Source organism: Nothobranchius furzeri, chromosome 1 (assembly GCF_043380555.1).
Source record: "Nothobranchius furzeri strain GRZ-AD chromosome 1, NfurGRZ-RIMD1, whole genome shotgun sequence".
NCBI classification, from domain to species: domain Eukaryota; kingdom Metazoa; phylum Chordata; class Actinopteri; order Cyprinodontiformes; family Nothobranchiidae; genus Nothobranchius; species Nothobranchius furzeri.
This window is the reverse complement of record NC_091741.1, coordinates 12,593,440-12,665,528: the sequence shown is the minus strand read 5'-3', so window position 1 is coordinate 12,665,528 and position 72,089 is coordinate 12,593,440.

The following is a 72,089-nucleotide window of genomic DNA, read 5'->3' as shown; positions in this document are numbered from 1 at the left end:
AACGTTCATCGGAACGATCCCCAGATGCACCGTCTCGTGGAGATGAACACGTACACAGTGGACGCGCGGACAGCGCTCGCGTCCGATCGCGCTCCACTTGTAGTTCTCGCACGAGCCTGTTCATTTCTCGCTTTAGTTGTTCTACGGCAGACGCCGTTGAAGACTGGCGGCGAGTCTTGCGACCGACCTCGTTCTGCATAACTTGCGCGATCTCATGGCAGACATTGTGCCGTGGGTCCACTCACAGAATATGACCTCAAGTATAATTGACGACAGCATATGGACGGGACGGTCTAGTTTGGTTAACACAGAAACATTACAGACACTCAAGTTGTTTTCATGGCGGGTATCTTTATTTGCACACAAACCAAAACACCAGTAAAGAGACAAACATTTGACAGGGTCCTTGTGAATTCTGCGACCGCATGCAAAGTGGCCAGCTTGCATTCGATGTTACACGACTATTTGACCTCGTGTGTTCATTCAAACCCGTCTGCGACATTCAGTCCTTAACCGCCCACAAAGCACTTTACAATAACCTCATGTCTCTTGCGACACAAAGGGCGTGTTTCACATCCAAGTGGACAACCACGTGCGCATCAGAGGCTGAAAGGTGACCGTAGCCCATCACCCAGAAGATACCCAGGGACACTTAGTAAACGCTGTGATGTCTCCTCGATGTACTTTTGTTCACGCGTGCTGCATATGTATCTGTGGATACTCAATATTGGATGGGCACGTTGGATCGACGTAAGTTGCCGTCAGTGCCAATATTGCATTTGTGAGATGTGATGACTCAAATGCAAACGCATGGGATTTTGCGGGCTCATTTCACTTAACGTCACCGCCACTCCCTTATCAGTCGATGTAATAACAACATGTTTAAGAGACTGTTTTTCATGATCGGTGAAAGTTCTGTCCATCACATGGATTGCATCGTAAGACGCCGAAGACATACTGTACAGGAAGATCAAGGGGTTTAAATTACGTACACACTCCCCCTCCCCCACCCCCCCACAAAAAATGTGTAGGGCGCATTATCCACTGTAGACATATAAACTGGGATTCATTAATAAGTGGCTCGAGGGTAATGCTTTTAATGTCTACTGTTGATACGGGGACACATTCAGGTCACTCAAACATGCTTTGTATATATATAGCCTTTTGACACCAGGGATTGTAGGTTCACCGCAGACATTCTGTTGCGATTCATCATCGTTGCGCACGTCTACTAAAACCCACCAAACCTCGAGACTTGAATCTACTGATTGTCTATTAGTAGTATACCGCTTTACACGCAAAGCCATGGTCTCGTGACGAAACTCGTGGTCATGGCGAGTCAGGTGAAAACGTTAGGCGACCCAGCCGTTGAATTCACTAAGAGCACGGGTTGGTTGTGCACCAAATCAGTACGTGATCATAGGTGGTATAGGGTGCAGGGCATCACTAGGGCTTTGGATTCGATGAGGAGGGTGAAATTGCGCGGTCATCACAACATGATTGTCATGGACTTGTTTATCAAAATTGTGACTGACTTGCACGGTAACTCCGGCAGTAAGTTTGACTGGGTGGTCGATTACATGAAACTCTTCAACGTGCCCTACACAAAAGCCAACCGGTTTCACGGCGAGCTTCTAGCGTTACGCGAATGCAATAAAGTTCATAGTACCATTTTGAAGGAACCACTCGATACAGAGTGCCCGTCTGTGTGCCCTTCACGTGGAATTCGTTGTATCCTTGACTGGCTCTACCGACCCAGTCTAAATGCGTTGGGTCCTTAGCTGCGGTTTCTGGCTCATCCGTTACAGTGACACGGCCACTTTTAAGTGTAGCCAGTTGCACTCTGAGAGTCTTGTGTTCTACGCGCGCTTCCTCTAACGCGAGCCTCGTTGCTTCTAGTTCTGTCTAATAAAAGTCGAGATCGGCTAGCGATCGTTTATTCCCGCGTAAACGTTCATCGGAACGATCCCCAGATGCACCGTCTCGTGGAGACGAACACGTACACAGTGGACGCGCGGACAGCGCTCGCGTCCGATCGCGCTCCACTTGTAGTTCTCGTACGAGCCTGTTCATTTCTCGCTTTAGTTGTTCTACGGCAAACGCCGTTGAAGACTGGCGGCGAGTCTTGCGACCGACCTCGTTCTGCATAACTTGCGCGATCTCACGGCAGACATTGTGCCGTGGGTCCACTCACAGAATATGACCTCAAGTATAATTGACGACAGCATATGGACGGGACGGTCTAGTTTGGTTAACACAGAAACATTACAGACACACAAGTTGTTTTCATGGCGGGTATCTTTATTTGCACACAAACCAAAACACCAGTAAAGAGACAAACATCTGACAGGGTCCTTGTGAATTCTGCGACCGCATGCAAAGTGGCCAGCTTGCATTCGATGTTACATGACTATTTGACCTTGTGTGTTCATTCAAACCCGTCTGCGACATTCAGACCTTAACCGCCCACAAAGCACTTTACAATAACCTCACGTCTCCTGCGACACAAAGGGCGTGTTTCACATCCAAGTGGACAATCACGTGCGCATCAGAGGCTGAAAGGTGACCATAGCCCATCACCCAGAAGATACCCAGGGACACTTAGTAAACGCTGTGATGTCTCCCCGATGTACTTTTGTTCACGCGTGCTGCATATGTATCTGTGGATACTCGATGTTGGATGGGCACGTTGAATCGACATAAGTTGCCATCAGTGCCAATATTGCATTTGTGTGATTGTGATGACTCAAATGCAAAAGCATGGGATTTTGCGGGCTCATTTCACTTAACGTCAGCGCCACCCCCTTATCAGGCGATGTAATAACGTGTCTAAGAGACTGTTTTTCATGATCGGTGAAAGTTCTGTCCATCACATGGATTGCATCGTAAGACGCCGAAGACATACTGTACAGGAAGATCAAGGGGTTTATATTACGTACACCCCCCCCCCACACACACACACACACACACACACACAAAAATTGTAGGGCGCATTATCCATTGTAGACATATAAACTGGGATTCATTAATAAGTGGTTCGAGGGTAATGCTTTTAATGTCTACTGTTGATACGGGGACACGTTCAGGTCACCCAAACGTGCTTTGTATTTATATAGCCTTTTGACACCAGGGATTGTATGTTCACCGCAGACATTCTGTTGCGATTCATCATCGTTGCGCACGTCTACCAAACCTCGAGACTTGAATCTACTGATTGTCTATTAGTAGTATACCGCTTTGCACGCAAAGCCATGGTCTCGTGACGAAACTCATGGTCATGGCGAGTCAGGTGAAAACGTTAGGCGACCCAGCCGTTGAATTCACTAAGAGCACGGGTTGTTTGTGCACCAAATCAGTACGTGATCATAGGTGGTATAGGGTGCAGGGCATCACTATGGCGTTGGATTCGATGAGGAGGGTGAAATCGCGCGGTTATCACAACATGATTTTCATGGACTTTTTTATCAAAATTGTGACCGACTTGCACGGTAACTCCGGCAGTAAGTTGGACTGGGTGGTCGATTACATGAAACTGAGTGTGCCCTACAAAAAAGCCAACCGGTTTCAAGGCGAGCTTCTAGCGTTACGCGAATGCAATAAAGTTCGTAGTACCATTTTGAAGGAACCACTCGATACAGAGCGCCCGTCTACGTGCCCTTCACGTGGAATTCATTGTATCCTTGACTGGCTCTACCGACCCAGTCTAAATGCGTTGGGTCCTTAGCTGCGGTTTCTGGCTCATCCGTTACTGTGACACGGCCACTTTTAACTGTAGCCAGTTCCACTCTGAGAGTCTCGCGTTCTACGCGCGCTTCCTCTAACGCGAGCCTCGTTGCTTCTAGTTCTGTCTAATAAAAGTCGAGATTGGCTAGCGATCGTTTATTCTCGCGTAAACGTTCATCGGAACGATCCCCAGACGCACCGTCTCGTGGAGACGAACACGTACACAGTGGACGCGCGGACAGCGCTAATGTCCGATCGCGCTCCACTTGTAGTTCTCGTACGAGCCTGTTCATTTCTCGCTTTAGTTGTTCTACGGCAGACTCCGTTGAAGACTGGCGGCGAGTCTTGCGACCGACCTCGTTCTGCATAACTTGCGCGATCTCACGGCAGACATTGTGCCGTGGGTCCACTCACAGAATATGACCTCAAGTATAATTGACAACAGCATATGGATGGGACGGTCTAGTTTATTTAACACAGAAACATTACAGACACACAAGTTGTTGTCATGGTGAGTATCTTTATTTGCACACAAACCAAAACACCAGTAAAGAGACAAACATTTGACAGGGTCCTTGTGAATTCTGCGACCGCATGCAAAGTGGCCAGCTTGCGTTCGATGTTACATGACTATTTGACCTCGTGTGTTCATTCAAACCCGTCTGCGACATTCAGACCATAGCCGCCCACAAAGAACTTTACAATAACCTCACGTCTCCTGCGACACAAAGGGCGTGTTTCACATCCAAGTGGACAACCACGTGCGCATAAGAGGCTAAAAGGTGACCGTAGCCCATCACCCAGAAGATACCCAGGGACACTTAGTAAACGCTGTGATGTCTCCCCGATGTACTTTTGTTCACGCTTGCTGCATATGTATCTGTGGATACACGATGTTGGATGGGCACGTTGGATGGACATAAGTTGCCATCAGTGCCAATATTGCATTTGTGTGATGGTGCAAACGCATGGGATTTTGTGGGCTTATTTCACTTAACGTCAGCGCCACCCCCTTATTAGTCGATGTAATAACAACGTGTTTAAGAGACTGTTTTTCATGATCGGTGAAAGTTCTGTCTATCACATGGATTGCATCGTAAGACGCCGAAGACATACTGTACAGGAAGATCAAGGGGTTTAAATTACGTACACACTCCCCCCCCCACACACACACAAACACACAAAAATTTGTAGGGCGCATTATCCACTGTAGACATATAAACTGGGATTCATTAATAAGTGGCTCGAGGGTAATGCTTTTAATGTCTACTGTTGATACGGGAACACGTTCAGGTCACCCAAACGTGCTTTGTATTTATATAGCCTTTTGACACCAGGGATTGTATGTTCACCACAGACATTCTGTTGCGATTCATCATCGTTGGCACGTCTACTAAAACCCACCAAACCTCGAGACTTGAATCTACTAATTGTCTATTAGTAGTATACCGCTTTCCACGCAAAGCCATGGTCTCGTGACGAAACTCGTGGTCATGGCGAGTCAGGTGAAAATGTTGGGCGACCCAGCCGTTGAATTCACTAAGAGCACGGGTTGTTTGTGCACCAAACCAGTACGTGATCATAGGTGGTATAGGGTGCAGGGCATCACTAGGGCGTTGGATTCGATGAGGAGGGTGAAATCACGCGGTCATCACAACATGATTGTCATGGACTTGTTTATCAAAATTGTGACCGACTTGCACGGTAACTCCGGCAGTAAGTTGGACTGGGTGGTCGATTACATGAAACTCTTGAACGTGCCCTACACAAAAGCCAACCGGTTTCACGGCGAGCTTCTAGCGTTATAAGAATGCAATAAAGTTCGTAGTACCATTTTGAAGGAACCACTCGATACAGAGTGCCCGTCTGAGTGCCCTTCACGTGGAATTCATTGTATCCTTGACTGGCTCTACCGACCCAGTCTAAATGCGTTGGGTCCTTAGCTGAGGTTTCTGGCTCATCCGTTACAGTGACACGGCCACTTTTAACTGTAGCCAGTTCCACTCTGAGAGTCTCGCGTTCTACGCGCGCTTCCTCTAACGCGAGCCTCGTTGCTTCTAGTTCTGTCTAATAAAAGTCGAGATTGGCAAGCGATCGTTTATTCTCGCGTAAACGTTCATCGGAACGATCCCCAGACGCACCGTCTCGTGGAGACGAACACGTACACAGTGGACGCGCGGACAGCCCTCGCGTCCGATCGCGCTCCACTTGTAGTTCTTGTACGAGCCTGTTCATTTCTCGCTTTAGTTGTTCTACGAAAGACGCCGTTGAAGACTGGCGGCGAGTCTTGCGACCGACCTCGTTCTGCATAACTTGCGCGATCTCACGGCAGACATTGTGCCGTGGGTCCACTCACAGAATATGACCTCAAGTATAATTGACAACAGCATATGGACGGGACGGTCTAGTTTATTTAACACAGAAACATTACAGACACACAAGTTGTTTTCATGGTGAGTATCTTTATTTGCAAACAAACCAAAACACCAGTGAAGAGACAAACATTTGACAGGGTCCTTGTGAATTCTGCGACCGCATGCAAAGTGGCCAGCTTGCATTCGATGTGACATGTCTATTTGACCTTGTGTGTTCATTCAAACCCGTCTGCGACATTCAGACCGTAGCCGCCCACAAAGCACTTTACAATAACCTCACGTCTCCTGCGACACAAAGGGCGTGTTTCACATCCAAGTGGACAACCACATGCGCATCAGAGGCTGAAAGGTGACCGTAGCCCATCACCCAGAAGATACCCAGGGAAACTTAGTGAACGCTGTGATGTCTCCCCGATGTACTTTTGTTCATGCGTGCTGCATATGTATCTGTGGATACTAAATGTTGGATGGGCACGTTGGATCGACGTAAGTTGCCATCAGTGCCAATATTGCATTTGTGTGATGGTGATGACTCAATTGCAAACGCATGGGATTTTGCGGGCTCATTTCACTTAACGTCAGCGCCACCCCCTTATCAGTCGATGTAATAAAAACGTGTTTAAGAGACTGTTTTTCATGATCGGTGGAAGATCTGTCCATCACATGGATTGCATCGTAAGACGCCGAAGACATACTGTACAGGAAGATCAAGGGGTTTAAATTACGTACACCCCCCCAAAAATGTGTAGGGCGCATTATCCACTGTAGACATATAAACTGGGATTCATTAATAAGTGGCTCGAGGGTAATGCTTTTAATGTCTACTGTTGATACGGGGACACGTTCAGGTCACCCAAACGTGATTTGTATTTATATAGCCTTTTGACACCAGGGATTGTATGTTCACCGCAGACATTCTGTTGCGATTCATCATCGTTGCGCACGTCTACTAAAACCCACCAAACCTCGAGACTTGAATCTACTGATTGTCTATTAGTAGTATACCGCTTTCCACGCAAAGCCATGGTCTCGTGACGAAACTCGTGGTCATGGCGAGTCAGGTGAAAACGTTAGGCGACCCAGCCGTTAAATTCACTAAGAGCACGGGTTGTTTGTGCACCAAATCAGTATGTGGTCATAGGTGGTATAAGGTGCAGGGCATCACTAGGGTGTTGGATTCGATGAGGAGGGTGAAATCGAGCGGTCATCACAACATGATTGTCATGGACTTGTTTATCAAAATTGTGACCGACTTGCACGGTAACTCCTGCAGTAAGTTGGATTGGGTGGTCGATTACATGAAACTGAGTGTGCCCTACAAAAAAGCCAACCGGTTTAACGGCAAACTTCTAGCGTTACGTGAATGCAATAAAGTTCGTAGTACCATTTTGAAGGAACCACTCGATACAGAGCGCCCGTCTGCGTGCCCTTCACGTGGAATTTGTTGTATCCTTGACTGGCTCTACCGACCCAGTCTAAATGCATTGGGTCCTTAGCTGCGGTTTCTGGCTCATCCGTTACAGTGACATGGCCGCTTTTAAATGTAGCCAGTTCCACTCTGAGAAACTCGCGTTCTACGCGCGCTTCCTCTAACGCGAGCCTCGTTGCTTCTAGTTCTGTCTAATAAAAGTCGAGATCGGCTAGCGATCGTTTATTCTCGCAGAAACGTTCATCGGAACGATCCCCAGATGCACCGTCTCGTGGAGACGAACACGTACACAGTGGACGCGTGGACAGCGCTCGCGTCCGATCGCGCTCCACTTGTAGTTCTCGTACGAGCCTGTTCATTTCTCGCTTTAGTTGTTCTACGGCAGACGCCGTTGAAGACTGGCGGCGAGTCTTGCGACCGACCTCGTTCTGCATAACTTGCGCAATCTCACGGCAGACATTGTGCCGTGGGTCCACTCACAGAATATGACCTCAAGTATAAGTGACGACAGCATATGGACGGAACGGTCTAGTTTGGTTAACACAGAAACATTACAGACACTCAAGTTTTTTTCATGGCGAGTATCTTTATTTGCACACAAACCAAAACACCAGTAAAGAGACAAACATTTGACAGGGTCCTTGTGAATTCTGCGACCGCATGCAAAGTGGCCAGCTTGCATTCGATGTTACATGACTATTTGACCTCGTGTGTTCATTCAAACCCGTCTGCGACATTCAGACCTTAACCGCCCACAAAGCACTTTACAATAACCTCACGTCTCTTTCGACACAAAGGGCGTGTTTCACATCCAAGTGGACAACCACGTGCGCATCAGAGGCTGAAAGGTGACCGTAGCCCATCACCCAGAAGATACCCAGGGACACTTAGTAAACGCTGTGATGTCTCCTCGATGTACTTTTGTTCACGCGTGCTGCATATGTATCTGTGGATACTCAATATTGGATGGGCACGTTGGATCGACGTAAGTTGCCGTCAGTGCCAATATTGCATTTGTGAGATGTGATGACTCAAATGCAAACGCATGGGATTTTGCGGGCTCATTTCACTTAACGTCAGCGCCACTCCCTTATCAGTCGATGTAATAACAACATGTTTAAGAGACTGTTTTTCATGATCGGTGAAAGTTCTGTCCATCACATGGATTGCATCGTAAGACGCCGAAGACATACTGTACAGGAAGATCAAGGGGTTTAAATTACGTACACACTCCCCCTCCCCCACCCCCCCACAAAAAATGTGTAGGGCGCATTATCCACTGTAGACATATAAACTGGGATTTATTAATAAGTGGCTCGAGGGTAATGCTTTTAATGTCTACTGGTGATACGGGGACACGTTCAGGTCACTCAAACGTGCTTTGTATATATATAGCCTTTTGACACCAGGGATTGTAGGTTCACCGCAGACATTCTGTTGCGATTCATCATCGTTGCGCACGTCTACTAAAACCCACAGAACCTCGAGACTTGAATCTACTGATTGTCAATTAGTAGTATACCGCTTTACACGCAAAGCCATGGTCTCGTGACGAAACTCGTGGTCATGGCGAGTCAGGTGAAAACGTTAGGCGACCCAGCCGTTGAATTCACTAAGAGCACGGGTTGGTTGTGCACCAAATCAGTACGTGATCATAGGTGGTATAGGGTGCAGGGCATCACTAGGGCTTTGGATTCGATGAGGAGGGTGAAATTGCGCGGTCATCACAACATGATTGTCATGGACTTGTTTATCAAAATTGTGACTGACTTGCACGGTAACTCCGGCAGTAAGTTTGACTGGGTGGTCGATTACATGAAACTCTTCAACGTGCCCTACACAAAAGCCAACCGGTTTCACGGCGAGCTTCTAGCATTACGCGAATGCAATAAAGTTCATAGTACCATTTTGAAGGAACCACTCGATACAGAGTGCCCGTCTGCGTGCCCTTCACGTGGAATTCGTTGTATCCTTGACTGGCTCTACCGACCCAGTCTAAATGCGTTGGGTCCTTAGCTGCGGTTTCTGGCTCATCCGTTACAGTGACACGGCCACTTTTAAGTGTAGCCAGTTCCACTCTGAGAGTCTTGCGTTCTACGCGTGCTTCCTCTAACGCGAGCCTCGTTGCTTCTAGTTCTGTCTAATAAAAGTCGAGATCGGCTAGCGATCGTTTATTCCCGCGTAAACGTTCATCGGAACGATCCCCAGATGCACCGTCTCGTGGAGACGAACACGTACACAGTGGACGCGCGGACAGCACTCGCGTCCGATCGCGCTCCACTTGTAGTTCTCGTACGAGCCTGTTCATTTCTCGCTTTAGTTGTTCTACGGCAAACGCCGTTGAAGACTGGCGGCGAGTCTTGCGACCGACCTCGTTCTGCATAACTTGCGCGATCTCACGGCAGACATTGTGCCGTGTGTCCACTCACAGAATATGACCTCAGGTATAATTGACGACAGCATATGGACAGGACGGTCTAGTTTGGTTAACACAGAAACATTACAGACACACAAGTTGTTTTCATGGAGAGTATCTTTATTTGCACACAAACCAAAACACCAGTAAAGAGACAAACATTTGACAGGGTCCTTGTGAATTCTGCGACCGCATGCAAAGTGGCCAGCTTGCATTCGATGTTACATGACTATTTGACCTTGTGTGTTCATTCAATCCCGTCTGCGACATTCAGACCATAGCCGCCCACAAAGCACTTTACAATAACCTCACGTCTCCTGCGACACAAAGGGCGTGTTTCAGATCCAAGTGGACAACCACGTGCGCATCAGAGGCTGAAAGGTGACCGTAGCCCATCACCCAGAAGATACCCAGGGACACTTAGTAAACGCTGTGATGTCTCCCCGATGTACTTTTGTTCACGCGTGCTGCATATGTATCTGTGGATACTTGATGTTGGATGGGCACGTTGGATCGACATAAGTTGCCATCAGTGCCAATATTGCATTTGTGTGATGGTGCAAACGCATGGGATTTTGTGGGCTCATTTCATTTAACGTCAGCGCCACCCCCTTATCAGTCGATGTAATAACAACGTGTTTAAGAGACTGTTTTTCATGATCGGTGAAAGTTCTGTCCATCACATGGATTGCATCGTAAGACGCCGAAGACATACTGTACAGGAAGATCAAGGGGTTTAAATTACGTACACACTCCCCCCCCCAAATTTGTAGGGCGCATTATCCACTGTAGACATATAAACTGGGATTCATTCATAAGTGGCTCGAGGGTAATGCTTTTAATGTCTACTGTTGATACGGGAACACGTTCAGGTCACCCAAACGTGCTTTGTATTTATATAGCCTTTTGACACCAGGGATTGTATGTTCACCACAGACATTCTGTTGCGATTCATCATCGTTGCGCACGTCTACTAAAACCCACCAAACCTCGCGACTTGAATCTACTGATTGTCTATTAGTAGTATACCGCTTTCCACGCAAAGCCATGGTCTCGTGACGAAACTCGTGGTCATGGCGAGTCAGGTGAAAACGTTAGGCGACCCAGCCGTTGAATTCACTAAGAGCACGGGTTGTTTGTGCACCAAATCAGTACGTGGTCATAGGTGGTATAAGGTGCAGGGCATCACTAGGGCGTTGGATTCGATGAGGAGGGTGAAATTGCGCGGTCATCACAACATGATTGTCATGGACTTGTTTATCAAAATTGTGACCGACTTGCACGGTAACTCCGGCAGTAAGTTGGACTGGGTGGTCGATTACATGAAACTGAGTGTGCCCTACAAAAAAGCCAACCGGTTTCACGGCGAGCTTCTAGCGTTATGCGAATGCAATAAAGTTCGTAGTAGCATTTTGAAGGAACCACTCGATACAGAGCGCCCGTCTGCGTGCCCTTCACGTGGAATTCATTGTATCCTTGACTGGCTCTACCGACCCAGTCTAAATGGGTTGGGTCCTTAGCTGCGGTTTCTGGCTCATCCGTTACAGTGACACGGCCACTTTTAAGTGTAGCCAGTTCCACTCTGAGAGTCTCGCGTTCTACGCGTGCTTCCTCTAACGCGAGCCTCGTTGCTTCTAGTTCTGTCTAATAAAAGTCGAGATCGGCTAGCGATCATTTATTCTCGCGTAAACATTCATCGGAACGATCCCCAGACGCACAGTCTCGTGGAGACGAACACGTACACAGTGGACGCGCGGACAGCGCTCGCGTCCGATCGCGCTCCACTTGTAGTTCTCGTACGAGCCTGTTCATTTCTCGCTTTAGTTGTTCTACGGCAGACGCCGTTGAAGACTGTCGGCGAGTCTTGCGACCGACCTCGTTCTGCATAACTTGCGCGATCTCACGGCAGATATGGACGGGACGGTCTAGTTTGGTTAACACAGAAACATTACAGACACACAAGTTGTTTTCATGGCGAGAATCTTTATTTGCACACAAACCAAAACACCAGTAAAGAGACAAACATTTGACAGGGTCCTTGTGAATTCTGCAACCGCATGCAAAGTGGCCAGCTTGCATTCGATGTTACATAACTATTTGACCTCGTGTGTTCATTCAAACCCTTCTGCGACATTCAGACCTTAACCGCCCACATAGAACTTTCAATAACCTCACGTCTCCTGCGACACAAAGGGCGTGTTTCACATCCAAGTGGACAATCACGTGCGCATCAGAGGCTGAAAGGTGACCATAGCCCATCACCCAGAAGATACCCAGGGACACTTAGTAAACGCTGTGATGTCTCCCTGATGTACTTTTGTTCACGCGTGCTGCATATGTATCTGTGGATACTCGATGTTGGATGGGCACAATGGATCGACATAAGTTGCCATCAGTGCCAATATTGCATTTGTGTGATGGTGCAAACGCATGGGATTTTGCGGGCTCATTTCACTTAACGTCAGCGCCACCTCCTTATCAGTCGATGTAATAACAACGTGTTTAAGAGACTGTTTTTCATGATTGGTGAAAGTTCTGTCCATCACATGGATTGCATTGTAAGACGCCGATGACATACTGTACAGGAAGATCAAGGGGTTTAAATTACGTACCCCCCCCCCCCCACACACACACACACACACACACAAATTTGTAGGGTGCATTATCCACTGTAGACATATAAACTGGGATTCATTAATAAGTGGCTCGAGGGTAATGCTTTTAATGTCTACTGTTGATACGGGGACACGTTCAGGTCTTCGTGCAACATAATTCTGGGTGCCATTTAAAAACCATGAGTGCTAATGATTCCATTCCTTTTTGAGGTTGTAGGGGCTGTTGATTGGAGTACATTAAAACAAACCCTATCTCTCTAGGACATTCAGAAGCCAAGTTATAAGCCCTCAAAGGTGTAATTGGACTACTTCTTTAAAGTGACACCAGGCCCGGTGACCTTTGGGACATGGTTTGACCCCCTATAGGAATGTGCGATCATCATGAAATGTTCAGATCACTTACAACTCAATAGATTCTACCTTCTTGTAACGTTTCAGCCTGATTGGACCTTGTTTTCACACAAATGGACCCAGAATGATGTGAAATTGTGCTTCGTGCAACATAATTCTGGGTGCCATTTACAAACCATAAGTGCTAATGACTCCATTCCTTTTTGTGGTTGTAGGACCTGTTGATTGGAGTACACTAAAACAAACCTGATCTCTCTAGGACATTCAGAAGCCAAGTTATAAGCCCACAAATGTGTAACTGGACTACTTCTTTAAAGTGACACCAGGCCCGGTGACCTTTGGGACATGGTTTGACCCCCTATAGGAATGTGCGATCATCATGAAACGTTCAGATCACTTACAACTCAATAGATTCTACCTTCTTGTAACGTTTCAGCCTGATTGGACCTTGTTTTCACACAAATGGACCCAGAATGATGTGAAATTGTGCTTCGTGCAACATAATTCTGGGTGCCGTTTACAAACCATAAGTGCTAATGACTCCATTCCTTTTTGTGGTTGTAGGACCTGTTGATTGGAGTACACTAAAACAAACCTGATCTCTCTAGGACATTCAGAAGCCAAGTTATAAGCCCACAAATGTGTAACTGGACTACTTCTTTAAAGTGACACCAGGCCCGGTGACCTTTGGGACATGGTTTTACCCCCTACAGAAATGTGCGATCATCACGAAACGTTCAGATAACTTACAACTCAATAGATTCTACCTTCTTGTAAAGTTTCAGCCTGATTGGACCTTGTTTTCACTCAAATGAACCCAGAATGATGTGAAATTGTGCTTCGTGCAACATAATTCTGGGTGCCATTTAAAAACCATAAGTGCTAATGACTCCATTCCTTTTAGTGGTAATGTGGGCTTTTAACTGGAGTACTCTAAAACAAACCTGACCTCTCTAGGATATTCAGAAGCCAAGTTATAAGCCCACAAAGGTCTTACTGGACTACTTCTTTAAAGTGACACCAGGCCCGGTGACCTTTGGGACATGGTTTGACCCCCTATAGGAATGTGCGATCATCATGAAATGTTCAGATCACTTACAACTCAATAGATTCTACCTTCTTGTAACGTTTCAGCCTGATTGGACCTTGTTTTCACACAAATGGACCCAGAATGATATGAAATTGTGCTTCGTGCAACATAATTCTGGGTGCCATTTACAAACCATAAGTGCTAATGACTCCATTCCTTTTTGTGGTTGTAGGACCTGTTGATTGGAGTACACTAAAACAAACCTGATCTCTCTAGGACATTCAGAAGCCAAGTTATAAGCCCACAAATGTGTAACTGGACTACTTCTTTAAAGTGACACCAGGCCCGGTGACCTTTGGGACATGGTTTGACCCCCTATAGGAATGTGCGATCATCATGAAACGTTCAGATCACTTACAACTCAATAGATTCTACCTTCTTGTAACGTTTCAGCCTGATTGGACCTTGTTTTCACACAAATGGACCCAGAATGATGTGAAATTGTGCTTCGTGCAACATAATTCTGGGTGCCATTTACAAACCATAAGTGCTAATGACTCCATTCCTTTTTGTGGTTGTAGGACCTGTTGATTGGAGTACACTAAAACAAACCTGATCTCTCTAGGACATTCAGAAGCCATTTTATAAGCCCACAAATGTGTAACTGGACTACTTCTTTAAAGTGACACCAGGCCCGGTGACCTTTGGGACATGGTTTTACCCCCTACAGAAAGGTGCGATCATCACGAAACGTTCAGATCACTTACAACTCAATAGATTCTACCTTCTTGTAAAGTTTCAGCCTGATTGGACCTTGTTTTCACTCAAATGAACCCAGAATGATGTGAAATTGTGCTTCGTGCAACATAATTCTGGGTGCCATTTAAAAACCATAAGTGCTAATGACTCCATTCCTTTAAGTGGTAATGGGGGCTTTTAACTGGAGTACTCTAAAACAAACCTGACTCTCTAAGATATTCAGAAGCCAAGTTATAAGCCCACAAAGGTCTAACTGGACTACTTCTTTAAAGTGACACCAGGCCCGGTGACATTTGGGACATGGTTTGACCCCCTATATAAGAATGTGCGATCATCATGAAACGTTCAGATCCCTTACAACTCAATAGATTCTACCTTCTTGTAACGTTTCAGCCTGATTGGACCTTGTTTTCACACAAATGGACCCAGAATGATGTGAAATTGTGCTTTGTGCAACATAATTCTGGGTGCCATTTACAAACCATAAGTGCTAATGACTCCATTCCTTTTTGTGGTTGTAGGGGCTGTTGGTTGGAGTACATTAAAACAAACCTGATCTCTCTAGGACATTCAGAAGCCAAGTTATAAGCCCACAAAGGTGTAACTGGACTACTTCTTTAAATTGACACCAGATCCGGTGACCTTTGGGACATGGTTTTACCCCCTTAGGAAAGTGCTATCATCATGAAACGTTCAGATCACTTACAACTCAATAGATTCTACCTTCCTGTAATGTTTCAGCCTGATTGGACCTTGTTTTCACACAAATGAACCCAGAATGATGTGAAATTGTGCTTCGTGCAACATAATTCTGGGTTCCATTTACAAACCATAAGTGCTAATGACTCCATTCCTTTTTGTGGTTGTAGGGGCTGTTGGTTGGAGTACATTAAAACAAATCTGATCTCTCTAGGACATTCAGAAGCCAAGTTATAAGCCCACAAATGTGTAACTGGACTACTTCTTTAAATTGACACCAGATCCGGTGACCTTTGGGACATGGTTTTACCCCCTGTAGGAATGTGCGATCATCATGAAACGTTCAGATCACTTACAACTCAATAGATTCTACCTTGTTGTAACGTTTCAGCCTGATTGGACCTTGTTTTCAAACAAATGAACCCAGAATGATGTGAAATTGTGCTTCGTGCAACATAATTCTGGGTGCCATTTAAAAACCATAAGTGCTAATGACTCCATTCCTTTTAGTGGTAATGGGGGCTTTTAACTGGAGTACTCTAAAACAAACCTGACCTCTCTAGGATATTCAGAAGCCAAGTTATAAGCCCACAAAGGTGTAACTGGACTACTTCTTTAAAGTGACACCAGGCCCGGTGACATTTGGGACATGGTTTGACCCCCTATAGGAATGTGCGATCATCATGAAACGTTCAGATCACTTACAACTCAATAGATTCTACCTTCTTGTAACGTTTCAGCCTGATTGGACCTTGTTTTCACACAAATGGACCCAGAATGATGTGAAATTGTGCTTCGTGCAACATAATTCTGGGTGCCATTTACAAACCATAAGTGCTGATGACTCCATTCCTTTTTGTGGTTGTAGGGGCTGTTGGTAGGAGTACATTAAAACAAACCTGATCTCTCTAGGACATTCAGAAGCCAAGTTATAAGCCCACAAAGGTGTAACTGGACTACTTCTTTAAATTGACACCAGATCCGGTGACCTTTGGGACATGGTTTGACCCCCTTAGGAAAGTGCTATCATCATGAAACGTTCAGATCACTTACATCTCAATAGATTGTACCTTCCTGTAACATTTCAGCCTGATTGGACCTTGTTTTCACACAAATGAACCCAGAATGATGTGAAATTGTGCTTCGTGCAACATAATTCTGGGTGCCATTTAAAAACCATAAGTGCTAATGACTCCATTCCTTTTTGTAGGTTGTAGGGGCTGTTGATTGGAGTACACTAAAACAAACCTGATCTCTCTAGGACATTCAGAAGCCAAGTTATAAGCCCTCAAAGGTGTAACTGGACTACTTCTTTAAAGTGACACCAGGCCCGGTGACCTTTGGGACATGGTTTTACCCCCTATAGGAATGTGCGATCATCTTGAAACGTTCAGATCACTTACAACTCAATAGATTCTACCTTCTTGTAGCGTTTCAGCCTGATTGGACCTTGTTTTCACACAATTGGACCCAGAATGATGTGAAATTGTGCTTCGTGCAACATAATTCTGGGTGCCATTTACAAACCATAAGTGCTATTGACTCCATTCCTTTTTGTGGTTGTAGGGGCTGTTGGTTGGAGTACATTAAAACAAACCTGATCTCTCTAGGACATTCAGAAGCCAAGTTATAAGCCCACAAATGTGTAACTGGACTACTTCTTTAAATTGACACCAGATCCGGTGACCTTTGGGAGATGGTTTGACCCTCTTAGGAAAGTGCTATCATCATGAAACGTTCAGATCACTTACAACTCAATAGATTCTACCTTCCTGTAACGTTTCAGCCTGATTGGACCTTGTTTTCACACAAATGAACCCAGAATGATGTGAAATTGTGCTTTGTGCAGCATATTTCTGGGTGCCATTTACAAACCATAAGTGCTAATGACTCCAATCCTTTCTGTGGTTGTAGTGGCCTTTGATTGGAGTACACTAAAACAAACCTAACCTCCCTAGGACATTCAGAAGCCAAGTTATAAGCCCACAAAGGTGTAACTGGACTACATCTTTAAGGTGACACCAGGCCCGGTGACCTTTGGGACATGGTTTGACCCCCTTAGGAAAGTGCTATCATCATGAAACGTTCAGATCACTTACAACTCAATAGATTCTACCTTTCTGTAACGTTTCAGCCTGATTGGACCTTGTTTTCACACAAATGAACCCGGAATGATGTGAAATTGTGCTTCGTGCAACATAATTCTGGGTGCCATTTAAAAACCATAAGTGCTAATGACTCCATTCCTTTTTGGGTTGTAGGGGCTGTTGATTGGAGTACACTAAAACAAACCTGATCTCTCTAGGACATTCAGAAGCCAAGTTATAAGCCCACAAAGGTGTAACTGGACTACTTCTTTAAATTGACACCAGATCCGGTGACCATTGGGACATGGTTTGACCCCCTTAGGAAAGTGCTATCATCATGAAACGTTCAGATCACTTACAACTCAACAGATTCTACCTTCCTGTAACATTTCAGCCTGATTGGACCTTGTTTTCACACAAATGAACCCAGAATGATGTGAAATTGTGATTCAAGCAACATAATTCTGGGTGCCATTTAAAAACCATAAGTGCTAATGACTCCATTCCTTTTTGAGGTTGTAGGGGCTGTTGATTGGAGTACACTAAAACAAACTGATCTCTCTAGGACATTCAGAAGCCAAGTTATAAGCCCTCAAAGGTGTAAATGGACTACTTCTTTAAAGTGACACCAGGCCCGGTGACCTTTGGGACATGGTTTGACCCCCTATAGGAATGTGCGATCATCATGAAACGTTCAGATCAATTACAACTCAATAGATTCTACCTTCTTGTAACGTTTCAGCCTGATTGGACCTTGTTTTCACACAAATGAACCCAGAATGATGTGAAATTGTGCTTAGTGCAGCATAATTCTGGGTGCCATTTACAAACCATAAGGGCTAATGACTCCATTCGTTTTTGTGGTTGTAGGGGCTGTTGGTTGGAGTACATTAAAACAAACCTGATCTCTCTAGGACATTCAGAAGCCAAGTTATAAGCCCACAAATGTGTAACTGGACTACTTCTTTAAATTGACACCAGATCCGGTGACCTTTGGGACATGGTTTGACCCCCTTAGGAAAGAGCTATCATCATGAAACGTTCAGATCGCTTACAACTCAATAGATTCTACCTTCCTGTAAAGTTTCAGCCTGATTGGACCTTGTTTTCACACAAATGAACCCAGAATGATGTGAAATTGTGCTTCGTGCAACATAATTCTGGGTGCCATTTACAAACCATAAGTGCTAATGACTCCATTCCTTTTTGTGGTTGTAGGGGCTGTTGATTGGAGTACACTAAAACAAACCTGATCTCTCTAGGACATTCAGAAGCCAAGTTATAAGCCCTCAAAGGTGTAACTGGACTACTTCTTTAAAGTGACACCAGGCCCGGTGACCTTTGGGACATGGTTTTACCCCCTATAGGAATGTGCGATCATCTTGAAACGTTCAGATCACTTACAACTCAATAGATTCTACCTTCTTGTAGCGTTTCAGCCTGATTGGACCTTGTTTTCACACAACTGGACCCAGAATGATGTGAAATTGTGCTTCGTGCAACATAATTCTGGGTGCCATTTACAAACCATAAGTGCTATTGACTCCATTCCTTTTTGTGGTTGTAGGGGCTGTTGGTTGGAGTACATTAAAACAAACCTGATCTCTCTAGGACATTCAGAAGCCAAGTTATAAGCCCACAAATGTGTAACTGGACTACTTCTTTAAATTGACACCAGATCCGGTGACCTTTGGGAGATGGTTTGACCCTCTTAGGAAAGTGCTATCATCATGAAACGTTCAGATCACTTACAACTCAATAGATTCTACCTTCCTGTAACGTTTCAGCCTGATTGGACCTTGTTTTCACACAAATGAACCCAGAATGATGTGAAATTGTGCTTTGTGCAGCATATTTCTGGGTGCCATTTACAAACCATAAGTGCTAATGACTCCAATCCTTTTTGTGGTTGTAGTGGCCTTTGATTGGAGTACACTAAAACAAACCTAACCTCCCTAGGACATTCAGAAGCCAAGTTATAAGCCCACAAAGGTGTAACTGGACTACATCTTTAAGGTGACACCAGGCCCGGTGACCTTTGGGACATGGTTTGACCCCCTTAGGAAAGTGCTATCATCATGAAACGTTCAGATCACTTACAACTCAATAGATTCTACCTTTCTGTAACGTTTCAGCCTGATTGGACCTTGTTTTCACACAAATGAACCCGGAATGATGTGAAATTGTGCTTCGTGCAACATAATTCTGGGTGCCATTTAAAAACCATAAGTGCTAATGACTCCATTCCTTTTTGGGTTGTAGGGGCTGTTGATTGGAGTACACTAAAACAAACCTGATCTCTCTAGGACATTCAGAAGCCAAGTTATAAGCCCACAAAGGTGTAACTGGACTACTTCTTTAAATTGACACCAGATCCGGTGACCATTGGGACATGGTTTGACCCCCTTAGGAAAGTGCTATCATCATGAAACGTTCAGATCACTTACAACTCAACAGATTCTACCTTCCTGTAACATTTCAGCCTGATTGGACCTTGTTTTCACACAAATGAACCCAGAATGATGTGAAATTGTGATTCAAGCAACATAATTCTGGGTGCCATTTAAAAACCATAAGTGCTAATGACTCCATTCCTTTTTGAGGTTGTAGGGGCTGTTGATTGGAGTACACTAAAACAAACTGATCTCTCTAGGACATTCAGAAGCCAAGTTATAAGCCCTCAAAGGTGTAAATGGACTACTTCTTTAAAGTGACACCAGGCCCGGTGACCTTTGGGACATGGTTTGACCCCCTATAGGAATGTGCGATCATCATGAAACGTTCAGATCAATTACAACTCAATAGATTCTACCTTCTTGTAACGTTTCAGCCTGATTGGACCTTGTTTTCACACAAATGAACCCAGAATGATGTGAAATTGTGCTTAGTGCAGCATAATTCTGGGTGCCATTTACAAACCATAAGGGCTAATGACTCCATTCGTTTTTGTGGTTGTAGGGGCTGTTGGTTGGAGTACATTAAAACAAACCTGATCTCTCTAGGACATTCAGAAGCCAAGTTATAAGCCCACAAATGTGTAACTGGACTACTTCTTTAAATTGACACCAGATCCGGTGACCTTTGGGACATGGTTTGACCCCCTTAGGAAAGAGCTATCATCATGAAACGTTCAGATCGCTTACAACTCAATAGATTCTACCTTCCTGTAAAGTTTCAGCCTGATTGGACCTTGTTTTCACACAAATGAACCCAGAATGATGTGAAATTGTGCTTCGTGCAACATAATTCTGGGTGCCATTTACAAACCATAAGTGCTAATGACTCCATTCCTTTTTGTGGTTGTAGGGGCTGTTGATTGGAGAACACTAAAACAAACCTAACCTCTCTAGGACATTCAGAAGCCAAGTTATAAGCCCACAAAGGTGTAACTGGACTGCTTCTTTAAAGTGACACCAGGCCCGGTGACCTTTGGGACATGGTTTGACCCCCTATAGGAATGTGCGATCATCTTGAAACATTCAGATCACTTACAACTCAATAGATTTTAGTTTCCTGTAACGTTTCAGCCTGATTGGACCTTGTTTTCACAAAAATGAACACAGAATGATGTGAAATTGTGCTTTGTGCAACATAATTCTGGGTGCCATTTAAAAACCATAAGTGCTAATGACTCCATTCCTTTTTGTGGTTGTAGGGGCTGTTGATTGGAGTATACTAAAACAAACCTGATCTCTCTAGGGCATTCAGAAGCCAAGTTATAAGCCCACAAAGGTGTAACTGGACTGCTTCTTTAAATTGACACCAGGCCCGGTGACCTTTGGGACATGGTTTGACCCCCTTAGGAAAGTGCTATCATCATGAAACGTTCAGATCACTCACAACTCAATAGATTCTACCTTTCTGTATCATTTTAGCCTGATTGGACCTTGTTTTCACACAAATGAACCCAGAATGATGTGAAAATGTGCTTCGTGCAACATAATTCTGGGTGCCATTTAAAAACCATAAGTGCTAATGACTCCATTCCTTTTTGAGGTTGTAGGGGCTGTTTTTTGGAGTATACTAAAACAAACCTGATCTCTCTAGGATATTCAGAAGCCAAGTTATAAGCCCTCAAAGGTGTAACTGGACTACTTCTTTAAAGTGACAATGGCCCGGTGACCTTTGGGACATGGTTTGACCCCCTATAGGAATGTGCGATCATCATGAAACATTCAGATCACTTACAACTCAATAGATTCTACCTTCTTGTAACGTTTCAGCCTGATTGGACCTTGTTTTCACACAAATGGACCCAGAATGATGTGAAATTGTGCTTCGTGCAACATAATTCTGGGTGCCATTTACAAACCATAAGTGCTAATGACTCCATTCCTTTTTGTGGTTGTAGGGGCTGTTGATTGGAGTACATTAAAACAAACCTGATCTCTCTAGGACATTCAGAAGCCAAGTTATAAGCCCACAAATGTGTAACTGGACTACTTCTTTAAATTGACACCAGATCCGGTGACCTTTGGGACATGGTTTGACCCCCTTAGGAAAGTGCTATCATCATGAAACGTTCAGATCACTTACAACTCAATAGATTCTACCTTCCTGTAACGTTTCAGCCTGATTGGACCTTGTTTTCACACAAATGACCCCAGAATGATGTGAAATTTTGCTTCGTGCAACATAATTCTGGGTGCCATTTACAAACCATAAGTGCTAATGACTCCATTCCTTTTTGTGGTTGTAGGGGCTGTTGATTGGAGTACACTAAAACAAACCTAAACTCTCTAGGACATTCAGAAGCCAAGTTATAAGCCCTCAAAGGTGTAACTGGACTACTTCTTTAAAGTGACACCAGGCCCGGTGACCTTTGGGACATGGTTTTACCCCCTATAGGAATGTGCGATCATCTTGAAACGTTCAGATCACTTACAACTCAATAGATTCTACCTTCTTGTAACGTTTCAGCCTGATTGGACCTTGTTTTCACACAAATGGACCCAGAATGATGTGAAATTGTGCTTCGTGCAACATAATTCTGGGTGCCATTTACAAACCATAAGTGCTAATGACTCCATTCCTTTTTGTGGTTGTAGGGGCTGTTGGTTGGAGTACATTAAAACAAACCTGATCTCTCTAGGACATTCAGAAGCCAAGTTATAAGCCCACAAATGTGTAACTGGACTACTTCTTTAAATTGACACAAGATCCGGTGACCTTTGGGACATGGTTTGACCCCCTTAGGAAAGTGCTATCATCATGAAACGTTCAGATCACTTACAACTCAATAGATTCTACCTTCCTGTAAAGTTTCAGCCTGATTGAACCTTGTTTTCACACAAATGAACCCAGAATGATGTGAAATTTTGCTTCGTGCAACATAATTCTGGGTGCCATTTACAAACCATGAGTGCTAATGACTCCATTCCTTTTTGTGGTTGTAGGGGCTGTTGATTGGAGTACACTAAAACAAACCTAACCTCTCTAGGACATTCAGAAGCCAAGTTATAAGCCCACAAAGGTGTAACTGGACTACTTCTTTAAAGTGACACCAGGCCCGGTGACCTTTGGGACATGGTTTTACCCCCTATAGGAATGTGCGATCATCTTGAAACGTTCAGATCACTTACAACTCAATAGATTCTACCTTCTTGTAGCATTTCAGCCTGATTGGACCTTGTTTTCACACAAATGAACCCAGAATGATGTGAAATTGTGCTTCGTGCAACATAATTCTGGGTGCCATTTAAACACCATAAGTGCTAATGACTCCATTCCTTTTTGTGGTTGTAGGGGCTGTTGGTTGGAGTACATTAAAACAAACCTGATCTCTCTTGGACATTCAGAAGCCAAGTTATAAGCCCACAAATGTGTAACTGGACTACTTTAAATTGACACCAGATCCGGTGACCTTTGGGACATGGTTTGACCCCCTTAGGAAAGAGCTATCATCATGAAACGTTCAGATCGCTTACAACTCAATAGATTCTACCTTCCTGTAAAGTTTCAGCCTGATTGGACCTTGTTTTCACACAAATTAACCCAGAATGATGTGAAATTGTGCTTCGTGCAACATAATTCTGGGTGCCATTTACAAACCATAAGTGCTAATGACTCCATTCCTTTTTGTGGTTGTAGGGGCTGTTGATTGGAGAACACTAAAACAAACCTAACCTCTCTAGGACATTCAGAAGCCAAGTTATAAGCCCACAAAGGTGTAACTGGACTGCTTCTTTAAAGTGACACCAGGCCCGGTGACCTTTGGGACATGGTTTGACCCCCTATAGGAATGTGCGATCATCTTGAAACATTCAGATCACTTACAACTCAATAGATTTTAGTTTCCTGTAACGTTTCAGCCTGATTTGACCTTGTTTTCACACAAATGAACCCAGAATGATGTGAAATTGTGCTTTGTGCAACATAATTCTGGGTGCCATTTAAAAACCATAAGTGCTAATGACTCCATTCCTTTTTGTGGTTGTAGGGGCTGTTGATTGGAGTATACTAAAACAAACCTGATCTCTCTAGGGCATTCAGAAGCCAAGTTATAAGCCCACAAAGGTGTAACTGGACTGCTTCTTTAAATTGACACCAGGCCCGGTGACCTTTGGGGCATGGTTTGACCCCCTTAGGAAAGTGCTATCATCATGAAACGTTCAGATCACTCACAACTCAATAGATTCTACCTTTCTGTAACATTTCAGCCTGATTCGACCTTGTTTTCACACAAATAAACCCAGAATGATGTGAAATTGTGCTTCGTGCAACATAATTCTGGGTGCCATTTAAAAACCATAAGTGCTAATGACTCCATTCCTTTTTGAGGTTGTAGGGGCTATTGATTGGAGTATACTAAAACAAACCTGATCTCTCTAGGATATTCAGAAGCCAAGTTATAAGCCCTCAAAGGTGTAACTGGACTACTTCTTTAAAGTGACACTAGGCCCGGTGACCTTTGGGACATGGTTTGACCCCCTATAGGAATGTGCGATCATCATGAAACATTCAGATCACTTACAACTCAATAGATTCTACCTTCTTGTAACGTTTCAGCCTGATTGGACCTTGTTTTCACACAAATGGACCCAGAATGATGTGAAATTGTGCTTCGTGCAACATAATTCTGGGTGCCATTTACAAACCATAAGTGCTAATGACTCCATTCCTTTTTGTGGTTGTAGGGGCTGTTGGTTGGAGTACATTAAAACAAACCTGATCTCTCTAGGACATTCAGAAGCCAAGTTATAAGCCCACAAATGTGTAACTGGACTACTTCTTTAAATTGACACCAGATCCGGTGACCTTTGGGACATGGTTTGACCCCCTTAGGAAAGTGCTATCATCATGAAACGTTCAGATCACTTACAACTCAATAGATTCTACCTTCCTGTAACGTTTCAGCCTGATTGGACCTTGTTTTCACACAAATGACCCCAGAATGATGTGAAATTTTGCTTCGTGCAACATAATTCTGGGTGCCATTTACAAACCATAAGTGCTAATGACTCCATTCCTTTTTGTGGTTGTAGGGGCTGTTGATTGGAGTACAGTAAAACAAACCTAACCTCTCTAGGACATTCAGAAGCCAAGTTATAAGCCCTCAAAGGTGTAACTGGACTACTTCTTTAAAGTGACACCAGGCCCGGTGACCTTTGGGACATGGTTTTACCCCCTATAGGAATGTGCGATCATCTTGAAACGTTCAGATCACTTACAACTCAATAGATTCTACCTTCTTGTAGCGTTTCAGCCTGATTGGACCTTGTTTTCACACAAATGTTCCCAGAATGTTGTGAAATTGTGCTTCGTGCAACATAAGTCTGGGTGCCATTTACAAACCATAAGTGCTAATGACTCCATTCCTTTTTGTGGTTGTAGGGGCTGTTGATTGGAGTACATTTAAACAAACCTGATCTCCCTAGGACTTTCAGAAGCCAAGTTATAAGCCCACAAAGGTGTAACTGGACTACTTCTTTAAAGTGACACCAGGCCCGGTGACCTTTGGGACATGGTTTGACCCCCTTAGGAAAGTGCTATCATCATGAAACGTTCAGATCACTTACAACTCAATAGATTCTACCTTCTTGTAGCGTTTCAGCCTGATTGGACCTTGTTTTCACACAAATGAACCCAGAATGATGTGAAATTGTGCTTCGTGCAACATAATTCTGGGTGCCATTTAAACACCATAAGTGCTAATGACTCCATTCCTTTTTGTGGTTGTAGGGGCTGTTGATTGGAGTATACTAAAACAAACCTGATCTCTCTAGGATATTCAGAAGCCAAGTTATAAGCTCACAAATGTGTAACTGGACTACTTCTTTAAAGTGACACCAGATCCGGTGACCTTTGGGACATGGTTTGACCCCCTTAGGAAAGTGCTATCATCATGAAACGTTCAGATCACTTACAACTCAATAGATTCTACCTTCCTGTAACATTTCAGCCTGATTGGACCTTGTTTTCACACAAATGAACCCAGAATGATGTGAAATTGTGCTTCGTGCAACATAATTCTGGGTGCCATTTAAACACCATAAGTGCTAATGACTCCATTCCTTTTTGTGGTTGTAGGGGCTGTTGATTGGAGTATACTAAAACAAACCTGATCTCTCTAGGACATTCAGAAGCCAAGTTATAAGCCCACAAATGTGTAAGTGGACTACTTCTTTAAAGTGACACCAGGCCCGGTGACCTTTGGGACATGGTTTGACCCCCTATAGGAATGTGCGATCATCATGAAACGTTCAGATCAATTACAACTCAATAGATTCTACCTTCTTGTAACGTTTCAGCCTGATTGGACCTTGTTTTCACACAAATGAACCCAGAATGAAGTGAAATTGTGCTTAGTGCAGCATAATTCTGGGTGCCATTTACAAACCATAAGTGCTAATGACTCCATTCCTTTTTGTGGTTGTAGGAGCTGTTGGTTGGAGTACATTAAAACAAACCTGATCTCTCTAGGACATTCAGAAGCCAAGTTATAAGCCCACAAATGTGTAACTGGACTACTTCTTTAAATTGACACCAGATCCGGTGACCTTTGGGACATGGTTTGACCCCCTATAGGAATGTGCGATCATCATGAAACATTCAGATCACTTACAACTCAATAGATTCTACCTTCTTGTAACGTTTCAGCCTGATTGGACCTTGTTTTCACACAAATGGACCCAGAATGATGTGAAATTGTGCTTCGTGCAACATAATTCTGGGTGCCATTTACAAACCATAAGTGCTAATGACTCCATTCCTTTTTGTGGTTGTAGGGGCTGTTGGTTGGAGTACATTAAAACAAACCTGATCTCTCTAGGACATTCAGAAGCCAAGTTATAAGCCCACAAATGTGTAACTGGACTACTTTAAATTGACCCCAGATCCGGTGACCTTTGGGACATGGTTTGACCCCCTTAGGAAAGTGCTATCATCATGAAACGTTCAGATCACTTACAACTCAATAGATTCTACCTTCCTGTGAAGTTTCAGCCTGATTGAACCTTGTTTTCACACAAATGAACCCAGAATGATGTGAAATTTTGCTTCGTGCAACATAATTCTGGGTGCCATTTACAAACCATAAGTGCTAATGACTCCATTCCTTTTTGTGGTTGTAGGGGCTGTTGATTGGAGTACACTAAAACAAACCTAACCTCTCTAGGACATTCAGAAGCCAAGTTATAAGCCCACAAAGGTGTAACTGGACTACTTCTTTAAAGTGACACCAGGCCCGTTGACCTTTGGGACATGGTTTTACCCCCTATAGGAATGTACGATCATCTTGAAACGTTCAGATCACTTACAACTCAATAGATTCTACCTTCTTGTAGCGTTTCAGCCTGATTGGACCTTGTTTTCACACAAATGTTCCCAGAATGTTGTGAAATTGTGCTTTGTGCAACATAAGTCTGGGTGCCATTTACAAACCATAAGTGCTAATGACTCCATTCCTTTTTGTGGTTGTAGGGGCTGTTGATTGGAGTACATTTAAACAAACCTGATCTCCCTAGGACTTTCAGAAGCCAAGTTATAAGCCCACAAAGGTGTAACTGGACTACTTCTTTAAAGTGACACCAGGCCCGGTGACCTTTGGGACATGGTTTGACCCCCTTAGGAAAGTGCTATCATCATGAAACGTTCAGATCACTTACAACTCAATAGATTCTACCTTCTTGTAGCATTTCAGCCTGATTGGACCTTGTTTTCACACAAATGAACCCAGAATGATGTGAAATTGTGCTTCGTGCAACATAATTCTGGGTGCCATTTAAACACCATAAGTGCTAATGACTCCATTCCTTTTTGTGGTTGTAGGGGCTGTTGATTGGAGTATACTAAAACAAACCTGATCTCTCTAGGACATTCAGAAGCCAAGTTATAAGCCCACAAAGGTGTAACTGGACTACTTCTTTAAAGTGACACCAGATCCGGTGACCTTTGGGACATGGTTTGACCCCCTTAGGAAAGTGCTATCATTATGAAACGTTCAGATCACTTACAACTCAATAGATTCTACCTTCCTGTAACATTTCAGCCTGATTGGACCTTGTTTTCACACAAATGAACCCAGAATGATGTGAAATTGTGCTTCGTGCAACATAATTCTGGGTGCCATTTAAACACCATAAGTGCTAATGACTCCATTCCTTTTTGTGGTTGTAGGGGCTGTTGGTTGGAGTACATTAAAACAAACCTGATCTCTCTAGGACATTCAGAAGCCAAGTTATAAGCCGACAAAGGTGTAACTGGACTACTTCTTTAAATTGACACCAGATCCGGTGACCTTTGGGACATGGTTTGACCCCCTTAGGAAAGAGCTATCATCATGAAACGTTCAGATCGCTTACAACTCAATAGATTCTACCTTCCTCTAAAGTTTCAGCCTGATTGGACCTTGTTTTCACACAAATGAACCCAGAATGATGTGAAATTGTGCTTCGTGCTACATAATTCTGGGTGCCATTTACAAACCATAAATGCTAATGACTCCATTCCATTTTGTGGTTGTAGGGGCTGTTGATTGGAGAACACTAAAACAAACCTAACCTCTCTAGGACATTCAGAAGCCAAGTTATAAGCCCACAAAGGTGTAACTGGACTGCTTCTTTAAAGTGACACCAGGCCCGGTGACCTTTGGGACATGGTTTGACCCCCTATAGGAATGTGCGATCATCTTGAAACATTCAGATCACTTACAACTCAATAGATTTTAGTTTCCTGTAACGTTTCAGCCTGATTGGACCTTGTTTTCACACAAATGTTCCCAGAATGTTGTGAAATTGTGCTTCGTGCAACATAAGTCTGGGTGCCATTTACAAACCATAAGTGCTAATGACTCCATTCCTTTTTGTGGTTGTAGGGGCTGTTGATTGGAGTACATTTAAACAAACCTGATCTCCCTAGGACTTTCAGAAGCCAAGTTATAAGCCCACAAAGGTGTAACTGGACTACTTCTTTAAAATGAAACACCAGGCCCGGTGACCTTTGGGACATGGTTTGACCCCCTTAGGAAAGTGCTATCATCATGAAACGTTCAGATCACTTACAACTCAATAGATTCTACCTTCTTGTAGCATTTCAGCCTGATTGGACCTTGTTTTCACACAAATGAACCCAGAATGATGTGAAATTGTGCTTCGTGCAACATAATTCTGGGTGCCATTTAAACACCATAAGTGCTAATGACTCCATTCCTTTTTGTGGTTGTAGGGGCTGTTGATTGGAGTATACTAAAACAAACCTGATCTCTCTAGGACATTCAGAAGCCAAGTTATAAGCCCACAAAGGTGTAACTGGACTACTTCTTTAAAGTGACACCAGATCCGGTGACCTTTGGGACATGGTTTGACCCCCTTAGGAAAGTGCTATCATCATGAAACGTTAAGATCACTTACAACTCAATAGATTCTACCTTCCTGTAACATTTCAGCCTGATTGGACCTTGTTTTCACACAAATGAACCCAGAATGATGTGAAATTGTGCTTCGTGCAACATAATTCTGGGTGCCATTTAAACACCATAAGTGCTAATGACTCCATTCCTTTTTGTGGTTGTAGGGGCTGTTGGTTGGAGTACATTAAAACAAACCTGATCTCTCTAGGACATTCAGAAGCCAAGTTATAAGCCGACAAAGGTGTAACTGGACTACTTCTTTAAATTGACACCAGATCCGGTGACCTTTGGGACATGGTTTGACCCCCTTAGGAAAGAGCTATCATCATGAAACGTTCAGATCGCTTACAACTCAATAGATTCTACCTTCCTGTAAAGTTTCAGCCTGATTGGACCTTGTTTTCACACAAATGAACCCAGAATGATGTGAAATTGTGCTTCGTGCAACATAATTCTGGGTGCCATTTACAAACCATAAGTGCTAATGACTCCATTCCTTTTTGTGGTTGTAGGGGCTGTTGATTGGAGAACACTAAAACAAACCTAACCTCTCTAGGACATTCAGAAGCCAAGTTATAAGCCCACAAAGGTGTAACTGGACTGCTTCTTTAAAGTGACACCAGGCCCGGTGACCTTTGGGACATGGTTTGACCCCCTATAGGAATGTGCGATCATCTTGAAACATTCAGATCACTTACAACTCAATAGATTTTAGTTTCCTGTAACGTTTCAGCCTGATTGGACCTTGTTTTCACACAAATGAACCCAGAATGATGTGAAATTGTGCTTCGTGCAACATAATTCTGGGTGCCATTTAAAAACCATAAGTGCTAATGACTCCATTCCTTTTTGTGGTTGTAGGGGCTGTTGATTGGAGTATACTAAAACAAACCTGATCTCTCTAGGGCATTCAGAAGCCAAGTTATAAGCCCACAAAGGTGTAACTGGACTACTTCTTTAAATTGACACCAGATCCGGGGACCTTTGGGACATGGTTTGACCCCCTTAGGAAAGTGCTATCATCATGAAACGTTCAGATCACTTACAACTCAATAGATTCTACCATCCTGTAACATTTCAGCCTGATTGGACCTTGTTTCCACACAAATGAACCCAGAATGATGTGAAATTGTGCTTCGTGCAACATAATTCTGGGTGCCATTTAAAAACCATAAGTGCTAATGACTCCATTCCTTTTTGTGGTTGTAGGGGCTGTTGATTGGAGTATACTAAAACAAACCTGATCTCTCTAGGACATTCAGAAGCCAAGTTATAAGCCCACAAAGGTGTAACTGGACTGCTTCTTTAAATTGACACCAGGCCCGGTGACCTTTGGGACATGGTTTGACCCCCTATAGGAATGTGCGATCAACTTGAAACGTTCAGATCACTTACAACTCAATAGATTTTAGTTTCCTGTAACGTTTCAGCCTGATTGGACCTTGTTTTCACACAAATGAACCCAGAATGATGTGAAATTGTGCTTCGTGCAACATAATTCTGGGTGCCATTTACAAACCATAAGTGCTAATGACTCCATTCCTTTTTGTGGTTGTAGGGGCTGTTGATTGGAGAACACTAAAACAAACCTAACCTCTCTAGGACATTCAGAAGCCAAGTTAGAAGCCCACAAAGGTGTAACTGGACTGCTTCTTTAAAGTGACACCAGGCCCGGTGACCTTTGGGACATGGTTTGACCCCCTATAGGAATGTGCGATCAACTTGAAACGTTCAGATCACTTACAACTCAATAGATTTTAGTTTCCTGTAACGTTTCAGCCTGATTGGACCTTGTTTTCACACAAATGTTCCCAGAATGTTGTGAAATTGTGCTTCGTGCAACATAAGTCTGGGTGCCATTTACAAACCATAAGTGCTAATGACTCCATTCCTTTTTGTGGTTGTAGGGGCTGTTGATTGGAGTACATTAAAACAAACCTGATCTCTCTAGGACATTCAGAAGCCAAGTTATAAGCCCACAAAGGTGTAACTGGACTACTTCTTTAAAGTGACACCAGGCCCGTTGACCTTTGGGACATGGTTTTACCCCCTATAGGAATGTACGATCATCTTGAAACGTTCAGATCACTTACAACTCAATAGATTCTACCTTCTTGTAGCGTTTCAGCCTGATTGGACCTTGTTTTCACACAAATGTTCCCAGAATGTTGTGAAATTGTGCTTTGTGCAACATAAGTCTGGGTGCCATTTACAAACCATAAGTGCTAATGACTCCATTCCTTTTTGTGGTTGTAGGGGCTGTTGATTGGAGTACATTTAAACAAACCTGATCTCCCTAGGACTTTCAGAAGCCAAGTTATAAGCCCACAAAGGTGTAACTGGACTACTTCTTTAAAGTGACACCAGGCCCGGTGACCTTTGGGACATGGTTTGACCCCCTTAGGAAAGTGCTATCATCATGAAACGTTCAGATCACTTACAACTCAATAGATTCTACCTTCTTGTAGCATTTCAGCCTGATTGGACCTTGTTTTCACACAAATGAACCCAGAATGATGTGAAATTGTGCTTCGTGCAACATAATTCTGGGTGCCATTTAAACACCATAAGTGCTAATGACTCCATTCCTTTTTGTGGTTGTAGGGGCTGTTGATTGGAGTATACTAAAACAAACCTGATCTCTCTAGGACATTCAGAAGCCAAGTTATAAGCCCACAAAGGTGTAACTGGACTACTTCTTTAAAGTGACACCAGATCCGGTGACCTTTGGGACATGGTTTGACCCCCTTAGGAAAGTGCTATCATTATGAAACGTTCAGATCACTTACAACTCAATAGATTCTACCTTCCTGTAACATTTCAGCCTGATTGGACCTTGTTTTCACACAAATGAACCCAGAATGATGTGAAATTGTGCTTCGTGCAACATAATTCTGGGTGCCATTTAAACACCATAAGTGCTAATGACTCCATTCCTTTTTGTGGTTGTAGGGGCTGTTGGTTGGAGTACATTAAAACAAACCTGATCTCTCTAGGACATTCAGAAGCCAAGTTATAAGCCGACAAAGGTGTAACTGGACTACTTCTTTAAATTGACACCAGATCCGGTGACCTTTGGGACATGGTTTGACCCCCTTAGGAAAGAGCTATCATCATGAAACGTTCAGATCGCTTACAACTCAATAGATTCTACCTTCCTCTAAAGTTTCAGCCTGATTGGACCTTGTTTTCACACAAATGAACCCAGAATGATGTGAAATTGTGCTTCGTGCTACATAATTCTGGGTGCCATTTACAAACCATAAATGCTAATGACTCCATTCCATTTTGTGGTTGTAGGGGCTGTTGATTGGAGAACACTAAAACAAACCTAACCTCTCTAGGACATTCAGAAGCCAAGTTATAAGCCCACAAAGGTGTAACTGGACTGCTTCTTTAAAGTGACACCAGGCCCGGTGACCTTTGGGACATGGTTTGACCCCCTATAGGAATGTGCGATCATCTTGAAACATTCAGATCACTTACAACTCAATAGATTTTAGTTTCCTGTAACGTTTCAGCCTGATTGGACCTTGTTTTCACACAAATGTTCCCAGAATGTTGTGAAATTGTGCTTCGTGCAACATAAGTCTGGGTGCCATTTACAAACCATAAGTGCTAATGACTCCATTCCTTTTTGTGGTTGTAGGGGCTGTTGATTGGAGTACATTTAAACAAACCTGATCTCCCTAGGACTTTCAGAAGCCAAGTTATAAGCCCACAAAGGTGTAACTGGACTACTTCTTTAAAATGAAACACCAGGCCCGGTGACCTTTGGGACATGGTTTGACCCCCTTAGGAAAGTGCTATCATCATGAAACGTTCAGATCACTTACAACTCAATAGATTCTACCTTCTTGTAGCATTTCAGCCTGATTGGACCTTGTTTTCACACAAATGAACCCAGAATGATGTGAAATTGTGCTTCGTGCAACATAATTCTGGGTGCCATTTAAACACCATAAGTGCTAATGACTCCATTCCTTTTTGTGGTTGTAGGGGCTGTTGATTGGAGTATACTAAAACAAACCTGATCTCTCTAGGACATTCAGAAGCCAAGTTATAAGCCCACAAAGGTGTAACTGGACTACTTCTTTAAAGTGACACCAGATCCGGTGACCTTTGGGACATGGTTTGACCCCCTTAGGAAAGTGCTATCATCATGAAACGTTAAGATCACTTACAACTCAATAGATTCTACCTTCCTGTAACATTTCAGCCTGATTGGACCTTGTTTTCACACAAATGAACCCAGAATGATGTGAAATTGTGCTTCGTGCAACATAATTCTGGGTGCCATTTAAACACCATAAGTGCTAATGACTCCATTCCTTTTTGTGGTTGTAGGGGCTGTTGGTTGGAGTACATTAAAACAAACCTGATCTCTCTAGGACATTCAGAAGCCAAGTTATAAGCCGACAAAGGTGTAACTGGACTACTTCTTTAAATTGACACCAGATCCGGTGACCTTTGGGACATGGTTTGACCCCCTTAGGAAAGAGCTATCATCATGAAACGTTCAGATCGCTTACAACTCAATAGATTCTACCTTCCTGTAAAGTTTCAGCCTGATTGGACCTTGTTTTCACACAAATGAACCCAGAATGATGTGAAATTGTGCTTCGTGCAACATAATTCTGGGTGCCATTTACAAACCATAAGTGCTAATGACTCCATTCCTTTTTGTGGTTGTAGGGGCTGTTGATTGGAGAACACTAAAACAAACCTAACCTCTCTAGGACATTCAGAAGCCAAGTTATAAGCCCACAAAGGTGTAACTGGACTGCTTCTTTAAAGTGACACCAGGCCCGGTGACCTTTGGGACATGGTTTGACCCCCTATAGGAATGTGCGATCATCTTGAAACATTCAGATCACTTACAACTCAATAGATTTTAGTTTCCTGTAACGTTTCAGCCTGATTGGACCTTGTTTTCACACAAATGAACCCAGAATGATGTGAAATTGTGCTTCGTGCAACATAATTCTGGGTGCCATTTAAAAACCATAAGTGCTAATGACTCCATTCCTTTTTGTGGTTGTAGGGGCTGTTGATTGGAGTATACTAAAACAAACCTGATCTCTCTAGGGCATTCAGAAGCCAAGTTATAAGCCCACAAAGGTGTAACTGGACTACTTCTTTAAATTGACACCAGATCCGGGGACCTTTGGGACATGGTTTGACCCCCTTAGGAAAGTGCTATCATCATGAAACGTTCAGATCACTTACAACTCAATAGATTCTACCATCCTGTAACATTTCAGCCTGATTGGACCTTGTTTCCACACAAATGAACCCAGAATGATGTGAAATTGTGCTTCGTGCAACATAATTCTGGGTGCCATTTAAAAACCATAAGTGCTAATGACTCCATTCCTTTTTGTGGTTGTAGGGGCTGTTGATTGGAGTATACTAAAACAAACCTGATCTCTCTAGGACATTCAGAAGCCAAGTTATAAGCCCACAAAGGTGTAACTGGACTGCTTCTTTAAATTGACACCAGGCCCGGTGACCTTTGGGACATGGTTTGACCCCCTATAGGAATGTGCGATCAACTTGAAACGTTCAGATCACTTACAACTCAATAGATTTTAGTTTCCTGTAACGTTTCAGCCTGATTGGACCTTGTTTTCACACAAATGAACCCAGAATGATGTGAAATTGTGCTTCGTGCAACATAATTCTGGGTGCCATTTACAAACCATAAGTGCTAATGACTCCATTCCTTTTTGTGGTTGTAGGGGCTGTTGATTGGAGAACACTAAAACAAACCTAACCTCTCTAGGACATTCAGAAGCCAAGTTAGAAGCCCACAAAGGTGTAACTGGACTGCTTCTTTAAAGTGACACCAGGCCCGGTGACCTTTGGGACATGGTTTGACCCCCTATAGGAATGTGCGATCAACTTGAAACGTTCAGATCACTTACAACTCAATAGATTTTAGTTTCCTGTAACGTTTCAGCCTGATTGGACCTTGTTTTCACACAAATGTTCCCAGAATGTTGTGAAATTGTGCTTCGTGCAACATAAGTCTGGGTGCCATTTACAAACCATAAGTGCTAATGACTCCATTCCTTTTTGTGGTTGTAGGGGCTGTTGATTGGAGTACATTAAAACAAACCTGATCTCTCTAGGACATTCAGAAGCCAAGTTATAAGCCGACAAAGGTGTAACTGGACTACTTCTTTAAATTGACACCAGATCCGGTGACCTTTGGGACATGGTTTGACCCCCTTAGGAAAGAGCTATCATCATGAAACGTTCAGATCGCTTACAACTCAATAGATTCTACCTTCCTGTAAAGTTTCAGCCTGATTGGACCTTGTTTTCACACAAATGAACCCAGAATGATGTGAAATTGTGCTTCGTGCAACATAATTCTGGGTGCCATTTACAAACCATAAGTGCTAATGACTCCATTCCTTTTTGTGGTTGTAGGGGCTGTTGATTGGAGAACACTAAAACAAACCTAACCTCTCTAGGACTTCAGAAGCCAAGTTATAAGCCCACAAAGGTGTAACTGGACTGCTTCTTTAAAGTGACACCAGGCCCGGTGACCTTTGGGACATGGTTTGACCCCCTATAGGAATGTGCGATCATCTTGAAACATTCAGATCACTTACAACTCAATAGATTTTAGTTTCCTGTAACGTTTCAGCCTGATTGGACCTTGTTTTCACACAAATGAACCCAGAATGATGTGAAATTGTGCTTCGTGCAACATAATTCTGGGTGCCATTTAAAAACCATAAGTGCTAATGACTCCATTCCTTTTTGTGGTTGTAGGGGCTGTTGATTGGAGTATACTAAAACAAACCTGATCTCTCTAGGGCATTCAGAAGCCAAGTTATAAGCCCACAAAGGTGTAACTGGACTACTTCTTTAAATTGACACCAGATCCGGGGACCTTTGGGACATGGTTTGACCCCCTATAGGAATGTGCGATCAACTTGAAACGTTCAGATCACTTACAACTCAATAGATTTTAGTTTCCTGTAACGTTTCAGCCTGATTGGACCTTGTTTTCACACAAATGAACCCAGAATGATGTGAAATTGTGCTTCGTGCAACATAATTCTGGGTGCCATTTACAAACCATAAGTGCTAATGACTCCATTCCTTTTTGTGGTTGTAGGGGCTGTTGATTGGAGAACACTAAAACAAACCTAACCTCTCTAGGACATTCAGAAGCCAAGTTATAAGCCCACAAAGGTGTAACTGGACTGCTTCTTTAAAGTGACACCAGGCCCGGTGACCTTTGGGACATGGTTTGACCCCCTATAGGAATGTGCGATCATCTTGAAACATTCAGATCACTTACAACTCAATAGATTTTAGTTTCCTGTAACGTTTCAGCCTGATTGGACCTTGTTTTCACACAAATGAACCCAGAATGATGTGAAATTGTGCTTCGTGCAACATAATTCTGGGTGCCATTTAAAAACCATAAGTGCTAATGACTCCATTCCTTTTTGTGGTTGTAGGGGCTGTTGATTGGAGTATACTAAAACAAACCTGATCTCTCTAGGACATTCAGAAGCCAAGTTATAAGCCCACAAAGGTGTAACTGGACTGCTTCTTTAAATTGACACCAGGCCCGGTGACCTTTGGGACATGGTTTGACCCCCTATAGGAATGTGCGATCAACTTGAAACGTTCAGATCACTTACAACTCAATAGATTTTAGTTTCCTGTAACGTTTCAGCCTGATTGGACCTTGTTTTCACACAAATGTTCCCAGAATGTTGTGAAATTGTGCTTCGTGCAACATAAGTCTGGGTGCCATTTACAAACCATAAGTGCTAATGACTCCATTCCTTTTTGTGGTTGTAGGGGCTGTTGATTGGAGTACATTTAAACAAACCTGATCTCCCTAGGACTTTCAGAAGCCAAGTTATAAGCCCACAAAGGTGTAACTGGACTACTTCTTTAAAGTGACACCAGGCCCGGTGACCTTTGGGACATGGTTTGACCCCCTTAGGAAAGTGCTATCATCATGAAACGTTCAGATCACTTACAACTCAATAGATTCTACCTTCTTGTAGCATTTCAGCCTGATTGGACCTTGTTTTCACACAAATGAACCCAGAATGATGTGAAATTGTGCTTCGTGCAACATAATTCTGGGTGCCATTTAAACACCATAAGTGCTAATGACTCCATTCCTTTTTGTGGTTGTAGGGGCTGTTGATTGGAGTATACTAAAACAAACCTGATCTCTCTAGGACATTCAGAAGCCAAGTTATAAGCCCACAAAGGTGTAACTGGACTACTTCTTTAAAGTGACACCAGATCCGGGGACCTTTGGGACATGGTTTGACCCCCTTAGGAAAGTGCTATCATCATGAAACGTTCAGATCACTTACAACTCAATAGATTCTACCTTCCTGTAACATTTCAGCCTGATTGGACCTTGTTTTCACACAAATGAACCCAGAATGATGTGAAATTGTGCTTCGTGCAACATAATTCTGGGTGCCATTTAAACACCATAAGTGCTAATGACTCCATTCCTTTTTGTGGTTGTAGGGGCTGTTGATTGGAGTATACTAAAACAAACCTGATCTCTCTAGGACATTCAGAAGCCAAGTTATAAGCCCACAAAGGTGTAACTGGACTACTTCTTTAAAGTGACACCAGATCCGGGGACCTTTGGGACATGGTTTGACCCCCTTAGGAAAGTGCTATCATCATGAAACGTTCAGATCACTTACAACTCAATAGATTCTACCTTCCTGTAACATTTCAGCCTGATTGGACCTTGTTTTCACACAAATGAACCCAGAATGATGTGAAATTGTGCTTCGTGCAACATAATTCTGGGTGCCATTTAAACACCATAAGTGCTAATGACTCCATTCCTTTTTGTGGTTGTAGGGGCTGTTGGTTGGAGTACATTAAAACAAACCTGATCTCTCTAGGACATTCAGAAGCCAAGTTATAAGCCGACAAAGGTGTAACTGCACTACTTCTTTAAATTGACACCAGATCCGGTGACCTTTGGGACATGGTTTGACCCCCTTAGGAAAGAGCTATCATCATGAAACGTTCAGATCGCTTACAACTCAATAGATTCTACCTTCCTGTAAAGTTTCAGCCTGATTGGACCTTGTTTTCACACAAATGAACCCAGAATGATGTGAAATTGTGCTTCGTGCAACATAATTCTGGGTGCCATTTACAAACCATAAGTGCTAATGACTCCATTCCTTTTTGTGGTTGTAGGGGCTGTTGATTGGAGAACACTAAAACAAACCTAACCTCTCTAGGACATTCAGAAGCCAAGTTATAAGCCCACAAAGGTGTAACTGGACTGCTTCTTTAAAGTGACACCAGGCCCGGTGACCTTTGGGACATGGTTTGACCCCCTATAGGAATGTGCGATCATCTTGAAACATTCAGATCACTTACAACTCAATAGATTTTAGTTTCCTGTAACGTTTCAGCCTGATTGGACCTTGTTTTCACACAAATGAACCCAGAATGATGTGAAATTGTGCTTCGTGCAACATAATTCTGGGTGCCATTTAAAAACCATAAGTGCTAATGACTCCATTCCTTTTTGTGGTTGTAGGGGCTGTTGATTGGAGTATACTAAAACAAACCTGATCTCTCTAGGGCATTCAGAAGCCAAGTTATAAGCCCACAAAGGTGTAACTGGACTACTTCTTTAAATTGACACCAGATCCGGGGACCTTTGGGACATGGTTTGACCCCCTTAGGAAAGTGCTATCATCATGAAATGTTCAGATCACTTACAACTCAATAGATTCTACCTTCCTGTAACATTTCAGCCTGATTGGACCTTGTTTTCACACAAATGAACCCAGAATGATGTGAAATTGTGCTTCGTGCAACATAATTCTGGGTGCCATTTAAAAACCATAAGTGCTAATGACTCCATTCCTTTTTGTGGTTGTAGGGGCTGTTGATTGGAGTATACTAAAACAAACCTGATCTCTCTAGGACATTCAGAAGCCAAGTTATAAGCCCACAAAGGTGTAACTGGACTGCTTCTTTAAATTGACACCAGGCCCGGTGACCTTTGGGACATGGTTTGACCCCCTATAGGAATGTGCGATCAACTTGAAACGTTCAGATCACTTACAACTCAATAGATTTTAGTTTCCTGTAACGTTTCAGCCTGATTGGACCTTGTTTTCACACAAATGAACCCAGAATGATGTGAAATTGTGTTTCGTGCAACATAATTCTGGGTGCCATTTAAAAACCATAAGTGCTAATGACTCCATTCCTTTTTGTGGTTGTAGGGGCTGTTGATTGGAGTATACTAAAACAAACCTGATCTCTCTAGGGCATTCAGAAGCCAAGTTATAAGCCCACAAAGGTGTAACTGGACTACTTCTTTAAATTGACACCAGATCCGGGGACCTTTGGGACATGGTTTGACCCCCTTAGGAAAGTGCTATCATCATGAAACGTTCAGATCACTTACAACTCAATAGATTCTACCTTCCTGTAACATTTCAGCCTGATTGGACCTTGTTTTCACACAAATGAACCCAGAATGATGTGAAATTGTGCTTCGTGCAACATAATTCTGGGTGCCATTTAAAAACCATAAGTGCTAATGACTCCATTCCTTTTTGTGGTTGTAGGGGCTGTTGATTGGAGTATAGTTAAAACAAACCTGATCTCTCTAGGACATTCAGAAGCCAAGTTATAAGCCCACAAAGGTGTAACTGGACTACTTCTTTAAATTGACACCAGATCCGGTGACCTTTGGGACATGGTTTGACCCCCTTAGGAAAGTGCTATCATCATGAAACGTTCAGATCACTTACAACTCAATAGATTCTACCTTCCTGTAAAGTTTCAGCCTGATTGAACCTTGTTTTCACACAAATGAACCCAGAATGATGTGAAATTTTGCTTCGTGCAACATAATTCTGGGTGCCATTTACAAACCATAAGTGCTAATGACTCCATTCCTTTTTGTGGTTGTAGGGGCTGTTGATTGGAGTACACTAAAACAAACCTAACCTCTCTAGGACATTCAGAAGCCAAGTTATAAGCCCACAAAGGTGTAACTGGACTACTTCTTTAAAGTGACACCAGGCCCGGTGACCTTTGGGACATGGTTTTACCCCCTATAGGAATGTGCGATCATCTTGAAACGTTCAGATCACTTACAACTCAATAGATTCTACCTTCTTGTAGCGTTTCAGCCTGATTGGACCTTGTTTTCACACAAATGTTCCCAGAATGTTGTGAAATTGTGCTTCGTGCAACATAAGTCTGGGTGCCATTTACAAACCATAAGTGCTAATGACTCCATTCCTTTTTGTGGTTGTAGGGGCTGTTGATTGGAGTACATTTAAACAAACCTGATCTCCCTAGGACTTTCAGAAGCCAAGTTATAAGCCCACAAAGGTGTAACTGGACTACTTCTTTAAAGTGACACCAGGCCCGGTGACCTTTGGGACATGGTTTGACCCCCTTAGGAAAGTGCTATCATCATGAAACGTTCAGATCACTTACAACTCAATAGATTCTACCTTCTTGTAGCATTTCAGCCTGATTGGACCTTGTTTTCACACAAATGAACCCAGAATGATGTGAAATTGTGCTTCGTGCAACATAATTCTGGGTGCCATTTAAACACCATAAGTGCTAATGACTCCATTCCTTTTTGTGGTTGTAGGGGCTGTTGATTGGAGTATACTAAAACAAACCTGATCTCTCTAGGACATTCAGAAGCCAAGTTATAAGCCCACAAATGTGTAACTGGACTACTTCTTTAAAGTGACACCAGATCCGGTGACCTTTGGGACATGGTTTGACCCCCTTAGGAAAGTGCTATCATCATGAAACGTTCAGATCACTTACAACTCAATAGATTCTACCTTCCTGTAACATTTCAGCCTGATTGGACCTTGTTTTCACACAAATGAACCCAGAATGATGTGAAATTGTGCTTCGTGCAACATAATTCTGGGTGCCATTTAAAAACCATAAGTGCTAATGACTCCATTCCTTTTTGTGGTTGTAGGGGCTGTTGATTGGAGTATACTAAAACAAACCTGATCTCTCTAGGGCATTCAGAAGCCAAGTTATAAGCCCACAAAGGTGTAACTGGACTACTTCTTTAAATTGACACCAGATCCGGGGACCTTTGGGACATGGTTTGACCCCCTTAGGAAAGTGCTATCATCATGAAACGTTCAGATCACTTACAACTCAATAGATTCTACCTTCCTGTAACATTTCAGCCTGATTGGACCTTGTTTTCACACAAATGAACCCAGAATGATGTGAAATTATGCTCCGTGCAACATAATTCTGGGTGCCATTTAAAAACCATAAGTGCTAATGACTCCATTCCTTTTTGTGGTTGTAGGGGCTGTTGATTGGAGTATACTAAAACAAACCTGATCTCTCTAGGACATTCAGAAGCCAAGTTATAAGCCCACAAAGGTGTAACTGGACTGCTTCTTTAAATTGACACCAGGCCCGGTGACCTTTGGGACATGGTTTGACCCCCTATAGGAATGTGCGATCAACTTGAAACGTTCAGATCACTTACAACTCAATAGATTTTAGTTTCCTGTGACGTTTCAGCCTGATTGGACCTTGTTTTCACACAAATGAACCCAGAATGATGTGAAATTGTGCTTCGTGCAACATAATTCTGGGTGCCATTTAAAAACCATAAGTGCTAATGACTCCATTCCTTTTTGTGGTTGTAGGGGCTGTTGATTGGAGTATACTAAAACAAACCTGATCTCTCTAGGGCATTCAGAAGCCAAGTTATAAGCCCACAAAGGTGTAACTGGACTACTTCTTTAAATTGACACCAGATCCGGGGACCTTTGGGACATGGTTTGACCCCCTTAGGAAAGTGCTATCATCATGAAACGTTCAGATCACTTACAACTCAATAGATTCTACCTTCCTGTAACATTTCAGCCTGATTGGACCTTGTTTTCACACAAATGAACCCAGAATGATGTGAAATTGTGCTTCGTGCAACATAATTCTGGGTGCCATTTACAAACCATAAGTGCTAATGACTCCATTCCTTTTTGTGGTTGTAGGGGCTGTTGATTGGAGTATACTAAAACAAACCTGATCTCTCTAGGACATTCAGAAGCCAAGTTATAAGCCCACAAAGGTGTAACTGGACTACTTCTTTAAATTGACACCAGATCCGGTGACCTTTGGGACATGGTTTGACCCCCTTAGGAAAGTGCTATCATCATGAAACGTTCAGATCACTTACAACTCAATAGATTCTACCTTCCTGTAACATTTCAGCCTGATTGGACCTTGTTTTCACACAAATGAACCCAGAATTATGTGAAATTGTGCTTATTGCAACATAATTCTGGGTGCCATTTAAAAACCATAAGTGCTAATGACTCCATTCCTTTTTGAGGTTGTAGGGGCTGTTGATTGGAGTATACTAAAACAAACCTGATCTCTCTAGGATATTCAGAAGCCAAGTTATAAGCCCTCAAAGGTGTAACTGGACTACTTCTTTAAAGTGACACTAGGCCCGGTGACCTTTGGGACATGGTTTGACCCCCTATAGGAATGTGCGATCATCATGAAACATTCAGATCACTTACAACTCAATAGATTCTACCTTCTTGTAACGTTTCAGCCTGATTGGACCTTGTTTTCACACAAATGGACCCAGAATGATGTGAAATTGTGCTTCGTGCAACATAATTCTGGGTGCCATTTACAAACCATAAGTGCTAATGACTCCATTCCTTTTTGTGGTTGTAGGGGCTGTTGGTTGGAGTACATTAAAACAAACCTGATCTCTCTAGGACATTCAGAAGCCAAGTTATAAGCCCACAAATGTGTAACTGGACTACTTCTTTAAATTGACACCAGATCCGGTGACCTTTGGGACATGGTTTGACCCCCTTAGGAAAGTGCTATCATCATGAAACGTTCAGATCACTTACAACTCAATAGATTCTACCTTCCTGTAACGTTTCAGCCTGATTGGACCTTGTTTTCACACAAATGAACCCAGAATGATGTGAAATTTTGCTTCGTGCAACATAATTCTGGGTGCCATTTACAAACCATAAGTGCTAATGACTCCATTCCTTTTTGTGGTTGTAGGGGCTGTTGATTGGAGTACACTAAAACAAACCTAACCTCTCTAGGACATTCAGAAGCCAAGTTATAAGCCCACAAAGGTGTAACTGGACTACTTCTTTAAAGTGACACCAGGCTCGGTGACCTTTGGGACATGCTTTGACCCCCTTAGGAAAGTGCTATCATCATGAAACGTTCAGATCACTTACAACTCAATAGATTCTACCTTCTTGTAGCGTTTCAGCCTGATTGGACCTTGTTTTCACACAAATGAACCCAGAATGATGTGAAATTGTGCTTCGTGCAACATAATTCTGGGTGCCATTTAAACACCATAAGTGCTAATGACTCCATTCCTTTTTGTGGTTGTAGGGGCTGTTGATTGGAGTATACTAAAACAAACCTGATCTCTCTAGGACATTCAGAAGCCAAGTTATAAGCCCACAAATGTGTAACTGGACTACTTCTTTAAAGTGACACCAGATCCGGTGACCTTTGGGACATGGTTTGACCCCCTTAGGAAAGTGCTATCATCATGAAACGTTCAGATCACTTACAACTCAATAGATTCTACCTTCCTGTAACATTTCAGCCTGATTGGACCTTGTTTTCACACAAATGAACCCAGAATGATGTGAAATTGTGCTTCGTGCAACATAATTCTGGGTGCCATTTAAACACCATAAGTGCTAATGACTCCATTCCTTTTTGTGGTTGTAGGGGCTGTTGATTGGAGTATACTAAAACAAACCTGATCTCTCTAGGACATTCAGAAGCCAAGTTATAAGCCCACAAATGTGTAACTGGACTATTTCTTTAAAGTGACACCAGGCCCGGTGACCTTTGGGACATGGTTTGACCCCCTTAGGAAAGTGCTATCATCATGAAACGTTCAGATCACTTACAACGCAATAGATTCTACCTTCCTGTAACATTTCAGACTGATTGGACCTTGTTTTCACACAAATGAACCCAGAATGATGTGAAATTGTGCTTCGTGCAACATAATTCTGGGTGCCATTTAAAAACCATAAGTGCTAATGACTCCATTCCTTTTTGTAGGTTGTAGGGGCTGTTGATTGGAGTACACTAAAACAAACCTGATCTCTCTAGGACATTCAGAAGCCAAGTTATAAGCCCTCAAAGGTGTAACTGGACTACTTCTTTAAAGTGACACCAGGCCCGGTGACCTTTGGGACATGGTTTTACCCCCTATAGGAATGTGCGATCATCTTGAAACGTTCAGATCACTTACAACTCAAAAGATTCTACCTTCTTGTAGCGTTTCAGCCTGATTGGACCTTGTTTTCACACAAATGAACCCAGAATGATGTGAAATTGTGCTTCGTGCAACATAATTCTGGGTGCCATTTAAACACCATAAGTGCTAATGACTCCATTCCTTTTTGTGGTTGTAGGGGCTGTTGATTGGAGTATACTAAAACAAACCTGATCTCTCTAGGACATTCAGAAGCCAAGTTATAAGCCCACAAATGTGTAACTGGACTACTTCTTTAAAGTGACACCAGATCCGGTGACCTTTGGGACATGGTTTGACCCCCTTAGGAAAGTGCTATCATCATGAAACGTTCAGATCACTTACAACTCAATAGATTCTACCTTCCTGTAACATTTCAGCCTGATTGGACCTTGTTTTCAATCAAATGAAACCCAGAATGATGTGAAATTGTGCTTCGTGCAACATAATTCTGGGTGCCATTTAAACACCATAAGTGCTAATGACTCCATTCCTTTTTGTGGTTGTAGGGGCTGTTGATTGGAGTATACTAAAACAAACCTGATCTCTCTAGGACATTCAGAAGCCAAGTTATAAGCCCACAAATGTGTAACTGGACTATTTCTTTAAAGTGACACCAGGCCCGGTGACCTTTGGGACATGGTTTGACCCCCTTAGGAAAGTGCTATCATCATGAAACGTTCAGATCACTTACAACGCAATAGATTCTACCTTCCTGTAACATTTCAGACTGATTGGACCTTGTTTTCACACAAATGAACCCAGAATGATGTGAAATTGTGCTTCGTGCAACATAATTCTGGGTGCCATTTAAAAACCATAAGTGCTAATGACTCCATTCCTTTTTGTAGGTTGTAGGGGCTGTTGATTGGAGTACACTAAAACAAACCTGATCTCTCTAGGACATTCAGAAGCCAAGTTATAAGCCCTCAAAGGTGTAACTGGACTACTTCTTTAAAGTGACACCAGGCCCGGTGACCTTTGGGACATGGTTTTACCCCCTATAGGAATGTGCGATCATCTTGAAACGTTCAGATCACTTACAACTCAAAAGATTCTACCTTCTTGTAGCGTTTCAGCCTGATTGGACCTTGTTTTCACACAAATGGACCCAGAATGATGTGAAATTGTGCTTCGTGCAACATAATTCTGGGTGCAATTTACAAACCTTAAGCGCTAATGACTCCATTCCGTTTTGTGGTTGTAGGGGCTGTTGATTGGAGTACACTAAAACAAACCTAACCTCTCTAGGACATTCAGAAGCCAAGTTATAAGCTCACAAAGGTGTAACTGGACTACTTCTTTAAAGTGACACCAGGCCCGGTGACCATTGGGACATGGTTTGACCCCCTTAGGAAAGTGCTATCATCATGAAACGTTCAGATCGCTTACAACTCAATAGATTCTACCTTCCTGTAAAGTTTCAGCCTGATTGGACCTTGTTTTCACACAAATGAACCCAGAATGATGTGAAATTGTGCTTCGTGCAACATAATTCTGGGTGCCATTTACAAACCATAAGTGCTAATGACTCCATTCCTTTTTGTGGTTGTAGGGGCTGTTGATTGGAGAACACTAAAACAAACCTAACCTCTCTAGGACATTCAGAAGCCAAGTTATAAGCCCACAAAGGTGTAACTGGACTGCTTCTTTAAAGTGACACCAGGCCCGGTGACCTTTGGGACATGGTTTGACCCCCTATAGGAATGTGCGATCATCTTGAAACGTTCAGATCACTTACAACTCAATAGATTTTAGTTTCCTGTAACGTTTCAGCCTGATTGGACCTTGTTTTCACACAAATGAACCCAGAATGATGTGAAATTGTGCTTCGTGCAACATAATTCTGGGTGCCATTTAAAAACCATAAGTGCTAATGACTCCATTCCTTTTTGTGGTTGTAGGGGCTGTTGATTGGAGTATACTAAAACAAACCTGATCTCTCTAGGGCATTCAGAAGCCAAGTTATAAGCCCACAAAGGTGTAACTGGACTACTTCTTTAAATTGACACCAGATCCGGGGACCTTTGGGACATGGTTTGACCCCCTTAGGAAAGTGCTATCATCATGAAACGTTCAGATCACTTACAACTCAATAGATTCTACCTTCCTGTAACATTTCAGCCTGATTGGACCTTGTTTTCACACAAATGAACCCAGAATGATGTGAAATTGTGCTCCGTGCAACATAATTCTGGGTGCCATTTAAAAACCATAAGTGCTAATGACTCCATTCCTTTTTGTGGTTGTAGGGGCTGTTGATTGGAGTATACTAAAACAAACCTGATCTCTCTAGGACATTCAGAAGCCAAGTTATAAGCCCACAAAGGTGTAACTGGACTGCTTCTTTAAATTGACACCAGGCCCGGTGACCTTTGGGACATGGTTTGACCCCCTATAGGAATGTGCGATCAACTTGAAACGTTCAGATCACTTACAACTCAATAGATTTTAGTTTCCTGTGACGTTTCAGCCTGATTGGACCTTGTTTTCACACAAATGAACCCAGAATGATGTGAAATTGTGCTTCGTGCAACATAATTCTGGGTGCCATTTAAAAACCATAAGTGCTAATGACTCCATTCCTTTTTGTGGTTGTAGGGGCTGTTGATTGGAGTATACTAAAACAAACCTGATCTCTCTAGGGCATTCAGAAGCCAAGTTATAAGCCCACAAAGGTGTAACTGGACTACTTCTTTAAATTGACACCAGATCCGGGGACCTTTGGGACATGGTTTGACCCCCTTAGGAAAGTGCTATCATCATGAAACGTTCAGATCACTTACAACTCAATAGATTCTACCTTCCTGTAACATTTCAGCCTGATTGGACCTTGTTTTCACACAAATGAACCCAGAATGATGTGAAATTGTGCTTCGTGCAACATAATTCTGGGTGCCATTTACAAACCATAAGTGCTAATGACTCCATTCCTTTTTGTGGTTGTAGGGGCTGTTGATTGGAGTATACTAAAACAAACCTGATCTCTCTAGGACATTCAGAAGCCAAGTTATAAGCCCACAAAGGTGTAACTGGACTACTTCTTTAAATTGACACCAGATCCGGTGACCTTTGGGACATGGTTTGACCCCCTTAGGAAAGTGCTATCATCATGAAACGTTCAGATCACTTACAACTCAATAGATTCTACCTTCCTGTAACATTTCAGCCTGATTGGACCTTGTTTTCACACAAATGAACCCAGAATTATGTGAAATTGTGCTTCGTGCAACATAATTCTGGGTGCCATTTAAAAACCATAAGTGCTAATGACTCCATTCCTTTTTGAGGTTGTAGGGGCTGTTGATTGGAGTATACTAAAACAAACCTGATCTCTCTAGGATATTCAGAAGCCAAGTTATAAGCCCTCAAAGGTGTAACTGGACTACTTCTTTAAAGTGACACTAGGCCCGGTGACCTTTGGGACATGGTTTGACCCCCTATAGGAATGTGCGATCATCATGAAACATTCAGATCACTTACAACTCAATAGATTCTACCTTCTTGTAACGTTTCAGCCTGATTGGACCTTGTTTTCACACAAATGGACCCAGAATGATGTGAAATTGTGCTTCGTGCAACATAATTCTGGGTGCCATTTACAAACCATAAGTGCTAATGACTCCATTCCTTTTTGTGGTTGTAGGGGCTGTTGGTTGGAGTACATTAAAACAAACCTGATCTCTCTAGGACATTCAGAAGCCAAGTTATAAGCCCACAAATGTGTAACTGGACTACTTCTTTAAATTGACACCAGATCCGGTGACCTTTGGGACATGGTTTGACCCCCTTAGGAAAGTGCTATCATCATGAAACGTTCAGATCACTTACAACTCAATAGATTCTACCTTCCTGTAACGTTTCAGCCTGATTGGACCTTGTTTTCACACAAATGAACCCAGAATGATGTGAAATTTTGCTTCGTGCAACATAATTCTGGGTGCCATTTACAAACCATAAGTGCTAATGACTCCATTCCTTTTTGAGGTTGTAGGGGCTGTTGATTGGAGTACACTAAAACAAACCTGATCTCTCTAGGATATTCAGAAGCCAAGTTATAAGCCCTCAAAGGTGTAACTGGACTACTTCTTTAAAGTGACACCAGGCCCGGTGACCTTTGGGACATGGTTTGACCCCCTATAGGAATGTGCGATCATCATGAAACGTTCAGATCACTTACAACTCAATAGATTCTACCTTCTTGTAATGTTTCAGCCTGATTGGACCTTGTTTTCACACAAATGAACCCAGAATGATGTGAAATTGTGCTTCGTGCAACATAATTCTGGGTGCCATTTACAAACCATAAGTGCTAATGACTCCATTCCTTTTTGTGGTTGTAGGGGCTGTTGATTGGAGAACACTAAAACAAACCTAACCTCTCTAGGACATTCAGAAGCCAAGTTATAAGCCCACAAAGGTGTAACTGGACTGCTTCTTTAAAGTGACACCAGGCCCGGTGACCTTTGGGACATGGTTTGACCCCCTATAGGAATGTGCGATCATCTTGAAACGTTCAGATCACTTACAACTCAATAGATTTTAGTTTCCTGTAACGTTTCAGCCTGATTGGACCTTGTTTTCACACAAATGAACCCAGAATGATGTGAAATTGTGCTTCGTGCAACATAATTCTGGGTGCCATTTAAAAACCATAAGTGCTAATGACTCCATTCCTTTTTGTGGTTGTAGGGGCTGTTGATTGGAGTATACTAAAACAAACCTGATCTCTCTAGGGCATTCAGAAGCCAAGTTATAAGCCCACAAAGGTGTAACTGGACTACTTCTTTAAATTGACACCAGATCCGGGGACCTTTGGGACATGGTTTGACCCCCTTAGGAAAGTGCTATCATCATGAAACGTTCAGATCACTTACAACTCAATAGATTCTACCTTCCTGTAACATTTCAGCCTGATTGGACCTTGTTTTCACACAAATGAACCCAGAATGATGTGAAATTGTGCTCCGTGCAACATAATTCTGGGTGCCATTTAAAAACCATAAGTGCTAATGACTCCATTCCTTTTTGTGGTTGTAGGGGCTGTTGATTGGAGTATACTAAAACAAACCTGATCTCTCTAGGACATTCAGAAGCCAAGTTATAAGCCCACAAAGGTGTAACTGGACTGCTTCTTTAAATTGACACCAGGCCCGGTGACCTTTGGGACATGGTTTGACCCCCTATAGGAATGTGCGATCAACTTGAAACGTTCAGATCACTTACAACTCAATAGATTTTAGTTTCCTGTGACGTTTCAGCCTGATTGGACCTTGTTTTCACACAAATGAACCCAGAATGATGTGAAATTGTGCTTCGTGCAACATAATTCTGGGTGCCATTTAAAAACCATAAGTGCTAATGACTCCATTCCTTTTTGTGGTTGTAGGGGCTGTTGATTGGAGTATACTAAAACAAACCTGATCTCTCTAGGGCATTCAGAAGCCAAGTTATAAGCCCACAAAGGTGTAACTGGACTACTTCTTTAAATTGACACCAGATCCGGGGACCTTTGGGACATGGTTTGACCCCCTTAGGAAAGTGCTATCATCATGAAACGTTCAGATCACTTACAACTCAATAGATTCTACCTTCCTGTAACATTTCAGCCTGATTGGACCTTGTTTTCACACAAATGAACCCAGAATGATGTGAAATTGTGCTTCGTGCAACATAATTCTGGGTGCCATTTACAAACCATAAGTGCTAATGACTCCATTCCTTTTTGTGGTTGTAGGGGCTGTTGATTGGAGTATACTAAAACAAACCTGATCTCTCTAGGACATTCAGAAGCCAAGTTATAAGCCCACAAAGGTGTAACTGGACTACTTCTTTAAATTGACACCAGATCCGGTGACCTTTGGGACATGGTTTGACCCCCTTAGGAAAGTGCTATCATCATGAAACGTTCAGATCACTTACAACTCAATAGATTCTACCTTCCTGTAACATTTCAGCCTGATTGGACCTTGTTTTCACACAAATGAACCCAGAATTATGTGAAATTGTGCTTCGTGCAACATAATTCTGGGTGCCATTTAAAAACCATAAGTGCTAATGACTCCATTCCTTTTTGAGGTTGTAGGGGCTGTTGATTGGAGTATACTAAAACAAACCTGATCTCTCTAGGATATTCAGAAGCCAAGTTATAAGCCCTCAAAGGTGTAACTGGACTACTTCTTTAAAGTGACACTAGGCCCGGTGACCTTTGGGACATGGTTTGACCCCCTATAGGAATGTGCGATCATCATGAAACATTCAGATCACTTACAACTCAATAGATTCTACCTTCTTGTAACGTTTCAGCCTGATTGGACCTTGTTTTCACACAAATGGACCCAGAATGATGTGAAATTGTGCTTCGTGCAACATAATTCTGGGTGCCATTTACAAACCATAAGTGCTAATGACTCCATTCCTTTTTGTGGTTGTAGGGGCTGTTGGTTGGAGTACATTAAAACAAACCTGATCTCTCTAGGACATTCAGAAGCCAAGTTATAAGCCCACAAATGTGTAACTGGACTACTTCTTTAAATTGACACCAGATCCGGTGACCTTTGGGACATGGTTTGACCCCCTTAGGAAAGTGCTATCATCATGAAACGTTCAGATCACTTACAACTCAATAGATTCTACCTTCCTGTAACGTTTCAGCCTGATTGGACCTTGTTTTCACACAAATGAACCCAGAATGATGTGAAATTTTGCTTCGTGCAACATAATTCTGGGTGCCATTTACAAACCATAAGTGCTAATGACTCCATTCCTTTTTGTGGTTGTAGGGGCTGTTGATTGGAGTACACTAAAACAAACCTAACCTCTCTAGGACATTCAGAAGCCAAGTTATAAGCCCACAAAGGTGTAACTGGACTACTTCTTTAAAGTGACACCAGGCTCGGTGACCTTTGGGACATGGTTTGACCCCCTTAGGAAAGTGCTATCATCATGAAACGTTCAGATCACTTACAACTTAATAGATTCTACCTTCTTGTAGCGTTTCAGCCTGATTGGACCTTGTTTTCACACAAATGAACCCAGAATGATGTGAAATTGTGCTTCGTGCAACATAATTCTGGGTGCCATTTAAACACCATAAGTGCTAATGACTCCATTCCTTTTTGTGGTTGTAGGGGCTGTTGATTGGAGTATACTAAAACAAACCTGATCTCTCTAGGACATTCAGAAGCCAAGTTATAAGCCCACAAATGTGTAACTGGACTACTTCTTTAAAGTGACACCAGATCCGGTGACCTTTGGGACATGGTTTGACCCCCTTAGGAAAGTGCTATCATCATGAAACGTTCAGATCACTTACAACGCAATAGATTCTACCTTCCTGTAACATTTCAGACTGATTGGACCTTGTTTTCACACAAATGAACCCAGAATGATGTGAAATTGTGCTTCGTGCAACATAATTCTGGGTGCCATTTAAAAACCATAAGTGCTAATGACTCCATTCCTTTTTGTAGGTTGTAGGGGCTGTTGATTGGAGTACACTAAAACAAACCTGATCTCTCTAGGACATTCAGAAGCCAAGTTATAAGCCCTCAAAGGTGTAACTGGACTACTTCTTTAAAGTGACACCAGGCCCGGTGACCTTTGGGACATGGTTTTACCCCCTATAGGAATGTGCGATCATCTTGAAACGTTCAGATCACTTACAACTCAAAAGATTCTACCTTCTTGTAGCGTTTCAGCCTGATTGGACCTTGTTTTCACACAAATGGACCCAGAATGATGTGAAATTGTGCTTCGTGCAACATAATTCTGGGTGCAATTTACAAACCTTAAGCGCTAATGACTCCATTCCGTTTTGTGGTTGTAGGGGCTGTTGATTGGAGTACACTAAAACAAACCTAACCTCTCTAGGACATTCAGAAGCCAAGTTATAAGCTCACAAAGGTGTAACTGGACTACTTCTTTAAAGTGACACCAGGCCCGGTGACCATTGGGACATGGTTTGACCCCCTTTGGAAAGTGCTATCATCATGAAACGTTCAGATCACTTACAACTCAATAGATTCTACCTTCCTGTAACATCTTAGGTGTGTTCTTGCTGTGTCTTTGTAAATCCATGCTTTTGTTCTTTTTTAAACACAGAAACAGTTTTGTTTACCTGTTTGTAGCTACGGTTTCACCGACAGCTGCCGGCTTCTTCAGGCTGACGCTGATGGTGGCGCGTCACTTCCTTCTCCGTTTATCTGCGGGCAGCAGAGGAGTTACTGTGCAAGTCGGTCACAATTTTGATAAACAAGTCCATGACAATCATGTTGTCATGACCGCGCGATTTCACCCTCCTCATCGAATCCAACGCCCTAGTGATGCCCTGCACCTTATACCACCTATGATCACGTACTGATTTGGTGCACAAACAACCCGTGCTCTTAGTGAATTCAACGGCTGGGTCGTCTAACATTTTCACCTGACTCGCCATGACCACGAGTTTCGTCACGAGACCATGGCTTTGCGTGTAAAGCGGTATACTACTAATAGACAATCAGTAGATTCAAGTCTCGAGGTTTGGTGGGTTTTAGTAGACGTGCGCAACGATGATGAATCGCAACAGAATGTCTGCGGTGAACATACAATCCCTGGTGTCAAAAGGCTATATAAATACAAATCACGTTTGGGTGACCTGAACGTGTCCCCGTATCAACAGTAGACATTAAAAGCATTACCCTCGAGCCACTTATTAATGAATCCCAGTTTATATGTCTACAGTGGATAATGCGCCCTACACATTTTTTGGGGGGGTGCACGTAATTTAAACCCCTTGATCTTCCTGTACAGTATGTCTTCGGCGTCTTACGATGCAATCCATGTGATGGACAGAACTTTCACCGATCATGAAAAACAGTCTCTTAAACACGTTTTTCTTACATCGACTGATAAGGGGGTGGCGCTGACGTTAAGTGAAATAAGCCCGCAAAATCCCATGCGTTTGCAATTGAGTCATCACCATCACACAAATGAAATATTGGCACTGATGGCAACTTACGTCGATCCAACGAGTCATCGAAACCGTAGCTACAAACCGTAGCTACAAACAGGTAAACAAAACTGTTTCTGTGTTTAAAAAAGAACGAAAGCATGGATTCCTGTAACATTTCAGCCTGATTGGACCTTGTTTTCACACAAATGAACCCAGAATGATGTGAAATTGTGCTTCGTGCAACATCATTCTGGGTGCCATTTAAAAACCATAAGTGCTAATGACTCCATTCCTTTTATAGGTTGTAGGGGCTGTTGATTGGAGTACACTAAAACAAACCTGATCTCTCTAGGACATTCAGAAGCCAAGTTATAAGCCCTCAAAGGTGTAACTGGACTACTTCTTTAAAGTGACACCAGGCCCGGTGACCTTTGGGACATGGTTTTACCCCCTATAGGAATGTGCGATCATCTTGAAATGTTCAGATCACTTACAACTCAATAGATTCTACCTTCTTGTAGCGTTTCAGCCTGATTGGACCTTGTTTTCACACAAATAGACCCAGAATGATGTGAAATTGTGCTTCGTGCAACATAATTCTGGGTGCCATTTACAAACCTTAAGTGCTAATGACTCCATTCCTTTTTGTGGTTGTAGGGGCTGTTGATTGGAGTACACTAAAACAAACCTAACCTCTCTAGGACATTCAGAAGCCAAGTTATAAGCCCACAAAGGTGTAACTGGACTACTTCTTTAAAGTGACACCAGGCCCGGTGACCTTTGGGACATGGTTTGACCCCCTTAGGAAAGTGCTATCATCATGAAACGTTCAGATCACTTACAACTCAATAGATTCTACCTTCCTGTAACGTTTCAGCCTGATTGGACCTTGTTTTCACACAAATGAACCCAGAATGATGTGAAATTGTGCTTCGTGCAACATAATTCTGGGTGCCATTTACAAACCATAAGTGCTAATGACTCCATTCCTTTTTGTGGTTGTAGGGGCTGTTGATTGGGGAACACTAAAACAAACCTAACCTCTCTAGGACATTCAGAAGCCAAGTTATAAGCCCACAAAGGTGTAACTGGACTGCTTCTTTAAAGTGACACCAGGCCCGGTGACCTTTGGGACATGGTTTGACCCCCTTAGGAAAGTGCTATCATCATGAAACGTTCAGATCACTTACAACTCAATAGATTCTACCTTGTTGTAGCGTTTCAGCCTGATTGGACCTTGTTTTCACACAAATGGACCCAGAATGATGTGAAATTGTGCTTTGTGCAACATAATTCTGGGTGCCATTTACAAACCTTAAGTGCTAATGACTCCATTCCTTTTTGTGGTTGTAGGGGCTGTTGATTGGAGTACACTAAAACAAACCTAACCTCTCTAGGACATTCAGAAGCCAAGTTATAAGCCCACAAAGGTGTAACTGGACTGCTTCTTTAAAGTGACACCAGGCCCGGTTACCTTTGGGACATGGTTTGACCCCCTATCGGAATGTGCGATCATCTTGAAACGTTCAGATCACTTACAACTCAATTGATTCTACCTTCCTGTAACGTTTCAGCCTGATTGGACCTTGTTTTCACACAAATGAACCCAGAATGATGTGAAATTGTGCTTTGTGCAACATAATTCTGGGTGCCATTTAAAAACCATAAGTGCTAATGACTCCATTCCTTTTTGTGGTTCTAAGGGCTGTTGATTGAAGTATACTAAAACAAACCTGATCTCTCTAGGACATTCAGAAGCCAAGTTATAAGCCCACAAAGGTGTAACTGGACTACTTCTTTAAATTGACACCAGATCCGGTGACCTTTGGGACATGGTTTGACCCCCTTAGGAAAGTGCTATCATCATGAAACGTTCAGATCACTTACAACTCAATAGATTCTACCTTCCTGTAACGTTTCAGCCTGATTGGACCTTGTTTTCACACAAATGAACCCAGAATGATGTGAAATTGTGCTTCGTGCAACATAATTCTGGGTGCCATTTAAAAACCATAAGCGCTAATGATTCCATTCCTTTTTGAGGTTGTAGGGGCTGTTGATTGGAGTACACTAAAACAAACCCAATCTCTCTAGGACATTCAGAAGCCAAGTTATAAGCCCTCAAAGGTGTAATTGGACTAATTCTTTAAATTGACACCAGGCCCGGTGACCTTTGGGACATGGTTTGACCCCCTATAGGAATGTGCGATCATCATGAAACGTTCAGATCACTTACAACTCAATAGATTCTACCTTCTTGTAACGTTTCAGCCTGATTGGACCTTATTTTCACACAAATGGACCCAGAATGATGTGAAATTGTGCTTCGTGCAACATAATTCTGGGTGTCATTTACAAACCATAAGTGCTAATGACTCCATTCCTTTTTGTGGTTGTAGGACCTGTTGATTGGAGTACACTAAAACAAACCTGATCTCTCTAGGACATTCAGAAGCCAAGTTATAAGCCCACAAATGTGTAACTGGACTACTTCTTTAAAGTGACACCAGGCCCGGTGACCTTTGGGACATGGTTTTACCCCCTACAGAAATGTGCGATCATCACGAAACGTTCAGATCACTTACAACTCAATAGATTCTACCTTCTTGTAAAGTTTCAGCCTGATTGGACCTTGTTTTCACTCAAATGAACCCAGAATGATGTGAAATTGTGCTTCGTGCAACATAATTCTGGGTGCCATTTAAAAACCATAAGTGCTAATGACTCCATTCCTTTAGTGGTAATGGGGGCTTTTAACTGGAGTACTCTAAAACAAACCTGACCTCTCTAGGATATTCAGAAGCCAAGTTATAAGCCCACAAAGGTGTAACTGGACTACTTCTTTAAAGTGACACCAGGCCCGGTGACATTTGGGACATGGTTTGACCCCCTATAGGAATGTGCGATCATCATGAAACGTTCAGATCCCTTACAACTCAATAGATTCTACCTTCTTGTAACGTTTCAGCCTGATTGGACCTTGTTTTCACACAAATGGACCCAGAATGATGTGAAATTGTGCTTTGTGCAACATAATTCTGGGTGCCATTTACAAACCATAAGTGCTAATGACTCCATTCCTTTTTGTGGTTGTAGGGGCTGTTGGTTGGAGTACATTAAAACAAACCTGAACTCTCTAGGACATTCAGAAGCCAAGTTATAAGCCCACAAAGGTGTAACTGGACTACTTCTTTAAATTGACACCAGATCAGGTGACCTTTGGGACATGGTTTGACCCCCTTAGGAAAGTGCTATCATCATGAAACGTTCAGATCACTTACAACTCAATAGATTCTACCTTCCTGTAATGTTTCAGCCTGATTGGACCTTGTTTTCACACAAATGAACCCAGAATTATGTGAAATTGTGCTTCGTGCAACATAATTCTGGGGTCCATTTACAAACCATAAGTGCTAATGACTCCATTCCTTTTTGTGGTTGTAGGGGCTGATGGTTGGAGTACATTAAAAACAAACCTGATCTCTCTAGGACATTCAGAAGCCAAGTTATAAGCCCACAAATGTGTAACTGGACTACTTCTTTAAATTGACACCAGATCCGGTGACCTTTGGGACATGGTTTGACCCCCTTAGGAAAGTGCTATCATCATGAAACGTTCAGATCACTTACAACTCAATAGATTCTACCTTCCTGTAACGTTTCAGCCTGATTGGACCTTGTTTTCACACAAATGAACCCAGAATGATGTGAAATTGTGCTTCGTGCAACATAATTCTGGGTGCCATTTACAAACCATAAGTGCTAATGACTCCATTCCTTTTTGTGGTTGTAGGGGCTGTTGATTGGGGAACACTAAAACAAACCTAACCTCTCTAGGACATTCAGAAGCCAAGTTATAAGCCCACAAAGGTGTAACTGGACTGCTTCTTTAAAGTGACACCAGGCCCGGTTACCTTTGGGACATGGTTTGACCCCCTATCGGAATGTGCGATCATCTTGAAACGTTCAGATCACTTACAACTCAATTGATTCTACCTTCCTGTAACGTTTCAGCCTGATTGGACCTTGTTTTCACACAAATGAACCCAGAATGATGTGAAATTGTGCTTTGTGCAACATAATTCTGGGTGCCATTTAAAAACCATAAGTGCTAATGACTCCATTCCTTTTTGTGGTTGTAAGGGCTGTTGATTGGAGTATACTAAAACAAACCTGATCTCTCTAGGACATTCAGAAGCCAAGTTATAATTCCACAAAGGTGTAACTGGACTACTTCTTTAAATTGACACCAGATCCGGTGACCTTTGGGACATGGTTTGACCCCCTTAGGAAAGTGCTATCATCATGAAACGTTCAGATCACTTACAACTCAATAGATTCTACCTTCCTGTAACGTTTCAGCCTGATTGGACCTTGTTTTCACACAAATGAACCCAGAATGATGTGCAATTGTGCTTCGTGCAACATAATTCTGGGTGCCATTTAAAAACCATAAGTGCTAATGATTCCATTCCTTTTTGAGGTTGTAGGGGCTGTTGATTGGAGTACACTAAAACAAACCCAATCTCTCTAGGACATTCAGAAGCCAAGTTATAAGCCCTCAAAGGTGTAATTGGACTATTTCTTTAAATTGACACCAGGCCCGGTGACCTTTGGGACATGGTTTGACCCCCTATAGGAATGTGCGATCATCATGAAACGTTCAGATCACTTACAACTCAATAGATTCTACCTTCTTGTAACGTTTCAGCCTGATTGGACCTTATTTTCACACAAATGGACCCAGAATGATGTGAAATTGTGCTTCGTGCAACATAATTCTGGGTGCCATTTACAAACCATAAGTGCTAATGACTCCATTCCTTTTTGTGGTTGTAGGACCTGTTGATTGGAGTACACTAAAACAAACCTGATCTCTCTAGGACATTCAGAAGCCAAGTTATAAGCCCACAAATGTGTAACTGGACTACTTCTTTAAAGTGACACCAGGCCCGGTGACCTTTGGGACATGGTTTTACCCCCTACAGAAATGTGCGATCATCACGAAACGTTCAGATCACTTACAACTCAATAGATTCTACCTTCTTGTAAAGTTTCAGCCTGATTGGACCTTGTTTTCACTCAAATGAACCCAGAATGATGTGAAATTGTGCTTCGTGCAACATAATTCTGGGTGCCATTTAAAAACCATAAGTGCTAATGACTCCATTCCTTTAGTGGTAATGGGGGCTTTTAACTGGAGTACTCTAAAACAAACCTGACCTCTCTAGGATATTCAGAAGCCAAGTTATAAGCCCACAAAGGTGTAACTGGACTACTTCTTTAAAGTGACACCAGGCCCGGTGACATTTGGGACATGGTTTGACCCCCTATAGGAATGTGCGATCATCATGAAACGTTCAGATCCCTTACAACTCAATAGATTCTACCTTCTTGTAACGTTTCAGCCTGATTGGACCTTGTTTTCACACAAATGGACCCAGAATGATGTGAAATTGTGCTTTGTGCAACATAATTCTGGGTGCCATTTACAAACCATAAGTGCTAATGACTCCATTCCTTTTTGTGGTTGTAGGGGCTGTTGGTTGGAGTACATTAAAACAAACCTGAACTCTCTAGGACATTCAGAAGCCAAGTTATAAGCCCACAAAGGTGTAACTGGACTACTTCTTTAAATTGACACCAGATCAGGTGACCTTTGGGACATGGTTTGACCCCCTTAGGAAAGTGCTATCGTCATGAAACGTTCAGATCACTTACAACTCAATAGATTCTACCTTCCTGTAATGTTTCAGCCTGATTGGACCTTGTTTTCACACAAATGAACCCAGAATGATGTGAAATTGTGCTTCGTGCAACATAATTCTGGGTTCCATTTACAAACCATAAGTGCTAATGACTCCATTCCTTTTTGTGGTTGTAGGGGCTGATGGTTGGAGTACATTAAAACAAACCTGATCTCTCTAGGACATTCAGAAGCCAAGTTATAAGCCCACAAATGTGTAACTGGACTACTTCTTTAAATTGACACCAGATCCGGTGACCTTTGGGACATGGTTTGACCCCCTTAGGAAAGTGCTATCATCATGAAACGTTCAGATCACTTACAACTCAATAGACTCTACCTTGTTGTAACGTTTCAGCCTGATTGGACCTTGTTTTCAAACAAATGAACCCAGAATGATGTGAAATTGTGCTTCGTGCAACATAATTCTGGGTGCCATTTAAAAACCATAAGTGCTAATGACTCCATTCCTTTTAGTGGTAATGGGGGCTTTTAACTGGAGTACACTAAAACAAACCTGACCTCTCTAGGATATTCAGAAGCCAAGTTATAAGCCCACAAAGGTGTAACTGGACTACTTCTTTAAAGTGACACCAGGCCCGGTGACATTTGGGACATGGTTTGACCCCCTATAGGAATGTGCGATCATCTTGAAACGTTCAGATCACTTACAACTCAATAGATTCTACCTTCTTGTAACGTTTCAGCCTGATTGGACCTTGTTTTCACACAAATGGACACAGAATGATGTGAAATTGTGCTTCGTGCAACATAATTCTGGGTGCCATTTACAAACCATAAGTGCTAATGACTCCATTCCTTTTTGTGGTTGTAGGGGCTGTTGGTTGGAGTACATTAAAACAAACCTGATCTCTCTAGGACATTCAGAAGCCAAGTTATAAGCCCACAAAGGTGTAACTGGACTACTTCTTTAAATTGACACCAGATCCGGTGACCTTTGGGACATGGTTTGACCCCCTTAGGAAAGTGCTATCATCATGAAACGTTCAGATCACTTACAACTCAATAGATTCTACCTTCCTGTAATGTTTCAGCCTGAATGGACCTTGTTTTCACACAAATGAACCCAGAATGATGTGAAATTGTGCTTCGTGCAACATAATTCTGGGTTCCATTTACAAACCATAAGTGCTAATGACTCCATTCCTTTTTGTGGTTGTAGGGGCTGTTGGTTGGAGTACATTAAAACAAACCTGATCTCTCTAGGACATTCAGAAGCCAAGTTATAAGCCCACAAATGTGTAACTGGACTACTTCTTTAAATTGACACCAGATCCGGTGAACTTTGGGACATGGTTTGACCCCCTTAGGAAAGTGCTATCATCATGAAACGTTCAGATCACTTACAACTCAATAGATTCTACCTTTTTGTAACGTTTCAGCTTGATTGGACCTTGTTTTCAAACAAATGAACCCAGAATGATGTGAAATTGTGCTTCGTGCAACATAATTCTGGGTGCCATTTAAAAACCATAAGTGCTAATGACTCCATTCCTTTTAGTGGTAATGGGGGCTGTTAATTGGAGTACTCTAAAACAAACCTGATCTCTCTAGGACATTCAGAAGCCAAGTTATAAGCCCACAAATGTGTAACTGGACTACTTCTTTAAAGTGACACCAGGCCCGGTGACCTTTGGGACATGGTTTTACCCCCTATAGGAATGTGCGATCATCATGAAACGTTCAGATCACTTACAACTCAATAGATTCTACCTTCTTGTAACGTTTCAGCCTGATTGGACCTTGTTTTCACACAAATGAACCCAGAATGATGTGAAATTGTGCTTCGTGCAACATAATTCTGGGTGCCATTTAAAAACCATAAGTGCTAATGACTCCATTCCTTTTAGTGGTAATGGGGGCTGTTAATTGGAGTACTCTAAAACAAACCTGACCTCTCTAGGATATTCAGAAGCCAAGTTATAAGCCAACAAAGGTGTAACTGGACTACTTCTTTAAAGTGACACCAGGCCCGGTGACCTTTGGGACATGGTTTGACCCCCTTAGGAAAGTGCGATCATCTTGAAACGTTCAGATCACTTACAACTCAATAGATTCTACCTTCTTGTAACGTTTCAGCCTGATTGGACCTTGTTTTCACACAAATGGACCCAGAATGATGTGAAATTGTGCTTCGTGCAACATAATTCTGGGTGCCATTTACAAACCATAAGTGCTAATGACTCCATTCCTTTTTGTGGTTGTAGGACCTGTTGATTGGAGTACACTAAAACAAACCTGATCTCTCTAGGACATTCAGAAGCCAAGTTATAAGCCCACAAATGTGTAACTGGACTACTTCTTTAAAGTGACACCAGGCCCGGTGACCTTTGGGACATGGTTTTACCCCCTACAGAAATGTGCGATCATCACGAAACGTTCAGATCACTTACAACTCAATAGATTCTACCTTCTTGTAAAGTTTCAGCCTGATTGGACCTTGTTTTCACTCAAATGAACCCAGAATGATGTGAAATTGTGCTTCGTGCAACATAATTCTGGGTGCCATTTAAAAACCATAAGTGCTAATGACTCCATTCCTTTAGTGGTAATGGGGGCTTTTAACTGGAGTACTCTAAAACAAACCTGACCTCTCTAGGATATTCAGAAGCCAAGTTATAAGCCCACAAAGGTGTAACTGGACTACTTCTTTAAAGTGACACCAGGCCCGGTGACATTTGGGACATGGTTTGACCCCCTATAGGAATGTGCGATCATCATGAAACGTTCAGATCCCTTACAACTCAATAGATTCTACCTTCTTGTAACGTTTCAGCCTGATTGGACCTTGTTTTCACACAAATGGACCCAGAATGATGTGAAATTGTGCTTTGTGCAACATAATTCTGGGTGCCATTTACAAACCATAAGTGCTAATGACTCCATTCCTTTTTGTGGTTGTAGGGGCTGTTGGTTGGAGTACATTAAAACAAACCTGAACTCTCTAGGACATTCAGAAGCCAAGTTATAAGCCCACAAAGGTGTAACTGGACTACTTCTTTAAATTGACAGCAGATCAGGTGACCTTTGGGACATGGTTTGACCCCCTTAGGAAAGTGCTATCATCATGAAACGTTCAGATCACTTACAACTCAATAGATTCTACCTTCCTGTAATGTTTCAGCCTGATTGGACCTTGTTTTCACACAAATGAACCCAGAATGATGTGAAATTGTGCTTCGTGCAACATAATTCTGGGTTCCATTTACAAACCATAAGTGCTAATGACTCCATTCCTTTTTGTGGTTGTAGGGGCTGATGGTTGGAGTACATTAAAACAAACCTGATCTCTCTAGGACATTCAGAAGCCAAGTTATAAGCCCACAAATGTGTAACTGGACTACTTCTTTAAATTGACACCAGATCCGGTGACCTTTGGGACATGGTTTGACCCCCTTAGGAAAGTGCTATCATCATGAAACGTTCAGATCACTTACAACTCAATAGACTCTACCTTGTTGTAACGTTTCAGCCTGATTGGACCTTGTTTTCAAACAAATGAACCCAGAATGATGTGAAATTGTGCTTCGTGCAACATAATTCTGGGTGCCATTTAAAAACCATAAGTGCTAATGACTCCATTCCTTTTAGTGGTAATGGGGGCTTTTAACTGGAGTACACTAAAACAAACCTGACCTCTCTAGGATATTCAGAAGCCAAGTTATAAGCCCACAAAGGTGTAACTGGACTACTTCTTTAAAGTGACACCAGGCCCGGTGACATTTGGGACATGGTTTGACCCCCTATAGGAATGTGCGATCATCTTGAAACGTTCAGATCACTTACAACTCAATAGATTCTACCTTCTTGTAACGTTTCAGCCTGATTAAACCTTGTTTTCACACAAATGGACCCAGAATGATGTGAAATTGTGCTTCGTGCAACATAATTCTGGGTGCCATTTACAAACCATAAGTGCTAATGACTCCATTCCTTTTTGTGGTTGTAGGGGCTGTTGGTTGGAGTACATTAAAACAAACCTGATCTCTCTAGGACATTCAGAAGCCAAGTTATAAGCCCACAAAGGTGTAACTGGACTACTTCTTTAAATTGACACCAGATCCGGTGACCTTTGGGACATGGTTTGACCCCCTTAGGAAAGTGCTATCATCATGAAACGTTCAGATCACTTACAACTCAATAGATTCTACCTTCCTGTAATGTTTCAGCCTGAATGGACCTTGTTTTCACACAAATGAACCCAGAATGATGTGAAATTGTGCTTCGTGCAACATAATTCTGGGTTCCATTTACAAACCATAAGTGCTAATGACTCCATTCCTTTTTGTGGTTGTAGGGGCTGTTGGTTGGAGTACATTAAAACAAACCTGATCTCTCTAGGACATTCAGAAGCCAAGTTATAAGCCCACAAATGTGTAACTGGACTACTTCTTTAAATTGACACCAGATCCGGTGAACTTTGGGACATGGTTTGACCCCCTTAGGAAAGTGCTATCATCATGAAACGTTCAGATCACTTACAACTCAATAGATTCTACCTTTTTGTAACGTTTCAGCTTGATTGGACCTTGTTTTCAAACAAATGAACCCAGAATGATGTGAAATTGTGCTTCGTGCAACATAATTCTGGGTGCCATTTAAAAACCATAAGTGCTAATGACTCCATTCCTTTTAGTGGTAATGGGGGCTGTTAATTGGAGTACTCTAAAACAAACCTGATCTCTCTAGGACATTCAGAAGCCAAGTTATAAGCCCACAAATGTGTAACTGGACTACTTCTTTAAAGTGACACCAGGCCCGGTGACCTTTGGGACATGGTTTTACCCCCTATAGGAATGTGCGATCATCATGAAACGTTCAGATCACTTACAACTCAATAGATTCTACCTTCTTGTAACGTTTCAGCCTGATTGGACCTTGTTTTCACACAAATGAACCCAGAATGATGTGAAATTGTGCTTCGTGCAACATAATTCTGGGTGCCATTTAAAAACCATAAGTGCTAATGACTCCATTCCTTTTAGTGGTAATGGGGGCTGTTAATTGGAGTACTCTAAAACAAACCTGACCTCTCTAGGATATTCAGAAGCCAAGTTATAAGCCAACAAAGGTGTAACTGGACTACTTCTTTAAAGTGACACCAGGCCCGGTGACCTTTGGGACATGGTTTGACCCCCTTAGGAAAGTGCGATCATCTTGAAACGTTCAGATCACTTACAACTCAATAGATTCTACCTTCTTGTAACGTTTCAGCCTGATTGGACCTTGTTTTCACACAAATGGACCCAGAATGATGTGAAATTGTGCTTCGTGCAACATAATTCTGGGTGCCATTTACAAACCATAAGTGCTAATGACTCCATTCCTTTTGTGGTTGTAGGGGCTGTTGATTGGAGTACACTAAAACAAACCTGACCTCTCTAGGACATTCAGAAGCCAAGTTATAAGCCCACAAAGGTGTAACTGGACTACTTCTTTAAAGTGACACCAGGCCCGGTGACCTTTGGGACATGGTTTGACCCCCTATAGGAATGTGCGATCATCTTGAAACGTTCAGATCACTTACAACTCAATAGATTCTACCTTCTTGTAACGTTTCAGCCTGATTGGACCTTGTTTTCACACAAATGGAACCAGAATGATGTGAAATTGTGCTTCGTGCAACATAATTCTGGGTGCCATTTAAAAACCATAAGTGCTAATGACTCCATTCCTTTTTGTGGATGTAGGGGCTGTTGGTTGGAGTACAATAAAACAAACCTGATCTCTCTAGGATATTCAGAAGCCAAGTTATAAGCCCACAAATATGTAACTGGACTACTTCTTTAAATTGACACCAGATCCGGTGACCTTTGGGACATGGTTTGACCCCCTTAGGAAAGTGCTATCATCTTGAAACGTTCAGATCACTTACAACTCAATAGATACTACCTTCCTGTAACGTTTCAGCCTGATTGGACCTTGTTTTCACACAAATGGACCCAGAATGATGAGAAATTGTGCTTCGTGCAACATAATTCTGGGTGCCCTTTACAAACCTTAAGTGCTAATGACTCCATTCCTTTTTGTGGTTGTAGGGGCTGTTGATTGGAATACACTAAAACAAACCTGATCTCTCTAGGACATTCAGAAGCCAAGTTATAAGCCCACAAATGTGTAACTGGACTACTTCTTTAAATTGACACCAGATCCGGTGACCTTTGGGACATGGTTTGACCCCCTTAGGAAAGTGCTATCATCATGAAACGTTCAGATCACTTACAGCTCAATAGATTCTACCTTCCTGTAACGTTTCAGCCTGATTGGACCTTGTTTTCACACAAATGAACCCAGAATGATGTGAAATTGTGCTTCGTGCAACGTAATTCTGGGTGCCATTTAGAAACCATAAGTGCTAATGACTCCATTCCTTTTTGGGTTGTAGGGGCTGTTGATTGGAGTACACTAAAACAAACCTGATCTCTCTAGGACATTCAGAAGCCAAGTTATAAGCCCACAAATGTGTAACTGGACTACTTCTTTAAAGTGACACCAGGCCCGGTGACCGTTGGGACATGGTTTTACCCCCTACAGAAATGTGCGATCATCATGAAACGTTCAGATCACTTACAACTCAATAGATTCTACCTTCTTGTAAAGTTTCAGCCTGATTGGACCTTGTTTTCACTCAAATGAACCCAGAATGATGTGAAATTGTGCTTCGTGCAACATAATTCTGGGTGCCATTTAAAAACCATAAGTGCTAATGACTCCATTCCTTTTAGTGGTAATGGGGGCTTTTAACTGGAGTACTCTAAAACAAACCTGACCTCTCTAGGATATTCAGAAGCCAAGTTATAAGCCCACAAAGGTGTAACTGGACTACTTCTTTAAAGTGACACCAGGCCCGGTGACATTTGGGACATGGTTTGACCCCCTATAGGAATGTGCGATCATCATGAAACGTTCAGATCACCTACAACTCAATAGATTCTACCTTCTTGTAACGTTTCAGCCTGATTGGACCTTGTTTTCACACAAATGGACCCAGAATGATGTGAAATTGTGCTTCGTGCAACATAATTCTGGGTGCCATTTACAAACCATAAGTGCTAATGACTCCATTCCTTTTTGTGGTTGTAGGGGCTGTTGGTTGGAGTACATTAAAACAAACCTGATCTCTCTAGGACATTCAGAAGCCAAGTTATAAGCCCACAAAGGTGTAACTGGACTACTTCTTTAAATTGACACCAGATCCGGTGACCTTTGGGACATGGTTTGACCCCCTTAGGAAAGTGCTATCATCATGAAACGTTCAGATCACTTACAACTCAATAGATTCTACCTTCCTGTAATGTTTCAGCCTGATTGGACCTTGTTTTCACACAAATGGACCCAGAATGATGTGAAATCGTGCTTCGTGCAACATAATTCTGGGTTCCATTTACAAACCATAAGTGCTAATGACTCCATTCCTTTTTGTGGTTGTAGGGGCTGTTGGTTGGAGTACATTAAAACAAACCTGATCTCTCTAGGACATTCAGAAGCCAAGTTATAAGCCCACAAATGTGTAACTGGACTACTTCTTTAAATTGACACCAGATCCGGTGACCTTTGGGACATGGTTTGACCCCCTTAGGAAAGTGCTATCATCATGAAACGTTCAGATCACTTACAACTCAATAGATTCTACCTTGTTGTAACGTTTCAGCCTGATTGGACCTTGTTTTCACACAAATGAACCCAGAATGATGTGAAATTGTGCTTCGTGCAACATAATTCTGGGTGCCATTTAAAAACCATAAGTGCTAATGACTCCATTCCTTTTAGTGGTAATGGGGGCTGTTAATTGGAGTACTCTAAAACAAACCTGATCTCTCTAGGACATTCAGAAGCCAAGTTATAAGCCCACAAATGTGTAACTGGACTACTTCTTTAAAGTGACACCAGGCCCGGTGACCTTTGGGACATGGTTTTACCCCCTATAGGAATGTGCGATCATCATGAAACGTTCAGATCACTTACAACTCAATAGATTCTACCTTCTTGTAACGTTTCAGCCTGATTGGACCTTGTTTTCACACAAATGAACCCAGAATGATGTGAAATTGTGCTTCGTGCAACATAATTCTGGGTGCCATTTAAAAACCATAAGTGATAATTACTCCATTCCTTTTTGTGGTTGTAGGGGCTGTTGATTGGAGTACACTAAAATAAACCTGATCTCTCTAGGACATTCAGAAGCCAAGTTATAAGCCCACAAATGTGTAACTGGACTACTTCTTTAAATTGACACCAGATCCGGTGACATTTGGGACATTGTTTGACCCCCTTAGGAAAGTGCGATCATCTTGAAACGTTCAGATCACTTACAACTCAATAGATTCTACCTTCTTCTAACGTTTCAGCCTGATTGGACCTTGTTTTCACACAAATTGACCCAGAATGATGTGAAATTGTGCTTCGTGCAACATAATTCTGGGTGCCATTTACAAACCATAAGTGCTAATGACTCCATTCCTTTTTGTGGTTGTAGGGGCTGTTGATTGGAGTGCACTAAAACAAACCTGACCTCTCTAGGACATTCAGAAGCCAAGTTATAAGCCCACAAAGGTGTAACTGGACTACTTCTTTAAAGTGACACCAGGCCCGGTGACCTTTGGGACATGGTTTGACCCCCTATAGGAATGTGCCATCATCTTGAAACGTTCAGATCACTTACAACTCAATAGATTCTACCTTCTTGTAACGTTTCAGCCTGATTGGACCTTGTTTTCACACAAATGGACCGAGAATGATGTGAAATTGTGCTTCGTGCAACATAATTCTGGGTGCCCTTTACAAACCTTAAGTGCTTATGACTCCATTCCTTTTAGTGGTTGTAGGGGCTGTTGATTGGAGTACACTAAAACAAACCTGATCTCTCTAGGACATTCAGAAGCCAAGTTATAAGCCCACAAATGTGTAACTGGACTACATCTTTAAATTGACACCAGATCCGGTGACCTTTGGGACATGGTTTGACCCCCTTAGGAAAGTGCTATCATCATGAAACGTTCAGATCACTTACAACTCAATAGATTCTACCTTCCTGTAACGTTTCAGCCTGATTGGACCTTGTTTTCACACAAATGAACCCAGAATGATGTGAAATTGTGCTTCGTGCAACATAATTCTGGGTGCCATTTAAAAACCATAAGTGCTAATGACTCCATTCCTTTTTGAGGCTGTAGGGGCTGTTGATTGGAGTACATTAAAACAAACCTGATCTCTCTAGGACATTCAGAAGCCAAGTTATAAGCCTACAAATGTGTAACTGGACTACTTCTTTAAATTGACACCAGATCCGGTGACATTTGGGACATTGTTTGACCCCCTTAGGAAAGTGCGATCATCTTGAAACGTTCAGATCACTTACAACTCAATAGATTCTACCTTCTTCTAACGTTTCAGCCTGATTGGTCCTTGTTTTCACACAAATGGACCCAGAATGATGTGAAATTGTGCTTCGTGCAACATAATTCTGGGTGCCATTTACAAACCATAAGTGCTAATGACTCCATTCCTTTTTGTGGTTGTAGGGGCTGTTGATTGGAGTGCACTAAAACAAACCTGACCTCTCTAGGACATTCAGAAGCCAAGTTATAAGCCCACAAATGTGTAACTGGACTACTTCTTTAAAGTGACACCAGGCCCGGTGACCTTTGGGACATGGTTTGACCCCCTATAGGAATGTGCCATCATCTTGAAACATTCAGATCACTTACAACTCAATAGATTCTACCTTCTTGTAACGTTTCAGCCTGATTGGACCTTGTTTTCAAACAAATGGACCCAGAATGATGTGAAATTGTGCTTCGTGCAACATAATTCTGGGTGCCCTTTACAAACCTTAAGTGCTAATGACTCCATTCCTTTTAGTGGTTGTAGGGGCTGTTGATTGGAATACACTAAAACAAACCTGATCTCTCTAGGACATTCAGAAGCCAAGTTATAAGCCCACAAATGTGTAACTGGACTACTTCTTTAAATTGACACCAGATCCGGTGACCTTTGGGACATGGTTTCACCCCCTTAGGAAAGTGCTATCATCATGAAACGTTCAGATCACTTACAACTCAATAGATTCTACCTTCCTGTAACGTTTCAGCCTGATTGGACCTTGTTTTCACACAAATGAACCCATAATGATGTGAAATTGTGCTTCGTGCAACATAATTCTGGGTGCCATTTAAAAACCATAAGTGCTAATGACTCCATTCCTTTTTGGGTTGTAGGGGCTGTTGATTGGAGTACACTAAAACAAACCTGATCTCTCTAGGACATTCAGAAGCCAAGTTATAAGCCCACAAAGGTGTAAATGGACTACTTCTTTAAAGTGACACCAGGCCCGGTGACATTTGGGACATGGTTTGACCCCCTTAGGAAAGTGCTATCATCATAAAACGTTCAGATCACTTACAACTCAATAGATTCTACCTTCCTGTAACGTTTCAGCCTGATTGGACCTTGTTTTCACACAAATGAACCCAGAATGATGTGAAATTGTGCTTCGTGCAACATAATTCTGGGTGCCATTTAAAAACCATAAGTGCTAATGACTCCATTCCTTTTTGAGGCTGTAGGGGCTGTTGATTGGAGTACACTAAAACAAACCTGATCTCTCTAGGACATTCAGAAGCCAAGTTATAAGCCCACAAAGGTGTAAATGGACTACTTCTTTAAAGTGACACCAGGCCCGGTGACCTTTGGGACATGGTTTGACCCCCGATAGGAATGTGCGATCATCATGAAACGTTCAGATCACTTACAACTCAATAGATTCTACCATGCTGTAACGTTTCAGCCTGATTGGACCTTGTTTTCACACAAATGAACCCAGAATGATGTGAAATTGTGCTTCGTGCAACATAATTCTGGGTGCCATTTAAAAACCATAAGTGCTAATGACTCCATTCCTTTTTGAGGCTGTAGGGGCTGTTGATTGGAGTACACTAAAACAAACCTGATCTCTCTAGGACATTCAGAAGCCAAGTTATAAGCCCACAAAGGTGTAAATGGACTACTTCTTTAAAGTGACACCAGGCCCGGTGACCTTTGGGACATGGTTTGACCCCCGATAGGAATGTGCGATCATCATGAAACGTTCAGATCACTTACAACTCAATAGATTCTACCTTCCTGTAACGTTTCAGCCTGATTGGACCTTGTTTTCACACAAATGAACCCAGAATGATGTGAAATTGTGCTTCGTGCAACATAATTCTGGGTGCCATTTAAAAACCATAAGTGCTAATGACTCCATTCCTTTTTGAGGCTGTAGGGGCTGTTGATTGGAGTACACTAAAACAAACCTGATCTCTCTAGGACAGTCAGAAGCCAAGTTATAAGCCCACAAATGTGTAACTGGACTACTTCTTTAAAGTGACACCAGGCCCGGTGACCTTTGGGACATGGTTTTACCCCCTATAGGAATGTGCGATCATCATGAAACGTTCAGATCACTTACAACTCAATAGATTCTACCTTCTTGTAACGTTTCAGCCTGATTGGACCTTGTTTTCACACAAATGGACCGAGAATGATGTGAAATTGTGCTTCGTGCAACATAATTCTGGGTGCCCTTTACAAACCTTAAGTGCTAATGACTCCATTCCTTTTTGTGGTTGTAGGGGCTGTTGATTGGAGTGCACTAAAACAAACCTGACCTCTCTAGGACATTCAGAAGCCAAGTTATAAGCCCACAAAGGTGTAACTGGACTACTTCTTTAAAGTGACATCAGGCCCGGTGACCTTTGGGACATGGTTTGACCCCCTATAGGAATGTGCCATCATCTTGAAACGTTCAGATCACTTACAACTCAATAGATTCTACCTTCTTGTAACGTTTCAGCCTGATTGGACCTTGTTTTCACACAAATGGACCCAGAATGATGTGAAATTGTGCTTCGTGCAACATAATTCTGGGTGCCCTTTACAAACCTTAAGTGCTAATGACTCCATTCCTTTTAGTGGTTGTAGGGGCTGTTGATTGGAATACACTAAAACAAACCTGATCTCTCTAGGACATTCAGAAGCCAAGTTATAAGCCCACAAATGTGTAACTGGACTACTTCTTTAAATTGACACCAGATCCGGTGACCTTTGGGACATGGTTTCACCCCCTTAGGAAAGTGCTATCATCATGAAACGTTCAGATCACTTACAACTCAATAGATTCTACCTTCCTGTAACGTTTCAGCCTGATTGGACCTTGTTTTCACACAAATGAACCCAGAATGATGTGAAATTGTGCTTCGTGCAACATAATTCTGGGTGCCATTTAAAAACCATAAGTGCTAATGACTCCATTCCTTTTTGGGTTGTAGGGGCTGTTGATTGGAGTACACTAAAACAAACCTGATCTCTCTAGGACATTCAGAAGCCAAGTTATAAGCCCACAAAGGTGTAAATGGACTACTTCTTTAAAGTGACACCAGGCCCGGTGACCTTTGGGACATGGTTTGACCCCCTTAGGAAAGTGCTATCATCATGAAACGTTCAGATCACTTACAACTCAATAGATTCTACCTTCCTGTAACGTTTCAGCCTGATTGGACCTTGTTTTCACACAAATGAACCCAGAATGATGTGAAATTGTGCTTCGTGCAACATAATTCTGGGTGCCATTTAAAAACCATAAGTGCTAATGACTCCATTCCTTTTTGAGGCTGTAGGGGCTGTTGATTGGAGTACACTAAAACAAACCTGATCTCTCTAGGACATTCAGAAGCCAAGT